This window comes from Perca flavescens, chromosome 22 (genome assembly GCF_004354835.1).
Source record: "Perca flavescens isolate YP-PL-M2 chromosome 22, PFLA_1.0, whole genome shotgun sequence".
Taxonomy (NCBI): domain Eukaryota; kingdom Metazoa; phylum Chordata; class Actinopteri; order Perciformes; family Percidae; genus Perca; species Perca flavescens.
Window position 1 is genome coordinate 15,269,303 of NC_041352.1, and position 71,149 is coordinate 15,340,451.

The 71,149-nt window shown below is 43.2% G+C and overlaps 4 protein-coding genes across 10 annotated transcripts in view; 3 read left to right on the forward strand and 1 right to left on the reverse strand.

The window, feature by feature from the left end:
- Positions 1–7,328, forward strand: part of atp8a2 (ATPase phospholipid transporting 8A2) — a 50,197-nt gene extending 42,869 nt beyond the window's left edge. For all 6 annotated transcript variants that reach the window (XM_028569568.1, XM_028569570.1, XM_028569569.1 and 3 more), the window contains 5 exons: positions 820–927; positions 2,760–2,848; positions 3,040–3,144; positions 6,095–6,186; positions 6,607–7,328. In XM_028569568.1, coding sequence (XP_028425369.1) covers positions 820–927; positions 2,760–2,848; positions 3,040–3,144; positions 6,095–6,186; positions 6,607–6,701 — 489 coding nt within the window. In that variant the 3' untranslated portion in view covers positions 6,702–7,328. The remainder of the gene's footprint in view (positions 1–819; positions 928–2,759; positions 2,849–3,039; positions 3,145–6,094; positions 6,187–6,606) is intronic.
- Positions 7,329–9,062: 1,734 nt separating this feature from the next.
- Positions 9,063–17,761, reverse strand: shisa2b (shisa family member 2b). Its single transcript, XM_028569547.1, has 3 exons — positions 17,657–17,761; positions 15,362–15,882; positions 9,063–11,062 (listed from the first exon to the last, which is right to left on the reverse strand). The coding sequence occupies exons 2-3, from the start codon at positions 15,663–15,665 to the stop codon at positions 10,500–10,502; spliced, it is 867 nt and encodes a 288-aa protein (XP_028425348.1). The 5' UTR covers positions 15,666–15,882; positions 17,657–17,761; the 3' UTR covers positions 9,063–10,499.
- On the forward strand, positions 17,711–23,700 carry spice1 (spindle and centriole associated protein 1). 2 transcript variants are annotated; one of them, XM_028569546.1, is made up of 18 exons: positions 17,711–17,924; positions 18,203–18,295; positions 18,536–18,583; positions 18,788–18,928; positions 19,041–19,143; positions 19,323–19,441; positions 19,733–19,821; positions 19,988–20,121; positions 20,244–20,369; positions 20,476–20,750; positions 21,338–21,469; positions 21,555–21,669; positions 21,760–21,873; positions 21,974–22,407; positions 22,803–22,989; positions 23,106–23,175; positions 23,387–23,450; positions 23,541–23,700. In XM_028569546.1, exons 2-18 carry the CDS (start codon positions 18,203–18,205, stop codon positions 23,595–23,597), a joined length of 2,301 nt encoding a protein of 766 aa, XP_028425347.1. In that variant the 5' UTR covers positions 17,711–17,924; the 3' UTR covers positions 23,598–23,700. The 2 variants fall into 2 exon arrangements, with proteins under 2 accessions (XP_028425347.1, XP_028425346.1); XM_028569545.1 differs by having other exon boundaries at positions 17,712–17,924; positions 23,535–23,700.
- Positions 23,701–48,049: 24,349 nt separating this feature from the next.
- boc (BOC cell adhesion associated, oncogene regulated) overlaps positions 48,050–71,149 on the forward strand; it is a 25,422-nt gene continuing 2,322 nt past the window's right edge. The window contains exons 1-15 of the mRNA XM_028569632.1: positions 48,050–48,328; positions 60,321–60,449; positions 61,657–61,929; positions 65,215–65,361; positions 66,126–66,269; positions 66,874–67,167; positions 68,175–68,447; positions 68,557–68,825; positions 68,936–69,101; positions 69,295–69,360; positions 69,674–69,883; positions 70,226–70,401; positions 70,526–70,748; positions 70,861–71,046; positions 71,132–71,149. The exon at positions 71,132–71,149 is cut by the window's right edge and continues 188 nt beyond it. Coding sequence (XP_028425433.1) covers positions 60,338–60,449; positions 61,657–61,929; positions 65,215–65,361; positions 66,126–66,269; positions 66,874–67,167; positions 68,175–68,447; positions 68,557–68,825; positions 68,936–69,101; positions 69,295–69,360; positions 69,674–69,883; positions 70,226–70,401; positions 70,526–70,748; positions 70,861–71,046; positions 71,132–71,149 — 2,557 coding nt within the window. The 5' untranslated portion in view covers positions 48,050–48,328; positions 60,321–60,337. The remainder of the gene's footprint in view (positions 48,329–60,320; positions 60,450–61,656; positions 61,930–65,214; positions 65,362–66,125; positions 66,270–66,873; positions 67,168–68,174; positions 68,448–68,556; positions 68,826–68,935; positions 69,102–69,294; positions 69,361–69,673; positions 69,884–70,225; positions 70,402–70,525; positions 70,749–70,860; positions 71,047–71,131) is intronic.

A 71,149-nucleotide genomic window follows, 5' to 3' on the forward strand; every position in this document is an offset into this window, starting at 1 on the left:
TCTCTGATATCCTTTACCGGGACTACACAAAGTTATCGCCCCAAGAGCTAACTGGGTAGAGTGCGTACCATTTTAAATCCGCACAGCGACTTGATTTTGAGTCCGGCCCAGGGCCCTCAACTGCAGGTCTTCCCCTCTGTCTTTTCCCTCTTTCCTCTCTGTCTAAATAAAGCTTAAAAATGCCTGTTCACTATCAAATTATACCACATACTAGATATACAGAACATCAGATTTCTTACGATAGTGCAAAAATAATATTCAACAGCTAGTACAGTAAACTTAGCCTCAGCAAAATACAGTCAACTTAATTATGTTTTAAACAAGGAAATATACGAACAAAGAATAATTAAACAAAAGTAAGAATCCAAGTATTTGGTTCAAACATTTTGGAACAAAGTCAACAGAGATGGATGTAGACCTTTTTTTTTTTTTTTTTTTTTTTTTTTTTTTTAGGACAACAGTAGCCACGATTTAGCTCATTTCTACTGTTGGAGAGAGTTATAGAGATTGGCAGGATGGACAGAAGGGCGCTGACACTTTTGTCCGTTCAGCTGTCCACACAACAGCCTGGCAGTAATGAAGCAGGGTCCCACTGGAATTCACACAGTGTCCCCTTTCAGCAGATCACAGAGAGCAGGACGAAAATATAGGAAGGAGTGAGAGAAAGGTTGTGTATATTCGGATGAGCTGGATGTAAACTATTTGACCTCACGCTGTCTTCTTCTCCGTCTCTTAATCTCCATCCTCTCCTGCACTCTCTCCCCTTCCCTCCCCCTCTCTCTCTCTCTCTCTCTCTCTCTCTCTCTCTCTCTGTTGTAGTTTTCCCACCTGGCGGTATGGGGAAGCATGGCGCTCTGGATGGTCTTCTTTGCTGTCTACTCTGTCATGTGGCCCACCATCCCCATTGCCCCTGACATGCTTGGCCAGGCAAGTCCCTCTCCATAAACACATGTCACTCATTTCAGTAACAGGGTGAAAGGGGGTTAAAATAGCCCTACCCTCTACATCTCTTTTCTGCAACCTCCATCACCTGCCCCTCCCTTGTTCTTGGTTGCCAGTACATGGCGCCTTTCTGACTCACCTCTTGGGTGTTCCACGTCGGCACTACTGGAGCCCCGGGGGAGATTTATGCCTTGCCAGCCCCTCTCACTAGGCTTCCTGCACCTGCTGCGTGTCACCCGAGCCCCAATTTTTTACTGCCCTCTGTGGAGGTGTTGACTCAAGAGGGTGGACTGCTGCTGCTTGTGATGAGGATCCAGTGGGGGTGAGGAGAGTATAGATGGAGACCCCCTTGATTGAGAGATTTGTTTTAGAGTTTGGGGATCCGGTGGTGGTGAGGCGAGCTGCCCCACTGAGTGGGTAGAGAGTCTTGGAAGGGGAAGGGAATAGAGCTGTCTAAACTCCCCTTGGCCCATTAATTCAATTTGTGTCAGAAATCAGGAATGCGGTCAAATATCTCTGCAGCTGCTCAGTCTAACTGGGGAATGGTCAGAGACACTCAGCCACCACCACCCCACCACCCCCCCCCCCCCCCCCAACCCTCCATCCCCCCCACCCCCCAACTACCCTATTACCTCTCTTATTTCCCCTGCTCCCGCTATCTATATTTCCATCTGTCCATGGGCGACGGGGGATGGAAAAGAGCTGTATATTTCTGCTCAGAATAACTGTGGGTATAAGTCTGTACATGTGAGAATTGATGTGCTATGTGTGTCCAGCTATGTGTTATTTGTGTTGATTGTAAAGCGGTGGAGACCAATAGTCTGTTTCTATGGATATAACAAAGCAGAGAAAATCATTTAGCATTCCTCCATCCTCAGAGTGTATAAAGACCATGTGATATAATGTGTGTCCAGTGCTGTGGAAATGAACTGTGTGCAGGTGTTTGTCACACAGAAAGCCGTAGAGTATGTCTGTGTCCAGTTGGATCATCTATGACTTGGTTGTGATTCCAGGTGCTGCAGAGGATATTTCCTAATGGTTGTCCGATTCATTTTCCCCATTTCCTCCCCCTCTGGGAACCAAATTGTCTCTATATATGTGGATCCAAACAAAGGAAACACATGGTATAGGCAATAAAGTAGTAGAAGTTAAGGAAGTTCTGGTGCATAAAGTGTTTGTGACTGTTGACTTAAACGTTAACGCCTAGAGACAAAGACTTGCGAAACACCACAGAGCTCTTGCAGATAACTAAAGGGGGAGATATTGGGTAATAAAGGGAAAATGGAGGGATTTACAGTAACAGGCGAGGACAAGCACCAGAAAATACAGTCACTAATAATGAAAGGAAGTTGTGAAAGGGTAAGATTGGCACGAGCCACAGGAGAAACGTGTAGGAGTGAGAGGCATGGAGACAGACGGACAAATTGAGACAGTGGTTAGATGCATGATTAATCCCTGGAGACAGACTGAGGATGAGGGTCAAAGGTCTACAAGGCTGTTTGCAGCTGCAGAGACCGGTAGGGGGATGGGGGGGGGGTGTATGTGGTTACTCACTAGCATTTTTACCTTTTTAGCATAGAAGCATTGTTTTTCAGCTGTGGGAATACTGTGTTAAATCCAGTTTGTGGTGTAGATCCTGGTTGTGAGAAAGCTGCTAACACTGGGGTTATTCTCACTGTGCTGTGAATGGCTTTCAATGTACTTTGTCTCACATTTCTCTTTGCCTTTTTTGCCTCATTGCAGAGAAAAATGACTTAATACTCCATTTGAATTAATATTCAAGCGAAATAAATGGAGCCTGTGTGTTGTCATTGCAGGCTGGCAAGGTGATGCAGTGCTGGCACTTCTGGCTGGGCCTGGTCCTGGTGCCTACTGCGTGTTTACTCAAAGACTACGCTTGGACCGCGTGAGTAGAACACATTTAATATAAATACATGGAAAATCCATACAGAGAGTATTTAACTTAACCGAGACGTTTACATAACCCATATTGAGTCTATGTCAACACTTACGCACACTTTATATTATGAATCACATGTGTATGCAAAGTAAAACACTTTCCCTCATGGGTCTGATGAGCTTATTTCTGCTTTGTAGCACACGTCGCACTGTGAGGAAGTCTTTGCTAGAGGAGGTGCAGGAGTTGGAGGCTCGGGCCGTAGACCCAGGGGCAGCTGTACTTCGGGATGCCAGCGGCCGCAGGTATACAGGATGCTAAAAAGCATCACGGGATCTCACCTACATTCATATCCATTTTTTTTTTGTCAAAATCTTTTATTTTAGGATTTTTTTTAAGAATAATCCATTATTATCAATATTAACACTATGTTCATGTGCAGATTCAGTATACAACTATAATATACTCAGAGGCCACCTTATTGGATACGCCTGTAAAATTTTATGCAATTCAATACAACAGCACAGCCATAAATTCTACCTTTACAAAGATAATGATAGTTTTTATTGACACTGTCAGAGAGATTTTCATTAAACTAAATGTTTGTTACTGAGGTTGTAGTTTGCAGGGATGTTGAACTGGACTGCATCATAACCACCACCACGAACTACGGCCGCAATAATAAACATATAGTGAATTAGCACATCTCGGAAGATTTTAACAAAAACTGGGCATTCATAAAGGAGGAATATGTGGCAGAGCTGTCGTATTGAGTTGCATTAGATCGTATAGGTGTAACTAATAAAGGGGCCGGGGAGTGTATGTTTCTGTATGTGTGAAAATAAATGGCATTTCTAACTCCCCGGTGGCACCGTCCACAGGGCCGAAGCCAAGGCTGAGGTCCCGTAGAGCCAGAGCTGTCCCATGCTCACAGAGGTAGTTTCTGGGTTTGCACTGTCCCACTGTGTGAACTGTGACCTCAAATGACCTGTGTGCCCCACTGCAAGCTGCTTTGGACTGACCTTTGCTTGTTTTCCATTAACTTAGTTCACACCTCTCTCTGTTTTATCTTTTTCATGTTTCTCCTTTTTCCATTGCTCCATCTGTGGATTGCTTTATAGGTGGATCAATTTGAACTGCCGTACAGACCTGGTGTGTCTTCTGGATTTGTCTGTTCTCTCTCTGTGATTTAGTTGTGTGGTGTCACTAGAGCTGTGTTAGAAACGGTGCCATTGTGTAGTTCTGGGAGACATTTTTCTAAGTTATAGATACAGTATGGATCGTAGAGGTTTGACTGTGGGTGGCAAGAAGTACTTGTACTTTACTTGAGTTTTTTCCATTTTATGCTGCTTTATATTTCAACTTCACAACATTTCAGAGGGAAATATTGTTCTTTTTTACTTCACTACATTTATTTGACAGCTTTAGTTAATTTGCAGGTTCAGATATCAAATTCAAAACATCCTAAAAAACACCAAAACATGAAAACTACTAAACTGCATATAAAGTTAAAAAAACAATCAAATAATACAATATATAGTTCGTTAGTACATTTTTGAATGCAGGACATGGTGATAATTATACTTTTATTTTAGGATCAGACTACTTTTTTCCTCCATTGTTTGCTAGTAGGGATTGCAAAGAGTTGTGTAATAATCTGCTTCAGGATCAGATGTGAGTGAGTCACCCGGATAAGCTGCTGATGAGCAGTTTGATCCTTGAAAAGAGGTAGAGGGGTCTGAGTTATGTTTTTAAAGGTGTGTAACCACACTGCTGCGCCTAACCCCTACTCAAGGCCCTGTCCTGGACTGACCCTGCTTTTAAACCCAGGAAAGCAGGACTGAGTCCTTTTGCCCTGTCCATTTAGAATAAGGGAAGTAAAGTAGCGGTGCACAGAGAGCCAATGGAGCAAAAGGGAAAAGAGCACATCTGTATTTGTAGTTCCTGGGGAGGTCCTGGGGTAGGCATGGGAAAAGGCTGGAAAGGTAGAGTACAGGAGTGCCTCGAGGGAAGTTCAAACGAAGCACATCCTTGGGCCTTTTTTAATCTGATGTTAGCCAGAAAGATACATTATAGAAGGACAACTTAGTCGCACTGATGTATGAGCCTTTCATTTATTTGTCCAGCCACCATTTATTCTTTTATCATTCACTCGGTACTGTCATCTATCTAACAGACATCATTTTTGTTGGCCAAAAACTTCTTCAGCAAACTTTAGAGCCCCTCAGTTTTTTTTTCTCTTTTTTTTTTTGACAAACACTCTAGTGAAGGTTCCCAACAGTCACATGCAGTATTAAGAATTTCCCAACTGCCTGATCCAAATCTTAACCTTGGGAAGGCTGGCTCTAGTCCATAACTACTCCGTTGATCATCACAAGTGCCAGGGAAACCCCTCCTGTGAGAATTTCATGCTCGATTGGCAGATAAATGTAGAAAATATATTCTGTCAAATAAAATTGGCAAAAAGAGACTTTTTGATTTGGCAATCACTAATACCGGTGTCCTTGTATTTACATCCAATGCCTCTGCCTTTATGACTTTAATGGCTGTAATGATGATGATAAGAGTGGAGAGAGGTATCGTTTGTTTTGTGTGCGTATGTGTGCGTGCCTGCATTTGTGTGCAATATCTGGAAAGGGCTTAGTTATTTTTGGTCACAGGAGGAGAGGAGCCGTGACGGCGTGTGGTCTCCGAACAGAGGATCCAGTCTTCTTCTTGGAAGGGGGGAGAAGGAGAGGAGAGGAGTGTTTGTGGGGGGGGGGGGCTGAGGAATAGTTTACTGTGGATGTCCTGTTACCCTGCAGTCAGTTTATGACTTTTTGTGTGTTAAATTACATGTCAGAAGCAGTCAGTATCCAATCCACTTCATACCAAGGTTTTATTCTGGTTTTAAATCCATTTCACTTTTGGTTTGCTCTCTGTGTGTTTCTGTGTTGATCTGTGAAGGAGAAATGTACTTGGCTTATATCCTTCAGTGTTTTGCTCCAGGGAAGTTAAAGGTTGACTGCCTTAAATCTGGGTGTAGCGAAGACATTATATTTTGACTTAAAAAGCAGCTTAACCTGCCACTGAAAGCAAAAAAAATGAGAAAAGCACTGAGAAATATGTGCACTACTTTAAGAAATATTTCCCAGTAGCTTGAAATGGTGTTGTGCTTTAGTGTAAGTAGTCGAGAGTCTCTCTTTAATTACCAATTATTAAGTGGCTATGTGCCGTCACTGTGGAGTAACTGATCTTTCTTTCCTTTCTCTGCAGTCTAAACGAACGAGCCCATCTGCTGACAAGAGTATTTAGGAAAACGCCTTCAAGCGTAGGACGTTCAAACTCGGTGCAGCAGACTGTGTCGCGTGAGTGTCCTTTCCAAACACATACTGTAACGTAGTCCTGCTTCAATACAGGCCTTAAGAGAGAGAATTGTGTTTCAGTCTTTCTCTTGTCCCTCTCATCACATGAAAAAACGTCTTAAAAAGACATATTAAGCTTTTACAATCATTGTGTATTATACCAAAATAATCATAAACGAAGACAACACATACACTTACCAGAAAAATGGAAACCCCTGTACATAGCTAGGCAATCCAGTATAACAGGCCTGTAATGAATACCACAATTGTGAAACTCGATTCAACTTTATGGTTGCAGTGTCTGCACACAAACACCCAATGTACTGAATAAAAACTGAAGTCAAGTGCTGCACAGCAATACATCATACAGGTGTTTCAACATTCATTTAAAATGTTCCTCCCTCCTCTTCTCTCACTCTGCAGATGGCTATGCCTTCTCTCAAGAGGAGCATGGCGTGGTGTCCCAATCCCAGGTTGTGCGCTCCTACGACACCACCCGCCAACGCCCCAGCCTCTAGCCCTACCCCTGACCAATGCTTCTGCTCACCGTAGCAACGGTTATCAAGGCGACAGCGGAGACAGACTTATGTGACACCCTCACGCCGCTTGACCGACCCCTGCTGTTGCCTTACTGGAACTATGACCTGACCCCTCATCGGGGGCGGGGTTAACGGTCAGGCGTGGTGACCGTTGCTGGCGCATATAGAGGACTGACTGACTTGAGAGAACGGACCAGGCCGATGTTATGGAAAAAAACATTCTTCAAACTCAAACAAGCTGCACAGGCATGAGCAATCATAACCACGCACAGGCATGACAAGTCAAACTCAGAGACTGTTACTCATATCTGTATACCCCACAGACTGGGTTTGCTTTATGCCACTGTGTGTTTATCCGTGTGTTTGTGTGCGCGTGTGTGCATTCCTGTGCGTCTGTATCTGCCTGTGCATGGTATGTTTACACGCATTGGCGCTCCTGTGTTTGTGTGCATGTGTGTTGGCCCGTGTGTGTTCGCTTCCACGGTTCTCCCTAATCTCTCTCGTGAGGTGGGTTTAGCTTGTCTGTCATCACATGCCCATGTGGGAGGGGAGGGGACGTAAAAATAAACACACACACACACACACACACACACACACACACACACACACACACACACACACACACACACACACACACACACACACACACACATGCACTGATGAATTCCTTAAAAAGGGATGGAGGGAAGCAAAGACTAAGGTACGACGAAGCCTGAACCCCAGCTACAGCCCCCCGTCCTGTCCCCCATCTGCCCCCCATCCCATCACAGCATCAAGCCTCACTGCCAAACACCACAGAGATGCCACTGAGGCAGAACGCTCATGCCAAACTGGACCACCACCCTGCTGCAGCCCCTCCTACCCCACTGGGACTTCCTCTTGCTTATCGCTCCTTGTACCTTCATTTCTTCCTATCTCTCCATCTCCTAGCCGCTCTGCAGCCTCCACGTCTCTCTTACTCTAGCACATCTCCTTGTCTTGGCCAGTTTTTAAAAAATCCACTTTGTTTCCTGTTGTTTCTGACGGCTCCTGTGATTCCTGATGCCGCCTGTCGAGCATCGTCAGCTGACATAGAAGCAACGAGCCTGGCATTAAAGCTTTCTCCTTCAGTTTAGTTGGACTTCCATTCTTTACTGGACTGTTTTTTTTTTTAAACATTAAAGTGGACATTAATGTGTATGTGTTTATAATTTGTTTTCTCTCTTTTCATTAATGCCTGTTTTTGTACTCATATGTGGAGACATGTCTTAGAGGGAATATTTTTACTTGAACTAGTGCTAATAGGCATCCAAACAGAAGGGATCTGATTGAGACTCGCATGGATCATGTGTTTTTCTGGCTCTGGGATTTGTCTGAATGTAGAGTACATTGTGTGTGTGCTCTGTGTTGAGGACACGCTGGTTCAGGAATGCAAGAGTGAAAGGGTGGGAGATGGGGGTTGTCCATCTGAGTCCTAATCATTAAATCTAATCAATCCATGGCCTGACTAAATGTCTCCGTCTCTTGACTGTAAGCTGTCTACTCCTTTAATCAGTTGGCTTTTTTACGAGTCAAACTGTGGCTAGAGGGTAGTAGGAAGAGTCGGGTTTACCCTGTTTGCTTAAAAAGGATTTAAAAAAAAGGCTTGATTTGTACATAAGATGTATATTATTTCATACATTACCAGGATCAAATCTGTCCCAAACTCAGGAGAGTCAGTAAAGATAGACCATTAGACGATTAATACAGCCCCTGGACACTGGAGTCCAACTGGAGCTCCCTTTTCCCACCGACCTCCCTGGATTTGGCCCAGCCCAAACCGACTTCAGCTGCTCCAGTATGGAGAATCCATCGGGCCAAACAGGAGCCAGAGAGCCATTTAGGCTTTTCAACTAATCCCCTAGGACCCACTCCGCTTTCCACATTACTGTAGTTTTTGGAGGAGCCTGCCAAAACTACACCTCCACATTGTCATAGTTTGAAACTGCCCATTGTTGTGCTTTATTGTTCCTCCTCTCAATGAGTTGGGTGATGTGACAGGTATTTGGTCTGTCCACAGTGGGTGGTAGAGCTGTCGGTGAATGTGTGTAATTAGTGTTTCTTATAGCTTAACTGTGAGTGTGTTTGTGTTTCAAGGGGATTAAGAATGTGAGACAGTTCTTTGTGCAAAACCCATTCACCTCACAGATTAGTTTTTTGTTAACCAAGTTTCCAAGTGTGTGTATGTAAATCTCACCCATCCAGCGAGGCAATGGAAACCAAGCATTGCTAGAGTTGTTTATAACAGTAGAATGTGATAAAACACTGAAACACATAAGCTCACAAAACACTACTTTGTTTAAAAGTTGTTTATTTTTTTGGAATTCATATGAAAAATGTTACTCCTGCATCAAATTGGACCAATTTTCATACATACTTTTCCAGATACTCTTATTTTGACACACAAGCTGCCTATCATATCTTACAGACGTGCTCAGGCGTACAGATGAGGTACACACAAACATACCAGTTTCAGTACTTTGGGACATCTCAGGCTGCACGCTCAGTGGAGCAGCACATTCCTCAAGTTGCATGTTACTGAGTTACCAGGAACCCAGCTGCACAACCGTACGCAGGAAAAAGTAAATTAGACTAATCTTCTTTTTTTCTAATAAGCAAAAACCACCATTTCCGTGCTGTTAAGTGGTAAATAATGAGTTGAAGGTGCCCTGGAGCTGCCTGTGCCCTCAGCTTACACTGAACTGTGGTAGTGTTAAATACACACACACCTCTCACAGGAGAGAAGTGAAGGGGGCAGTTTTCGCTGTATAATTAACTCTGTAATCTTCAGAGAACTGCCTCTCACTCCTTCTCTGTCACACACACACTTTTCGGGTACATTAACTGCAAGCCTTGCATAAATATTTTAATTTTATTTCGGTCTGTGTGTTTCCGCTCAGGGCAGTTGGTTTTCTTTTTCTTTTTTTGGGGGAGGGGGGGGGTTGTGTGCTTTTTTCTTTTTGGGGGCAGGAGGGGGGTTGTATAGTAGGGTGGAGCGTCACACTCTATGTCCTGTGTTCACTTCATTAGAGTTTAAATGGTCTACAGGGAGATTGCGACTGCCTTTCACATTACACCACCTGCATTTCCCATTACACACATCCCTCCACTCCACACCAACTCACACATACAGTACAAACGTCTTTTCACATGCTTTCTTTCCTCACACTTTCAACACAAACAAACATATACTGTACTGTATAAACCACTCACAAGCATTCACAAGTGCAGATGTGCACATGGCATAAACACAGCATGTGGTCATAACTTTTTTTTGCTTGAATATTCACTTTTCATACAGGTCACTGCTATAAATCATCCAGTCATCACTCATTCCAGCACATATAGGCCAACAAATATTTTTTCTCATTCTCAAAAGCACATGCATGCATACACAAATACATACACAGTTTTATTTGAGCTGCAGGCTGCAGCGGGCTGTGCAAGATCAACCATCTGGACTGTATAACCCTCCTATATGCAGTTTTGTCTTTGCATCAAGACAGAAAATTGTTTATGCATCCATCATAGGCTGAGCTTAGCTCATTCCAACTTGCCAAGAGATCATATGACACGCTAAACAGACACACACCACACACAATAGCAAGGCAGGCCCTGAGCCAGCAACGGCTTTGTGAGTCCGAGTCCCTGCCTTTCTATTTTTCCACTCTGGCAGCGTCCCCTAAAGGTCTCTGGCGCAGCCCTCACAGGTTAAACTTCCCAACAAAGTGGCAGAGTGGTCTGCGGGTTGGCCCCTTATCATACAGTCACTGCAGGGTATTTCTGGTCACTGGTGACACTGGAGCCACCAATGGGAGGAGGGCAGGGGGACTGGAGGGGTCTGTATCCTCCCTGAGTGGGGTCCAGGAAGGTTGGGGCAGCGTGGGCGTAGCCGATGTACTGCGGGTGAAGAAACTGTCCCTGGTGAGGCATGATTTGCGTGGCCTGCTGGCAATTGAGTACGGAGAAGTTAGTGGGCATGTTGACAAAGACGCTGGCATCAGGGGGCAGGCAGCAGGAGGCCTGAGCCCGCATGAGTGGAGGGGGAGCAGGGCGGGGTGCCGCAGGCGGGGCCGAGGAGCTGGATGAGGTGGCTGTACTGGACTGCCGGGATGATGAACCCCTGGAGGTCCCCACGCTGGCCATCATAGGGATGGTTTCCAAGAGGCGACCAGCACCGGCCCCTCCTCCTGTCGCGCCTCCTGATGACAGTTCCTGTTTGGGCCGGAGGCAGCGGCAGCAGCACACAGCAACCAAAGAGCCCACCAGGATGAAAGCTACAAACACTGAGCCCACAATCAGGAACGGCACATAGATAGGCACTACAGAGAGAGAAGAAAATGACACATTCTCATAAAAAAAAACAGCTATCAGATCTGCTCTTTTGGAAAAAACATTGACATATAAAAGTTAAACATTAACCTTCAAAGCAGTACCGCCTCTCTCACACACACACACACACACACACACACTTGTCTTGCTTCCCTGCACAAGCAAAGCTCCTACATGTGAGTGGAGATTGGGTAAGACAGTGAAACAAAAGACTGAGCAGAGAGGAGTGTTTGGCCTTGGGTAGAAGAATGAGAGGTACACTGGGACGGAGTCCCCAGGGAGTCCCAGGCTCTCATTAAGAGTTATTAACTTTGTTTTGATCTGTTTTAATCCTCAGCACCCTGCTGTTTCCCCAGCCTTCTCGACCCTGCAGACCTGTGTGTGTGTGTGTGTGTGTGTGTGTGTGTGTGTGTGTGTGTGTGTTTGCATGGGTGACATTCTTAGGCCTGGCTGCCAGCAGATATGTGTGACCCTTCTTTTTCTTCAGCTATTTATGACCAAACCTTTGAAAATGAGTTACTCAAGTTGAACTACAGTACTTGGCTTCTGCTTAAAGAAGGGTATTAAAGTTGACTGATTTAATGCAGCTGAATGGGCGCTTATTCAGCCCTTACATCAAAAGAAATAGCTATTTCTTCTCGCAAAGCTTTTCTTACTTTTTGTTTAAAACAGCAAATCAGACTGGTAAGAAAGTACTTGTGTTAACAGTTCAACCAATCACTCTGTGCTCTTTGCTGGGTCAAATAGCAGAGGCATTATTAAACCGGTACAAATCTTGACATTTTTATATGTTGGATATCTGTACATTTGCTAAGTGAAAAGCAAGAGAAGATCCAATAACAACTTTGAAACATGATCAACAATAACTTTCCTCAAGAAGAAAAAATAGTTTTTGTTCTAATTTCACCTTTTGGCCGAACAGCGAGGGCACAGAGTGAATGTTTTTGGCAGAAATAGGGTGACAGGCGAGATGAGGTCACTTCTTAGGTGTTTTCCTCACTGGTTCATTCCCATGCTCACTCACACAAACACCTTACAAACACAATAACGACCATGTCACATTATAAGTGATTAGTTGTGTTTTATTGTTCTCACTGGGTGTAGTTATTTTCCTCTCTGAATGTGCCCATGTGTTATGAGGTGTAACTGTATGCCAGGAGAGAGAGGTGGCAACTGGCTCCAGTTTCCTTTTGTCTCTTTGAAATACATCCATACCGCCTTGAGAAACTTTTCAAAATGCTCATCAAAAGTAGCAGGGTATCATAAGGATTACTGCATGGAACCTGTTAAGAGCTGGGGGACATTCATTGGTTGAGGCGGTAAGTCCAGGTGACAAAAGACACAGGCCAGCGCAGAAGAGGCCGAGACATGGTGACATGAAACAGACTAGGACCTTGACCCATTTCCCTTTGACAAGAATCGGTGTCGACTTCAGAGGCCAATGTAGCCTACCTCACAGCTAAACACCTTCCAGTAAACAGGTTTTAACAGGAACTCTGTTATGACAACATAAATAAAAGTTACAAGCACAGAAATGTCCCAGGGAGACTTTGACTGCCCTCTTTTCCTGCACTTATATGGCCTCCACCTCGACATCTCTGCTTCCACTCCCTTTTTCTGCATGGCAGATGAGGATTAGTAATTGCAAAAACTTTTGTCTTGTTTTACTTCATCCCTACTTTCAACTGCGTTGCTCCTTTCCAAAACACTGTACAGTAAAACAGTGATGGAGGGGGGAGCACCAATTAAAGTTCAGCAAATACAGTGGTGGAAGAAGTACTCAGATCTTTGTGCAAGTAAGAAATACCAATACAGCAATCTAAAAAAATCATTCATTACAAGTAAAAGTGAAATGTATTGAAAGTATCAACAATAAAAGAACTCAATATGCAGAAAAGGGTGCTAAGGGTCACAAGATAAATCTGGGATATTTGGCACAGGGTAGGAATGAAGAAACAAAGCTGAAAGTCGACAGCCATGCTAGCAGCTATCTGATGCTGTAGCTTACACATGTTGCTTTGAGTTAAATGCTAATATCAACATGCTATCATGCTCACAATGACAATGCTAAGATGCTGATGTTTAGCAGGTATAATGTTTACCATGTTCACCATTTGACTTTAGCGTGATAAAATTGGCTACTTACTTAGCACTAAACACAAATTACCGCTGAGGCTGATGGGAATGTCATTACTACTGCAGATATTTGGCCATAAACAAGTACAACAAGTACAATTGGAGACATTTTAAACTTTAAGTTTATGATGACACTAAATAAAAAGTTATGATTTCACAATTTATCCCGATGTTCAAAACATCATTGAAATCCATATAAAAGTTGCTGAGATTTCAATATGGACCAAAGTGGTGGACCGACTTACAACATAGATTATTAGATAGATTCATGCCACTAATGGTTAAAAACTATACTTTGCTAGACTAATTTGTAAAAGAAAAAAAGAATCTTTGTTTTTTTATGAAATGTTGGAAACGTGTACCTTTTGGGCTTTGAACAGTTATATTTTTTACCTTTTGCTAAGGTGTGATTTTCTCAGCTTGTGCACATGGTGGTTGAAACCCTCCTATTGTTCCCTGTCACTCCTCCACACCTGTTGCTGCAGTTGAGCTGTGGCAGCCTTGCCGCAGTAACAGCAGCCCCCTCTCTTAAGCTCTTGTTTTGGGCACAGTCTTTGTGGCTGTGCTGGCTGGACTCTCCCTCATCTATCCCACGGGTATTCTCCCGTTCCTAAATACCATATGTTCCTTCATGTTGAGCACATTAATAATTTCCTGCCTGTTATCCATTGACATTACAGTGTGTAGCTTTCCTGGAAGATTAATAGACTGCAAGCATATGAAAAATATATGAAATGCACAAACTGAACTAGGCCTTCCTCTTTTCTTAGTGAGGAAAAAGCTGCTTTTCTTTATATTATTTTGGCTGGAGGCCACTGAATGAAATGTATATACCTCTTCCTGCAGTGACAAGGCATGATTGTCTTAGCAAATGACAGATTATAGCTGGAGGGCCAAAAGAGGGCATACTATTCTCCAGGGAAACATTAACTAAGCCTGTGTTGCCTTTCTCTCTGATGTCCAATATTTGCTCTACTTTTCTGGAGTGCTGTTATCTTTTATTCAATATATGATGCATCTTCAAGAGGCTGTATGGTAGATTAATGTATGGGAATGTAAACCATGACGAATGGTGAGCCAATGTGGAGACAGAAGTTTGTACTGTTACCTAATCAACTACGTACATACATATATACATACATACATACATACGTATGTATGTATGTATGTATGTATGTATGTATGTATGTATGTATGTATATGAGTGTCTAGTTTGAAGCTTGTCTGAATGTGAATCCCTTGAAAGCCCACAGACACTAGAGAGACTGCAATGGGGGATTCCAGGAGGACAGGGACTCCACCAGCCTGGTAGGAAATGATACATAACGTGATTTGTGTTTTTTTAATGAGCTGAGCTGTCAGCGCCTTTGGTTTAGCCACTGTCCAAGATCCGGTCAAGTCCAAACTTGATCCCCGTGGGGACAGAGTGATCTGAGCCAGGCCCCTCTTGCACTGTTACAGGCCAGAACAAACACAGCTATTTATAAGTGCAGTATAGGCACAGTTTGCCATTTGTGAGTGCAGTTAACTGCTTTTTTTTGAAGGAGTCTGCTGCTGTCTCCTGTGCAGCTGTCGTTGCCAACCAGGGCAGGCAGCAGATGAGCCTTAACAGGGAGATACTGTCAAACTGTTGGGTTTATGAGGGGAAATCGAACATGGTAATAGGTCATGCAATTTACAATATCAAATTTAAGACATCCTGTGCCCAAGGCACATGGGCATGCCATCAACACATTATATTAATTTGAGTCACTTTCAATTACAGTGATTTGGAATAAAAGTTAAAAACAAAGGTTTAGCTAAGATTAACAACACTACACTGACCCCTGCGCTGTTCAATTAGTTTTAGTACCAGTTTTCCAGTTATATAAATCACAGTGAAGACTACAGTATTATGTGGATTGTTGGGCTTTTACTGTGACAATCCCCATACTCCAAAACTACCCCCAACATATAACATTTTTTTATGCATCATTCTTGTATGTTAATCATTTTTTAAATTGCTTTTGCCCTCTTTTGCAGTGTCTTTTGTTGTTTTAACTGGTATGCACGTTTTTTTTTAAGACTATGTAGGCTATAATGATGACTGATTATGATCATACATCATATTTGTGTTAGAAGTTGCTGAAACAGTAGAAGTTATGAGTTAATACCTGCATCGGAATCCTTGTTCTCCTTGCTCTCTGTCCCGGGCTCCTGAGCCTGCCGGTCGTTATCGCAGCTCCCCTGATCGAGCCGTGCCTCCGTGCTGGAGCAGCAGTAGCGCAGCTCGCATTTCCCGCAGCAAATGATCGAGTCCTCTCCGTCGATCTTCTCCGGGCACTGGAACCCTTCTTTCCACGCGCCCTGGGAGTCGCGCCAGCCGTGGCAATACTCCCCACTGGCTTTCACGTCAATAATAACCAGGAGCAGAGTCACAATCGCGGTGACAGACATCGGGAAACCTCCTCCCCACATCCTCGGCCAGGTGGCACTCGGCCGCACGCTGGCGCACTAAAAGAGATAGAGAGGCTTTCACTCTCGGCGTCTAACCTGGTGAGGGGACTGATACGGTGGATCGGTGTGATACAGGGAGCTGAGGGGATGAAGTGAGGTAGCAATAAACCACTCAGAAGCTGTCACTTGTTAGAGGAAATCCGTGCGTAATTCAGATCCAACGTCTCCAAAAGTGACTCTGCAGTGTGGGTGATTATCCAAGAGTTGTAGAAAAACAAAACACAGAGTAGATGCTATTGAAAGAAAAGCTGTAACAGAAATTATATCAGATCTAAGCTGAACTAATACTCCAGTTGTAAACCTTAAGAGCTTTTGCTAAAATCCAGAATGGGGAGACTAAATGATCTCCTCTGGCACTGCAGCAAGGCTGTTCATGTTTCCTCACTCTTCAAATGCCTTTCCACAGGGATGCAGAGAAACCAACACTTGTAGCCTGATCCATGTTGCTGTCACCCCTGAGACCCCTCACCGCCAGCCCCGTGCGCAAACAGAAGATTTCAAACTTCTGGGGCTTGGTCTGCATTGTTGGGCGTCAGAAGTCAGTCAACCACCAAGTCTGGGACGGTGTAGCCCGATTGAACTAAAGCGCACAGAGTGTATCCTACTTTGCGTCAGAGTGAGAGGGGCGTGTAAAAAGCATAGATGTAAATACACATCCCTCTTAAATGAGTAATAAACCGTCGGAACTAGCAGTGGCAAGATGCAAACAGTAAAATACAACTTCCGGTTGAAACCTTTAAAATAAAAGCATATTGCAGAATACTATGCATATTGAAATGTATGTAGCAGGCTACTTTTTTGATGAAGTAGTGAATTAAAATTAGAAGATAATTCAAGACAGACTATTCAATGATTTATTATATAGAAACTGCCATCTTTTATCTACCAGGCCAGGTCAACTATATCGTTTTTGATTGGCTACACCAGCTATCAATTATGAATGTATTTGCTAATCATTTGCATGTTTACTAAATTGTGCATTTATTTTGAAAGGAAGCTACGCCATTTCCGGTTGCATGTCGTTGCTGACTTGACGCCGCTTCTCTTATTCTACATCAGACATTTGATTGGAGCAATTGCCCCAAAGTTCAGTTAAACTTTTCCAGGCTGATTTTGTTCTAGTTGTCTCCTGGTGAAAAGCAACTGGGAGTTTAGGTAGTTTGGCGCGTGCAGGCATCTCTCCTCTGCCCACCAATGGGGATTTAAATGGTGACAATGCCATCTAGTGGAGTTACTACAGTCAGATGCTTGCTCCTGGTAATATCACTAGATAAACTCGATAAGAACACGTTTGTTTTACAAAGGCTTGGTGGGTGTTCCAATATAATTATAAATGTTCGCGTATTTTACACAATATCAGTGGTTTAATATAGGCCTATTTACTCAAGTGATGTAGAACTACAAGTTCAAATCTGAGGTAGGCTACTTTTATTTTACTTGAGTATTTCCATCTATTCTACTTAATAACTCTGCTGCACCAGTTTTGGAGGCAAATGTACTTTTTACTCTACATATAACTTCTAAGTCCCAGCTATTTGCAGATTCAGATTTTACAAAACCTACCATTTTAATATGATGCAAGAGAACGGGTAAACTACTTAGGCCTAAAAATCTGCGGCAATGCATAATAATAGGCAATACACAATATGCCTAATATTTATCATTCTGCTCCATGGTTTTTACTTGTGATACGTTAAGTATATTTTGCTAATAATACGTATGAATACAGGGCTTATTTTACTTGTAATGGACTATTTTTCACTGTACTGCTACATAGGTAAAATATCATAGGCTACTTCTTCCACCACTGTGTTATGAACACACGTTACCCAGCAGAATATGCAGTTAGCTCCCACTCGACTAGCTATAGATACAATATAATAATGCTGCTTAAAACGCTGTGCATCAGTAATAATTATTAAATTATGTAATCTTGAAGATATAACACTCACGTGGTCTATTTTGCTGAATAATGTATACTTTTTCTTCCACCGCTGATTCTCCTTGCTCGCCAGTACTTCATTTCCCATCATGCTTCAGGGTGAAGCGGTGTCCGTAGCAACAGCACAGGAAGTGGCGCGCAACTGTTGAAAAACTGTCACACAACAAACTGAAGCGGGGATTTAGATGCTGTTAAATTTCGTCAACCGCTAGCTAGCTGTGTTTGCAAAGTTACAACCCAAAGTGCTCTTCTTTAAGCTTGGCTTACTAACATAAAACGTAAGTGCTATATCAATATTTGGCTAGCTTTGTATGAAATCATATTTTAGCTAACGTTAGAGTTAACGTTGAGCAAACCTGCGCAAATGGAGACCATTGAAAACAGATAGATAACTTTGACGTTACTGGTGCACAAATATCTGTAACTATTGTGAAGGAGACATCATCCACTGGATACGTTTGTTGATGCATTAAGCTAAGTGTGGACATGTTACAAACAACTCTGTGTTTCTACTGTGAAGCCATAGGACTAATAATGTCGTATTGTCTGTGTACAGATGTCGCATGTGAGAGTTGGGCGTCCACAACAACATACCAAAGGAAAAAGGCCCATTCGCCCCAAGAAAGCAGCTTCTAAAAAAGACTGGGTGGTGAGTACTGACCACTGACATTTGTTCCAGCCTCCACCTGTTGACTAGAAAAGTATGTATTGTGTCATGTACTTTGTTAGTTATATGCTGCACAACTAGGAGGATAGTCCACTTAATTATGTTTGCTGTGAACATTTTTCCCTCATAAAGTAATCGCTTCCTCCTCCTCTTTAAATAAAGAACATATCTCGTTTGATTGAAAGCAATTAAGTAATGACAGCCCTCTCTCGATGGTTTCAGAGCACTGTCAATGACCTGTCTGTGCACAAGCTGTCACCTGCTGAGCTGGTAAGGTGTTTGACTGTGTTCTCATTCATTGTTGTTTTGTTAGTGTGACGTGTAAAACTGAGAAGCAGTTCATACTGTTTCATCTCATGCTGTGCATTATAATAGCACTTGAACGTCATTTTAGATTGAGATGATAGTACTGAAACAATTAAAACCGTTATTACAAGTCCATATTTGCTTTTTGATTAATCGCTTCTGCTGCAGGACCATCGGCATGAGATTCACAAGTCCCACAACAAGGCAGCGGCTCAGTGGGAGCTGAGAGAGAAAGCCCTACAACGCCGTTTCAGACACGCTGGGAGCCCTGCACCTCTAGACCACGCCAGCCTCAGCATCATCAGGGAGGTGTGTCTGATGATGATTTTCCCATTGCTGTTATAAATATTACTGAAACTCCTCCCTGGTGCTGAGTTTGTCACAGGGTTTTTGCTGCTGGTGATGTGTTTTACTGCTGCAGGTGTTCTCTGACCAGCTGCTGCTTCAGGATGTGCTGGCTCGCTCTGACAGAGCCATGGCTGTGGTCAAAGACTTGTTTGGAGATGCTCCGCGCAGGCAGGCTGGTAAATGTACTCACCTGTTCCCTGCTTGTAGACATAAGCAACACAACACAACACATATAAGATATCTTCCTAGAAGATTACATGTTAATTACTAAACATAATGTACATTAGTATATTATTTCTTCCTAAGATTTGAAGGCTTTTTTAGTTGTTTACAGTGTGTTTGTGTATTTCCACAGGGCACCCCAGTGTGACGATGGCTCCAAACTGTGACTCTGACTCAGCACTGCCTGTGCTCCAAAGACCAGATCCTCCAACTCAGCTGTCACTGCTCAGCCAGTCTTTGATGGACCAACAGGTGTGTGTGTGTGTGTGTGTGTGTGTGTGTGTGTGTGTGTGTGTGTGTGTGTGTGTGTGTGTGTGTGTGTGTGTGTGTGTGTGTGTGTGTGTGTGTGTGTGTGTGTGTGAAAATAGTGTCATCAGTTTGTGGTTTGTTACTTAATGTTTTCACCAGCTTTTATCCATTTATGTCTAATTTGTTCTCAATAATAATTCACGTCTGTGTCTTTTTACATCCTGGTTTTACTTTCTTGCATAAAGATTTTGATCTATATTAACGTGTTTGCATTTGTAAAATGTTTCTTTTCAGGCTCTTAATGAACTAGAAGCTTTAGAGGAAGACCACAGTGATGAAGATACCTATCATACTGGCAGTTCAGACCATCCTATAATCCATAGGTAATATTGCCTGTGAAATACTGTACATGCAAATTATTACACAATCTGAGATAAAAAACTGAGTTGTGTTACTTGTTATGGGGAACATATTATACATTCAAAGCTGTTAGTTAGGTTTCTGATCCTGCTGACACCACTACATTGCTTGTGATACTTTTCTTTGCAGGGCCAATGTACGAAAAATTGATTCACAGTCTCGGTGTAGACAACAGAAAGTCCATCGTCCTAACTCTGACCATGCAGACAGAGATAATGTTCCTGTAACCCCCTGCACATCATACAGAGCACCAGGCCACACAGGTAAGATGAGGACAGAACAGTTTAAGATTATTTATTTCATGCAGTCATCACAAGGAAAATTTACTTTTTAATCAGATGTGAAATCCTTTTTCTGCATACAAACTCATTTAACCTTGTTTCAGCTCTCAATGCCACGGTGGCTGTTCAGCGTCTTCGTTCCAGACAAAGCCAGTCAGAGGAAGGCAAAGAGGAACCGACAGTCCTGGTTTCTCAGGTCCTGAACCCTGAGCTGCCTCTCAACCAGTCAGGTAATATCAGGAAGGAATCTGTTTTTTCACAATGTAATCATCTGAACGGCTAAAAACTGCAATAAACAGAAGAAATTAACTGTAGTCTCTGTATATATATTTTTAGGCAGGATCAGTAGTAGAACCAGCAGGAACAGGAAGTGTGTTTCTCAAAGTTCATGGCTGGATGGTTCCTCTGTTGCCTCTCTCAATGGGGACCAGTCCAGTCTGGGCCTGCTGCAGGCCATGCTGGGTCAGGTGGAGGCAGACTTGGATACTCTGAGACCTGACACTGTACCAGCTTCAGCACAGAGTCAGAAACAGCAAAGAACACAAGGCCTCACTGGATTCTCTGTCGCCTTGGTCTCCACTCTGGGACGTTTAGTGCACCTCCTCAAACAGGTACTGTCATTGCTTCAGTAAAGTCTTTATTAAACATTATTATAGACCGATACAGCCAAAATACATCACATTACAGGAATGCTCACACAAGCATCGTATTTCTTTTGATGTCTTCAAAGGGTATTAAATTGTTTTTTGTTGGTTTTGTTGAGTGTTCAGAGTTTTCAAAAACATTGTAGTATGAAGTCTTTTGAGACCTAAAGCTTTAATTAAAGGACCATACCAGTGTTTCTGCATATTTTAACCCCTTTACTAGGAATCACATACAGTACACTTAACATTTCTGCTTATCACTTTTCCAAAGCATGCCATAGTTTTATATTTATGAAAGTGTTTCCTATTTTCCAGGCAGGCTTAATTTCATTTTCATTCATTATATTTTTTGTCAAAGTTACAATGCACAGTATTGCCTTGCTGTTTGACACTGTCCTTTTTTTGTGATCAAATGTTTTTTTTCTTGAAGAGAGCAATGAAAACACACATCCAGTATACATGTAGTTCAGACGATATACAACATTTGAGAACATGTTTGACACTGTCCTGGAGCATTCTTAATTTCATGACGTCCATAACGTAACTGTTGTCAGAGGGAAGAGGAAGCTCAGGAAGAGGCTCTGGAGAAGAGGAGACTGGAGGAGGAGTTGAGAGAGCAACGTGGGCTGATTGATGCTCTCACTGCTGAGATGATGACTCTGAGAGAAGAGGCTGCCGCCCTGCAGGTTAGACAGAGTTTACCACATGGTCTGACACTACATTATTGTCCAGATTCTGACTGGCGTTTTCTTTCTCTTTGGCTCCTCCCAGGCCGGGTTGCAGCAGCAGACAGCAGAGCTGGAGCAGAAGTTGGACACAGTGGTGTTGGTGATGGGGGGACTTGGACTACTGGAGGCACACATTGACCCACCCCAAGAAGCTGCAGGTTGTGTGTGTGTGTGTGTGTGTGTGTGTGTGTGTGTGTGTGTGTGTGTGTGTGTTAGTGCCTAATTGTTTTTTTACATATCGTAAACAGTTAGTCAGTCTGCACCAGTTGCTGAGCGAGATCCTGAACGTCTACAAGCCTCTGTTTCTCCTGCTGTCTTGCTCTCTCCCCCTCGGCAGAGAGACAACTGGCAACAAATTCCTGGTAACAGCCTGGTTGTCTGTAGTTATCTAATTTCAGCTGCATGCCATCTTACTCAGCCAGCTGTAAAAAGCCTAAAATAGCTTTCACCCCTGTTCTTTAGTGCCTCATCCTGTAGCACTGCACCAGGAACTTCCTCCTGTAGATGTCCTGCGTTCCCGTGAGGATGTCCACTCCCACAGCTCAGCCTATAGCCTCACCAGCCTTCCTCTCACCAGCCTGCCTTCTACGTCCTCATTATTACTGACCTCTGACCCCCTTAGCTCACAGCTCTCTCCAGAGGCCATGCTGGCTGAGATCGCTGAGCTGAACAGACAGAACAACCTGATCAGGGCCCAGCTTAGCCAAGCTAAGGGCCTGGGGTCAGGGGTCGGACAATCGCCTAACAGTAGCAACGAGCAGAGAAGGTTGAGCTCCAGCAGCTCAGGAAGAGTCACACCCCAAAGTGCCGGAGAGAGGAGGACATCAGTTTCCAGCAGCACGAGGAGGAGGAGTCGGCATGTACAGGCTGCTGAAGGAGAGCAGCTGACTCATCAGGTGAAATGAAGTCAAGGTGTCCTCCACAAATGGCATTCAAAGACAGATTTATACATTTGTAAATGAAGTACGCCAAAAAATATCCTATCTTTCTAAAGATTTTAAGAATTAAATTCCTCTTTTTGAAAGCCTACATCAAATGTTTCATAAGTGTTCAAGAGTGTAACTAAAGTAATGAGGAGAAAATATACATGTTGATACAAACCTATATTTGGGGTCATAGAGCATTAAATAAATGTTCTTGAAATGTAAAGCTTTCTTTAATTTTTTGAAATATGTTTAAAAGCATTTTCACGAAACCCAGGAATTATTGGGGGAGAGAGCTGAATAACATGCACAATTCTCCCTGTCATCAGGGGTGATAATGATTTGTTTCTCTCCGTCTTCTCACTCAGGTAACATCCCCTAACACCCTCCATGCGAGCAGTGTCGGACAGCGCCTCCTGGAGCTAAACAGACAAAGTGCAGCGGCGAGGGGTCGACTGCTGGAGCTTATTGAGCAACAGAAGCAAAGTGATGTAGCCAAAGTTTCTCCCTCCGATTCCCCCATCAGTCCTTCTGCCTTTAGACCACATTCAGCAGGTATGGTGGCTCGGCCTGACATGTTTCTGTCCATCTGTGTAATGGCCTGTCACTGTAAGAAATAATCATTATCTGGAACCATTGTGTCATGATTATCTTTATGATATCCTTCTCAGTTGGAGGAGGAAGTCCAGAGCTGCTGGCTGCACAGGAGCTCCTGCCACACACTGGTGGTGGTGAGAGACGGTGAGGTGCTTTTTTTAGATGAGATGGATTTAACCTGATGAGGCATAGGAATTAACTTTCAACATTGCTTTGTGGTTCTTGCTAGTATGCTGGATTTAGGTTTTTCACCATGCTTTTTAACAGACTTAGTTTCTTATAAAACACTTGCAAGAGACTGAACCCATATTTGAAGCGCTAACATTATTATATGTACTGTATTTCTATGCTGCAGATATGTTGGTTCTGAGGTGTCTTCTCATAGTCTTGGAGGAGAACCAAGGGATGGCAAAACCCAGGTACACAAACCATAGATTACATGGACGTACTGAGGTTTCTCCAAACTATTACTAGTTGGATCTATAACGTCTTTTCTTTTTCAGAAACAGATAGAGAAACGGAGAGAGAGAGAGGGTTGGTTTGCCTTGTCCGCTCATGTGAGATGACAAGAGGAGTAGTTATTCAACTTGAGGAAATTTAAAACCTGTGTTTTGTAGTATTTTATCTATGCCTTTTTAAATGACTGAATTAAACATGTTTTTAAATTAACTTTGTGTTTTTTGTCATCACTGTTTCATAGCACACACTGCAGATATATACCAATGAGTGATTTGTGAGCAGATACAGTAAAATATCCAGAGTGCCTGTTTTCATTCAACCTAATTGAGATCTGTCAGTGTGTATTATGCACATGAGTGGAGTTGACTGTCCAAAAACACACAACTCATGTGTGTGGCTGAGTGGCCATATGGTGTACTGGCCCCCTAAACATTTTAAACTTCAGCTACGTCAAATCCCACATGAAGGTCCGAACTAAGCGTGGTCAGGCAGTCTGTCTTTTTTGTTTCTGTGCTTGTGTTTTGGTTTAGTTATGGTCTGTTTCCATGTCTTTGAGGCAGGTTTGATATCACTTAGTTTCAGTGTGTTTGTGTGTTTTTAAAGGGAGAAGGGAGTTGCGTGCCAATAAGTCATGCAGAAAAAGGAGCAAGAGAGAGGAGGAAAAAAGAGTTGCTTCAACCCACTTTTAGTCCCCTCCACTGTGGCTTCAACTAAAGTATGGCCTCTTGTGGCTGTTTATGGTACACAAAGATACGACACACATGCACACAAACATTTGTTTTTCTTTTTTTCCGACTCTTATATCTGAAGTCTTTGTTCTTTTACTATGACACTTGTTTTTTTTCTTAAAAATGCAGACAGACAATTTAATTGAACTGTCCCATGCATATTTATGAAACAACTGGAGCATTCAGTGCTTTCTCTCTTTCTCCTGTAACAAATTTTCTTGTCTTGCTTTTCTACATACTTATACTTTTATACTCCAAGTACATTTTTACTAGTTTCTAATTTAGTTTTTACTTTGCTGTAGCCTGGCAGCATCATGACAGCCCTGCAGGACTCTCAACCACCGTGGATGTGTGTGGACGAGGCACTGTAGCCGTGAACACAGATTTCTGCCCATGGTGATGACAGGACTGTAACGTCATTATGTTTTGTTTTTCACTTCTTGTTTATGTTGTCTCTCATTTATATCATGACTGATGCATTCATCTTTCCATTCATATCATATGGGTTGCATTTGTGTGTGCAAGAGAAAATGTTGCACCGCAGTCCAAAGTCAGCAGATGGCAACCTGGAGTCAATTATTAGAGAGATGGAGCCTTTCAGACTGCGGAAGGCCAACAGTCACTATCTAAAAATGACTTTGAATATCTTTTAACAAATGTCAAGTGGTGTCGTATTTTTGAGCAGGTAGGATTCAGTTGTAACACCCACCATCTGACACAGCAGGATATAAAAAATAAAAGTGCATATTTCAATTAAGGCCATTTCTGGTATCAGTACTGATTACACATCCAGGTTGCATTGTAAGATTTAATTGTCTACAGAATCCTACAGTAACATAAAGCTGAGCTTATTGTATGAAATAAAACAAATGTCGTACAGCTATTAAACAAAACATAAAGGAGTTAGTCTTTTTATTGGGACACTTAATGGAATTGAGCCAACCTTAATTCACCTGTGCTTCCTTCCTGAGAAGACAAGTTAAAAAGGTCTTAAAGACTTTTTTATGTACATGTGTCGGTGAATTTGTTTGATCATTTTGTTTATATTATTTATTATGTTTTCCTTATTTTAAATTATATAATTACTAGTTTATCAGTTGTATTAGTATAATGTTTTCTAAAGGTTCATGTCTTTTTGCATTATAATTCCTAGTGTTGAATATTTTGGTTGCACTGCATTTAGAGTAATTGTAATGCTGAATTTAATCTGTGTTTATGTGTTAACTGTTAGTACTCAACAGAACTGTAAAAAAAAAAGACATTTCTGCTTTTATTGGTACTGAATTGTAAAGATACAGACAGAAAACAAACGCAGAGAGAGGGGTGTTACATGTGGTTACATGTAATGCATCTTAACCACAAGTCAGCCTTCGAAAAGGACTTCTGTGACTTTGCCCATTCATTGGCTGCTGCTGCTGCTGCTCGTCTGTGCAGCTCCTTGTGTCCTGAATCAAAAAGCCATAAATAAATGGTCGCAAGCGGGCTCGTTTTTACTTCAGGTAGTGTTTGCTGAGGGTTTCAAAGTTCCAGGGGTGATGCTGGAGTGGGAACGAGAGCACTTGAGTTTTCCAATCAGTCAGGAGTGCTGTGTGAGCGACGACAATGGCCAGCAGGGAAATCAAAAGGGGTAAATATTGCAGATAATAACGGGATGGAGGCATAAAGGGGCCAGGGACAGCAGCCGTAAATGTGGGGTCAGAGGTCACTGTGGAGATGCAGGGGGAGGCGGGCGGGGCTTATTGTGCCTGACCCAGCTGAGTGAAGGACGGGGTGAATGAGGATTAACCCCACCCCAGTGCCTCTCAATGCCCCCCTCCACCACAGTGCTTGGGTAAGGTTCCCATGTGACCCCCCCCACCCCCACCAACATCACCACCTTTATCTGGGCCTCTCAGCAGCCTTAACACACCTCCTTTACTCATACACACATATTCACAAATGCATCATGCAACTTTAAGCAGAGGGAAAGAACTCAATTGATATTAATTAGAAGTTTTTCAGTTTAAGAAAAAATATGCACCCAATGAGACTGAGTAAAGTCACACACACACATACAATGAAAAGGGGGTGCAATGGGGGCGTGGAGGGGGGTCGTTTTCTTTACTCATTTAAATCTGCCCCCACTTCACCTTAGTAAAGGAGGCTGAAGTCACTCAGAAAAACACACACTAAAGCTTGTGCACACACTCACACATTGGCTCCTACTAATGCCTTTGATAGTGTCTGAAGTGACGTAGGCGCTGTCAGATAGTCTAGACTTCAGAGCGACCCGGCATTTATTGTTCTTACTGCTTTTCTGGTTGTAATCATTTGAACCATAATTTTTCCTGAGCTATCATGAAATCAATTCATCATTAACCTGTTTGGATATATTTTGTTTTTTTCTGCACAGTCAGTATAACGTCTTGTGTTTCTTGAGTATTTTTTTTATAATAATTATACCAAAGCCCATTAATCCACTTTATTACACTACCTCTGTATTTTTAATAAAAAAAATTCAATTTATAGAAGATAGTTAGAAAAGTTGTGTAATCTTTATTCTTTAATGTCACTTTCCATTAGCAGTGTGGTTATCGTGCCACCAGAGGGCAATATTAATGTACTGTAATAGCTAAATTTTTTCCCATCAAATTTCTTGAGGAGTTTATGTAGAACTATTTTTCCAACTTCTTTTTCATAATATTTTATTAATTAAATAAAACCACAGTGCACATAACACTAACAACAAAACACTTTGTATTAAAAGAAAGTAACGGTAGCATCACAGCATCAGTCAGTTATGTACACTATTTCCTCAACTTTTAAAATAGAAATTGCAAAAAAAAAAAACATTATTGCTATTGTGATACATCAGTGGTTCAATTACCACATTAGCCACTGGGACATTATAAACATACATATGGTTTTATACTGTTAAGTAAGTTTGTTTTGATGCAGTTTGTTGTCATGTGTAGAAGCCATTTTGTGAATTCATTCTGCTGCTTTCTCACCCAAAGTGCCTTTAAAATGTCAAGTTTTAGAATCAGCGTGGTGTGACATGTGCGTAATGATAATGGTGATGTGTGTGTGTGTGTGTGTGTGTGTGTGTGTGTGTGTGTGTGTATATGTGTGGGAGTGGGTGCCCATGTGCACTCTGCAGCTGTGTGAGGTTCTGATCTGAAGTAGGCTATTGCTTGCTGTGAAAATATTATTGCAAGTGTTTATTATTGCTTCAGTGTGAAACAGTGGGAGTGTTGTGTGTGTGCTGCACAGGCTGGTGGAGTACGGAGTGTTTGTGGAGGGATAGTGCTGGTGGTGGTGTGTGTGTGGGGTGGGGGAGTGTGGGGGTCTCTCTCCCTTCTCCTCCTCTCTGTTTCCCACCGGCCAGCCCCTAGCCCGTGGCCCATTGCACCCTGGGTAATGGGGAGGCCTATTGGAGTTGATTAGTTCCGGCTGGATCCCAGATAGAGTTCTGACAGGCAGGAGAAACGAGCTCTCAGCGTGACCCCCCAATTCCCCCCACACACCCCTGTCTTAGGCACAATGGGCAAGGCAGGGGAAGGGCTTTTTAAACAACTGCAGCTTCACTCTACTCCGCTGCTCCCCCCGAAAACTGGGCCATTATTAAAAAAAAAAAAAAAATACATTGCACTGCATTGCACAGATTCAACCTTTACTGCTTCTACTAGCCGCTCTTAAGACTGAGCATGTGTGCATTTACCAATCATTTCCCTCTTTCTTTGTCCGGACAGATGAAACAATCTATCAATCTATCTATCAGCTACACTATGTCACAAGTCTTTTGATGAATGTTATGGATGCAGCATGCACAGTGTGTTGCCTATAGAATTGGTTACATACATCAGGATCAGCCACAGTGCATTGTGTTTCCTTGACAAACCATCTCATCCACCATGTTGGACACCTGTGGCATAAACTGACATCCATTAGACACATTCCTCAGCAGAGCAGCATCATTCACACACTTTCCCTCCGCAGCTTCTTCCACTCTATCCTATTTATTTCCAATTCCACCCCCCTCAGATCCTCTCTTTCTTCTTCTCTCCTTTTCCCTCTCCCCTCTTTCTCCACACATAATTGATTAAGGGCCGTTTTCATAAATCAATTTGGGACGCACATCAGTCAGCCCTGAATGGAGGAACCCCCCTCTGAGCAGCGGTATTAATCTACCTCAGCATGCCCTGCCACTCTCACACACACACACACACACACACACACACACACACACACACACACACACACACACACACACACACACAGCTATATAGTTTCTTTACTTTAGGTTTTGGCTGTTGCAGGTCGCCAAACATGAAATATGCAAATGTTTTCAGTAGTTTTGCAGACACGACGACCCGGAACAGGTGATCTGATAGACACATACACACAGTTTCCACTGAGTCTGAACAACGCTCGCTGTTATGAAGAAATTGGAAGAGAAATGTGGGTGTTTAAAGGGGGTTGGAGGGGTTAATGGATTAGAGAGGAAGGCAAAAGCAGAGGCGAGCAAAAAATAAAACAGTGGAGTCTTTTTTTTTTATGGATGTGAAAGAAGTCCAATTCTTTCCACGTCTTTGCTGTACATCCCTAAACAAACAAATATGTTGTTTGTACACTCAGCAGTCTGTTTCCAAGACAAATGTGTCTTACTGCTGTTTATAATTACACAGATTTTATTGTCATTACTATTAAGTGATTTCATCTTTCATCTTTCTCTCTCTCTGCCTCTTTCTCCAATTCAAAGCAGTTGTTTTGATATTAATGTAACCATGACACCACCCTTCCTCATTAGAAGAACTATGCCAAGTTACAATGGATTCTGGGAACATGAGCCTGCAACAGCTGCAAGTGATATGCCTGACTTTCCCCCTCAGTCTAGATTGTCTTACACTCTGCCCTTTTATCCCTCTAACTTTTTCCTTCACCTTGATCTTTTGTTCTTTTTTTTATTACCTTCTTTGTACCCCTGTTGCTCCAGCTCTATTTGTTTCTAGTTCTTTTACCTTCCCTCCATCTTTCCCCCCTCAATCCACCGCCCCTCTCCGTGCTCTAGGGTGTTGGCTTTAGTGGTAGTGAAAGCTGCTTTGCCTTAAAAAACAGTTTGTCTTAAAGAGAAGGGGGGACCAGGCAGGAGGGAGGGGGCGGAGGGTCACAGCTGAAGCCAATTGTGTCCCTTTCCTGTCTGAGGTGCTGCTGGCCGGGGTCAAGCTCAGGGTCACACTGCCTCGTCATTCCGGCTGGGTCCTGGTGCCGGTTCTGAATTGCCGCCAGCGTGTGTGTGTGTGTGTGTGTATGTGTGTGTACAAGACAGCGTGTGTGTTTTTGTACGAGTTAAGAGAAGAGGGGCAGGAGGCACATCTGTTTCTGATCCCCCAGAAAGCCTTTCTCTCTGGACCTGGAGGTGCTGGCGTGCCTGTGGAGGACTGCAAAAGAGGAGGGGAGGAGAGGGCGAGTGAGCGGTCACACGCACACAGTATGGGTCGGGTACGATGTGGTGCGATGTGGCCTGTTTTAACGGCCACCTCCTCCTCCACTTCCTTCCACTTCTGCCTCTTTTACACTTACATTTTCAAGCAAGTTAAAGTTGTCAAATATAGGACATAATTTAAATCTCATTAATGGTCTTGAATAAACCACAGACAGCAGCTGGTTAGCTTAGCATAACGACTGGAAGCAGGGGGAAACCAGTGGCCTGGCTCTGTCCAAAGCTAACTTAATCTGCTAACCAGCACCTTTAAAGCTCAAGTCCCTTTCACACAGGCAATGCACCCATGAGCTTATCTAAACATTACCCAGAGGAGCTTTATGTGAGAACGCAAATGTCCGATTCAGTTGGATCTGACATTGCACTGCCAGCTCCCTAGTAGGCCTACAAAGTTTGTGTAATGTCCAATTGAGCCCATGTGTAAATAGAGTTGATTTGTTGAGGATGTTCCTATCATGCGAAACCAGAAGAATACAAATATCCAAAAATACAAAATTGTTGAGGGATTTTCTGTCTAGGAACAGAAAGAGACTCTGTTGTTTTTCATAAAATTACGAACTGTAATTTATGATGTCCGCAGCATACATTTTGCGTCATGTCCAGCCTCCTGCACGCTCTACCCAGGTGCCACCCCTCACCTAAACCACAAAGTGTACTGTATTTCCAGTAGGTGAGAACATGTCTGACACAGACGCTCTCCTGTTGTGTGCTACATGTGTGAAAGGGCAACTGGATCTGATTCTCTGATTGTCTGGAGTTATGAAAAAATGGCTTAAATATCATGTTATGTCTTTCTCCTGTTTGTTTAAGCCATACATAAACCAAAATGAAAAAATGACACATTGTACTTATATGGGAGATTGTGTCAAGGATTATTTCTTAACCAGGACCAGTATCTTCCTGAAACCTGGTCAGGGATGGTTCCAAATTGTTTGATTCATCGGAATCGTATACCTCCAAGCTTATCAATTCCTTTCGTCTATGCTGGCATGTTATTCTGACAGTTGTGCATTCAGTGATGTCAAACTTGTGCATCTATGCTGCTGGAAACTTGCAACAAGAAGGGGTCATGGTGGAGAGAACGAAGCGGTCCAAAGTGTGGCTTTATTTCGCAAAGAAAGACGACAACAGTGCTGCTTTAAGGCTGTACAGTGTAGCATATATGTCTTACGTGCTGCAGTAGACCTTTGGGCAGAGCCAGACTAGATGTCTAAGCTAAGCTAACCGGCTGCTGGTTCCAGCTACATGTTTTACTGAGCGGTATCAATCTTCTCATGTAACTCTCAGCAAGAAAGCAAATAAGCATATCAAAAAAAAGTCAAACTATTGCTTCAAAAATGTGTCAGATTAACAATTAATAAGAAAGCACTTTGGATGGCAATCTTTTTCATTTAAGTCTCCCGTTTATCCTAATTGTTATTTTAGACCATCCGTAATGGATAAGACTTTCTTTATTTGGAGCAATGCTCTATCATAATGGAACTTTTGTCTCCTTTCAACATTTATGCGATAACTTTAATATCCCAAAAAGCCACTTTTTTAGCTTTCTTCAAATTTGTGACTTCATTAGGAATATCTCCTCAGCGTTTCCAAATCAACCCCCATGCACCCCCTATGATCAGATATTTGATCCACATTCATCATTTAAGGGCATTATATCAGCCATATATAGCAAACTGATGGCACTCTCACATTCTACCCTTTCTGATATAAAATCTCAGTGGAAAGGGGAGCTGGGGGAACCTATCCCCGAAGCATCTTGGGAGGCTGCCTTATGCAGAGTACATAACTCATCAATTTGTGCAAGGCATGGACTATTACAATTCAAGATTGTTCATCGCATACATTGGACTAAACTCAAATTATCCAAAAGATTTTTAGATATAGATCCACTATGTGATTGATGTAAATGCAACCCAGCATCACATACCCACATGTTCTGGTCTTGCTTAAAGCTGGACCACTACTGGACTACTATCTTTAACACTAAATCATGCTTCCTGGGACAATCTCAGCATGCTCTGTAACTGGGTTATTTGGTATTACACCTGAGTCAAGCCATCTAGCTAAGGCACAATATGATAGCATTGCATTTCTTACTCTCGTCGCTAGACGGCTGATTTTGATGAAATGGAAAGACCGCAAACCCCCAACATTTACACACTGGATCAAAGATGCCCTTTATTTTCTCAAACTTAAAAGAATTAGATACTCTTTGAAAGGATTAGCAAATAGGATATGGGGACCTTTATGTTAGGGAACAAATCACATTGCCTGACTCCCAGTAGAATGAGTAGAGACATGCTTTATATTTGATTTATTTATTTTTCATTTGTGAATATGTTTGGAAGTTCCGTAATGTATGAGGCAGTAGTGTTAACCATACTGCAGTGATGGTTTCGTAGACAGTGGTCACTCCCTTTCCTTCGTTTGTGATTATCCTTTTTGTCTTCTTTTTTTTTTTATTGTATTAGTATTTGTTAGTGGTGTCAATACGTTCAATGTAAGAATGTCTCCTTGAAATGAACAACCTGTCATGTCCATGTTGAATTGCAATAATATAAAGAAAATAAACAAAAAAAAGATTAACCCTTTAATGTAAAGTCCCCCTGAAGTTGAATTGTGAAAATCATCTTATAAGAAACTGTCCTACAGTATCTGTTTATTCTGTTTTATCTTTTTTGAAGCTTTATGATGTTTACTACTCAAACTGAAACTACATTTTTTTTTTATGGCTGGTGCAGCCAAATTTGATGGAATGGTGCATTCCATCAAATAGAAGTCTTCTGCGTGACTTTTGCATCATTTTATACACATCTTTCCAAAATTAGCCTGACCCGCAGGACCCACAGAGCTGGATCACACTGCACTACATACACACACACGCCTACATCATGTCTTCGGCATTATATAGTTTTCTTTCTCTTTTTTTGGTCTCTCAGTTGCAGCTTTTCTCCATTTTCCACACACGTTTCATGCATGATTTACTCCAGAGTGGTTTTTAAACCTTTTTGAATGTTTTCTTCAAAGGATAATTTTAGTTCACTTTAACTTGGGTCACAGTTTCTATCGGTTGTGATAAGATTGTAGGCCACTCACCAGAGTAATTGCTGAGAACACAACAAAAACAACAAAGTCTGTAAAAAAATACATGAGAGGTCAGATTGATCAGACAGGTTGTAAACAAACCAAATGTTTAGCCAGATAATCTGGAGATAAAATGAAATGTGAGCTCACCAAAATTGTCATTGAAAATAATAATTTAACAGTTAAACTACTGCAAGTATGTGAGGTCAAAGTTCAACCAGGAAATCTGCAAACTATGTTAGCTAAACATTGGAATTTCCCCTTGCGGGATTAATAAATTATTATTATTATTATTATTATTATTATTATTATTATTATTATTATTATATCTTGGGGGTCATCATTTTACCGTTTACTGTTACACAGTCTACTTTTAAGTCTACACTTTTATGACTTACAGTAAAGAAATAATTCAACATTTTGGGGAATAAACCTTTTTGCTGTCTTGAGAGAGACGAAGATTGATGCCACTTATGTTAGAGAGTGGTATCAATCTTCTCATCTAACTCTCGGCAAAAAAAGTGAATCGGTTTCCCCAAAATGTTGAATTATTTCATTATGTCTGATTCAAGCCTACAGATCACTTGTTTCCTTCTGCCTGTTTTCATTTTGTCTCTCTCCCTTGGTCCTTCTCCATTTTCTTCACTCATGTCCTCACGCAAACCACCCACACACACACACACACACACACACACACACACACACACACACACACACACACACACACACACACACTCTCTCTTTGCTAGGACACACACCAATATCCCCCAGTCACCATTTCACAGTCCCAGAGTCTCCGCCTGACACACCTGAGCCAATAAAGTGGGATGTTTTTTGCCAGGAAAAGCTATTTCATTCTGTCTCTGCTCTCCCCCCTCTCTCCCCTCTCTCCCCTCTTTCCTCCCCTTAAACTGCCTCAATTTCAATCCCTGAGGCCCTAAAAACTGCCCCGTACTTAACTTCTCCCAAATCCCTGAACACCACCATGTCCACCATAGCCCCCCAACCCTTCTCCTGTTCCCCGACTCCTCTCTGGCTTCATTCCCGAGGGCCTTACGCTGCCGAGCATTTAACTCCTCCCTCCATCTCCCTCTCCTCCCCCATTTCTCTTTCCCCCTCTAGGCTACTCCAGAGAGGTTCTTTACAGTCCTGTCATCCCTGCCAGAGCAGTAAAAAACACATCTGGAATCACACTCTACGTTCTACGCTCTCAACCCATGTTTAAGAAGCCCACCCTCTCTTACCTCCCCCTTCATCCTCCCCCAATCCCTTTCCATCACACACACCCACACACACACACACACACACACAAACACACACACACACACACACACTCACTGCGAGGGCCATGCCGCAGGAAAAACGCTCCCATAACAAGCTACAAACACTGAAATAACACTGTTACCCTAAGTGAGATGTTTCTAATGAGGGCTGGAGAGCAGTGTGACAGAGTCACCAGAGAGGGGGGGGGGGGCAGGGGGTGGACACACCGTGAAACAAGACGCAGGCATGTTGGATTTGACTGTATTCATCCACCCACACAGGCTGAGGCCATTTTAGATCTTGGTCAAGCTTTAGCTTCCCTCCATGTGTTCTTTTATAAGAGGAGTTTGTTGTACGACCCTGTGTTCACTCTTTTCGGCTTTTGTGTGAGAAAGTGTTTCCTGGTCTGAAGCGTGACTATATATACATTTAATAAGGGCCTGTGTGGTGTAGTAATGGGCGGTTGGGCTCGGCTATGGTACAGGGAGGAAATGTCAGCAACAGATAGAGAGCTAAGAGAGCAGAGAGAAAACAAATTGATTCCCTGAAATTGCCACCTCATTTGCTCTGATTGAGACTTGTGTGAATAAACTTTGCTGCAGTGTTTTCATGCACAGTAAGTGTGTTGGTGTGTGTGTTTCCAAGCTTTTGAACCACCTTACTATCTGTGTGAGAAAGAGCTATTGTTCCCTCTCCCTCTGTCTAATTTTTCCTGAACTGGCTCCAGAGACGGATGATAAAGGCTCAAGAAATCCTTGGGCTATTTTACTTTCCCTCTTTCTTTCTTTTTTTTTTTTTTTTTTTACTGTGCAACTTAATCAGGATGAGAGAAAGAGGGAAGAAAAGAGGGGTATGATTGGGGGGGGGGGGTGGAAGACAAAGGGAAAAATATAACTCCTCCTCTCTCACATTTTCTAAAATGAAAGTTTTAGAAATGAGAGGAATAACTCCACGAGAGATTGGGTTACATTTGGAGCCAAGAAACTTTTAACCAAGACCATGTGCCACTTCTTGGCTGGTTTGTCTGTATATATGCATGTTCATGTGTGTTTCAGAGAGAGACAGAGGGTCAGGTTTCGGCGCTGAGGGGAGGTGCTCGGTGCTGTAAGGAAAAGAGAGCAGTGCTGCGGTAGGTAAATAGGGCTCTGACCTAGGCCTGCTAGTGGAACGCTCATTTCTCCCTCTGCCAGAATCTTTTTTGTTTTGTTTTTGTGCTTTTTTTCCCCTTCTTCTTCTTCTGCAAGACTTTGGTGGATGAGGTGGGGTGAGGGTGGAGGGAGAATGTGTGTGTGTGTGTGTGTGTGTGTGTGGGGGGGGGGTGGCTGGCTATTACCAAGCACCATCGTTTTTCTAATTAGTGCTTTGGGGAATATTTTCTTAAGGACTGTCGACCCTCCCTGCAGAGCTTTTTGGGGCAGAAATGCGTTTGAGCGTGTGCACGTATGTGTGTGTGTTTCTTTCTGTGCATGTGTGTATAGTATGTGTGTGTGTTTGAGTTTGTGTTTTCATTCTGCGGTTTTTCCTTTTTGTACAGAAACTTTGCCGAAGCTGACTTTATTTTCTCTCCTCTCAGTCTCAACTCTATACTTATTTGTGACTTTAATACATTCACACATGCCCTTGTCACATCCTGAAAGGTATTGATGGACACACACCCAACCTACACTCCCAGTTCATTAAATCGAGGGGTTTCAGATTGTCTCTCCTTCCTGTATTCTCAGAACTCAAGAGCAAAGAAAATGTTCCTTTCTCTTTTCTTCCCTCTCAAAACTTTCTTTTCTCCTTTCTTCTCTCTTCTGCTGTTTCTTTTCAGCGAGTGTGCTGCTCTCGTCCTCGCTTTGATACCCCCCCCCCACACACACACACACACATACACACACACCCCTCCCAGGGCCTCTAGCCAGCTCACTAGAGCGGTTTCCTGAGTCTGCCCAGATTAATGAGTGTAACTTAGTGTGTATGTGTGTGAGAGACTAGGAGGGAGAAAGAATGCCTCAGTGTACCACAAATTGTGAGTGTGTGAGTTTGCATACTGTACAAGCCTCTGTGTGTGTGTGTTTGATCTGCAGGATCCAAACCAAACTTTATTTTGTGGATTTTTTTCAGAGATCATCAAAGTAAGTGATTCCACAGAAAGCTGGCTTTCGCGTTGCATCTGGGCCGTTTTTTAAAGAATTCCCCAATCCTGAGGATACCGGGATACGATTGCAATAAAGTGGCAGGCGTCTGCAAAAGAAACTAAACTTGCCTCTGTGGCACTGTAAGGGGTCAGTTTGTAGAGCCAGGGTTGAAAACTTTATTTACATACTGAGAGTGTGCAAAACAATCACAATACAACTGATTAGAATTCCTCTATGAAAACTAAATGAAAAGTGCTAAAAATAATCCCATGATTGGAGCCATGTGTTGAATTTGGGGCGGTGGAGTTAAGATTGTGTGTGTGTGTGTGTGTGTGTGTGTGTGTGTGTGTGTGTGTGTGTGTGTGTGTGTGTGTGTGTGTGTGTGTGTGTGTGTGTGTGTGTGTGTGTGGGTGATAGTGGGTGGATGTACTGCGGTGGGTCATACAGAAAGGCAGGAGGCAGCAGAGGGTGGGATGAATCAAACCGAAGTGAAAAAACAGTTTGTCTTTTCTCTGAGCTCTGATAATAACGCCACGTGAGTCCCTGCTGCACAGCGTTTATTTACTCTCACAACTCACAGTGTACACACTTTCGCTCTCACACACACACATATACACACACACATCAGCACTGCAGACAAACACATACACACAGACGCCTTCCAGCAGACTTACAAATATGGACATAAACATGTAATCACAACCATGCATGGTCCAGTTTCTCACTCCTCTCCTCTTCTCCCTAACACACACACACACACACACACACACACACACACACACACACACACACACACACACACACACACACACACACACACACACACACACACACACACACACACACACACACACACAGGAGGAGTAATGGAGGAGAGGGGGCTCATAATGGCCAGGTGGTTTTAGTTAGGATGTAGTCCATCTGAGAGCATATGAAATAAAAGAAAAAAGACAGAATGAATTAGCTTTCTTGGCCGGGTAAATTTCCAAGAAATTCAACTGAGTGGTTCTCATGTGTTACAGTAAAGTGACATAAAATTAAAAAGTGGTAGACAGAAAAGTTTATGGTTGAAATTCAAGCAAACGGTCTCTTTTTGTGAAACAGAACCACTTTTAGAGAAGATTTTTTTAAACTCTTTAAGCTCTTTTACTCAAGTATTTCATTTCCATAAATTTGTCCAAAAAAAAGGTTAAAAGCCCCAAAAAAAACACTAGATCCTGCACAACAACCTGGTGTCTTTTATTATATCCTCAATGTTGGATAAATTCCAATGTCTTTCAAACTCCACACTCATAGTTTGTAACAGAGGCTCTGTATGATCTTTAAACCCAAGCTGAGATACCTCTAGTGACATCACTATGACATCATCTGGACTATTCTTTGTCAACCAGTTGTCATGGAATTATAGATGCTCAAAAATGAGCCTTGCATTTCATTTATTTGACTGCGAGAAAAACTCATTTACTGATTTTATAAGAGATGTAATGGGAATGTTGAGAAAAGTAGTGTGAGTGAGTGAGTGAGTGAGTGAGTGAGTGAATGAGAGAGATAGTCCGAAGTACATTTCAAATTCACTCATTCTTTTACTCTGGAGCTCTCAAGTGTTGACTCATAAAGCCCTCATTGTGGAAGCCACCATCGGCCCTTATCTCTCTGTAATAACTAAGGGGGCTGCCATGGCAACATAGAGAAAACACTGTGTCACATCTGCTGTGTATGTGAGTGCATCTCTGACGACTGTAAATCAGACACATCCACACTGATACATTAAAGGAGACTGTAGATTATTGCAGTCGTCATTCAGGATCTGTGAGTAGTGTGAGTGGTTCATTTAGCTGTCAATCATCATGAACAAAGCAGAGACTCCACATCCTAGAGGAAAGTAGGCGGGATATCCTCTGGGAGCGCGTGGTTGGATAGCGGGCTAGGAGGCAGTGTCTGCTTATTTGATAATAATTCGTCCGTCAGGAAGGAAAATAAACAGCCGAGCGTGCTGCTACTGCAGAGCCGGAGGAAAAGCTGTTACTGGAGCACAACACAATATTTACACTGCTGGACCGAGACACATCCACATAGATGCACTTGCGCTCACAGCACATATACCTGCACACTTGTGGGGGCGAACAAACACTGAGACGTGTACACATACACAAGCACAGGTGATGGGGATTGTGGGGATGCATATGTGCAATTGAGTTTGCATGTGTGGATCTTTTCTTCCTTAGTGCTAATGGGCCGTTTAGATCACTGGTTCCCAAACTGGGGTCGGGATATCGAAATTGAAATCAAAATGTACATAACTAAAGCTAAAGCCAAAAAGCAACAGCAGCTAGAAATCTACGTTTGCTTTTCCAGTGGTTTAACTTCTCACCTTGCTGCAGTGATGTAGCTGTGTACCCCAGGGTGTGTCAGTAGCCTACACTGTGACATCACTGTTAGGTGTGGTACAGGTGCATCAGCCAAACCATTTGTGCTCATTACTCTTCTGCATTACAAAAGAATAAAAACATAGTAAATGTGAACTTCCAAAGACTTCAAAACAACTTGTGAACTTGTGATGGGAATTTCCCACTATTCTCTTACATTTAAACTATAAGCCAATTAATTGAAAAACTATTAGCAAGTGAATCCATAATTTTAAACCTAGACAGGTGCAACCCTGATCAACAAGTGCCAAAGGTGTTGATTCAACCCTACTGGCATTTTTGAGGGCATAGTTCGAGGTATATCGTTGTACTGTGTACCTTTGGAAGGTGTTCATGTCATTGTGTCCATCCCACTGTTTTCATACTCTGCCTGTATGTGAGAGCATCTCAAGGATTTGTTTGTTTAGATAAGGAAGGAGGGGAGAGCCGAGGGACCGTGAGAGCTCTGACCTCCTGGCTCTGAGCCCCGCCCTCTTGCTGTGAGTGACAGATAGCATCAGTCCAGGTCCTTATCAGTTCCCTGCCCTCTGATCTGGGATCTGCCTCCCAGCACTGCAGCTAGGAGGAGAAGGAGGAAGGGTGGAAGGAGGCGGGTGATGTGGGGGGACATGCCAAGGCAAGAGGGCACACAATACACATAAACAGTTATGCACATATGGACAGGTAAGGTAAGGAAACCATGGTATGTTTTGACATATTGTTTTGACTCCTTTTGTTCTACATATGTGACGTAATTTATTAATTAATTACTACAGAGAAAAAAGGAGAAACAGACATGGTGTAGAGTTTCTGTTTAACCAACAACCAGGCAGCTTTATTACATGGATTCTTTCTCCTTCACTTTCTTTACTTTCTCGTCAGAATTAGTCATAAGGAGAGTTACTGTCAGTGGTGTGTGTGTGTGTGTGTGTGTGTGTGTGTGTGTGTGTGTGTGTGTGTGTGTGTGTGTTATTTCTCTTGGATAGTAGGCCGTTCTGTGTTTGGGAGTCTCTGTAAGTCATTTGGTGTGTTTTTTGGAGGGGGTGAGATCATGCTTCACCGCTGACGCTGAACATAAAGAGTCATTGAGTGGAGTGTGGACCATAGGCCAAGTCTGGAGGTACGGGAGAAACAGGGATCTCTCACACACACACACACACACACACACACACACACACACACACACACACACACACACATTCTCTCTCAGGGCAGTGAGTGTAGAGGGCTCCCGAGGGCCAGGGGGACTATCGTTTTCCCCGTTAATTATGACCGTCTGGCAGGCTGGAAAGCAGGAAGTCAGAGAGGGAGAGATGGAAAGAGGGAGGGAGGGATGGTAGATAGATGATAGGAGGGAGAGGGTGGAGGGTGAGTTAAAAAGCGAGTCAAAATAAGGGAGGAGAAGGGAAGCCAAGATGGATGACAGGAGGAATGAGGGAAAACTATGAGAGGGGGAGTCCAAGAAAGGATGGAGGAGTGATAGAGAGACAGATCCAAAGAAAAAAACATATGCAGGGAGGGTTTGGATGATAAAACCAGGTGCCTGATAAAAGGTGGAATGTAAAATCTTTTTCTTTCTTTCAGCCATGTCAGGTTTTTAGTGTTTTCTCTTCCCTCCGCTGTTCTGTCTTCTGGTGTTTACTCCCTGACTTCTGATATACTACAAGGCTTACACTCCCCAGCCTCGGCTTTCATTCAACCTTTTGACCCTTTCAGCAACACCGACTTGTGCCTATAACTTAACTTTACTATCCAACATTTTGCACCGTAGACCTCCTCTGATGGGTCATTCTTCATCTGACTCCCCCGAGAGCAAAAACAAGAAGAGGTAGATGTAGCAACACAGCAGCCGTATGCACAGATCTTGATGTGTGTTGTTTGAAGAGTGAAATGCTGTAAGGACAATTCAGGCCAACCCGGGCCAAACAGCAATGTGAGCTGAGCTGAGCAGAACGGGTCCTGGATTTAACTGGCTCCAGGTCCAATTAGGACAGTCTGGCGCATCTGGACACAGTTAGAGTTAGAGTCAAAACTCACACTTCGCTCCAATAGGGATATAAAGTCACAACTTTTAGACTACAGGCCAGTGAAGCTTTATACCACAAAGAGCAGAGAATATTTACAGCTCTGCAGCAGTCATAACATGGCTAAACAGATAAAACCTGAAAGAGGAAAAGGCAGCGTGAGATGGAGTGAGGCTGGTGTGCTGCTGTCAGATTGTGTCAATAAGAGAATTTTTTCCATGTTGCAACATTATGTTTGAGGCTTTAGCTGAGGGCAAACAATTACTGGAAAATGGCAAGATCTCTACACTAACAATACTCTGAGTATCCATTAAGTGTACAGACTTGGGCCAAGAAACAGAGATATGTTCTCCACATACACGTGGAACGCACACATCGATCATGGAAAGGTTGGATTCAAGCAACTGTTTTTATATATTTCATTTTTTATGTGGAACCAGGATTTATTTCTAGCCTATTTTTTGTTGTTAAAGTAAAATTCTGTGGGTTTTTTTTAACCTTTGGACAACATCAGGCTAGTTGTTTCCCCGTTTACATTCCTAATGCTAAGGTAAGCTAACTTTTTAACTACAGACATGAGAGTGGTATCAGAAGAATTACATAGTCAAACAACTGTCAAAGGCCAATTATACAGTACGGCACTATCTACCTTTAATTAGCATTAACATTAACATTAGCCACCATTAGCTACTGGTCATACGGGACCAAGTGAGGCTGTAGCAGCAGCAGCTTTTTGTCCAGAGCCAAGTAGTTGATCAGTTCATGAATAGCCCCTTCTGCTTCTTACTACCTTCCTCCTGATTGTCCAGGAGCCAATTTGTAAGTTGTGCATGAGTGAAACATTTAACTTTAATTCATGTATTCACTCTTTTGCATTTGAAATAAATGGATTTATCTGGGGTTTTTAATAATGATTGTTTAAATCAATGTCAGGCTTTGTCACAGTCCTCTGCACCAGATTTTAAAAAGAAGAAGCTTCTAAGTGAGGTAGCACAGAAGCCAAACGGAAATTGCCCTAAGACGAAAATGAAACCAATAGAACAGGATCCAAACAGAAAATGGAAAGTTACAGATTTCAGCTTCAAGCTGTGGCAATGACCTACGTTGACATAGTGGATAGGCATCAAATTGCAAAATCTCTGGAATAAACAAGTAAACACAGTAAATCAATAAATCAAATGAATCTCAACAAACAGATGCCATCATTGCTGCAAGAACTCTGGTTCAATAAAAAACAGTTGCAGAAAATTGCATCCCACAGTCCCAGTGGAGATATGAGGCCGCCTTTCTGCAGACAAACAACATCTAATCAGAGCAGTCACACAGAACATTCCACATCATGACATACAGTAACTCAGCCTGAGGTCTGACCCCACCTGAGCTGGGCTCTCTGTCTCAACAGCACAATCACACTGGAATGAGAACCAATAACAGGCAATTACCATCAATATCCACACACACACACACACACACACACACACAGTAAGAATGAAAAAGAACAATAAAATCTCCGGATATGAAAAGCTCCTGAGGCAACAATGCACGGTTAAAGTACAATATGCTCTCTCTCTCTCTCTCTCTCTCTCTCTCTGTCGCTCTCTGTGTGGCTGTGTGTGTGTGTGTGTGTGTGTGTGTGTGTGTTTTTGCACATCTGAAAGAAAAAGATGCCATAAATCTCTTCTTCCCGAGTTGTACTGGGAATTTTGATTGTGTGTCTTGATGTGAAGCCCAAGGCAGAGTTATCAGTGTGTATCTGTAAAACTAAGCAAACTAAGGAATAGTAAAGATTCATGTTTTCCAGTAGTGTACAGGTACTTTATTACTGGACATACATCATTGTACTACATTACATTTATCTGATGGCTGTTCCCAACATATACACTTTGCACAATCAAGATTTATGCAAAACAAAACAAAAAGCTCATAGTTTCACTACTTTTTTAAAGAATCTCTCTGGTTTGTTATTAAGGAACTAATTGTACATTTCCAGTACAAACGCACTAGCTACTTGTTAGTTTTGTAGGTTGATACTTTACTTTACATAGGGGGGCACAAAAAGGTTGAAAAAAAAAAAAAAAAAAAAAAAGTATTTCTTAATGAGGAATTACTTGAGAACCTCACAGTATAATGCAGCACTATTGTTGAGGGTGCACAAAATAGTAACTAATGTTTTAGCAATAAATAGTGTATATTATGAACACCTTTGTATATTACATGTTCCTTTTAAGGAATAGTTGGACATTTTGGGAAATATGCTTATTCGCTTTCTTGCCAAGAGTTAGGTAACAAAGGGAACTAAATCTACCTACCAGCCCTGAAGCTTACTTATGAACATGCTATATTATTATTATTTATTAAATTATTTATTCCGTACAAAAGTGTACTTTTGGACAGTCAGGCTAGCCATATCCCCCAGTTTACAGTTTATATGCTAAACTAATCTAAGCTAAGCTAACAGCTGTAGCTTCATATTTACATACATGAGAGTGCTATAAATCTTCTCATTTAACTTTAAACGAAAAAGCAAATGAACTATTCCTCTAAGGGTTGAGAAAAGTTGACTACCTCTTATGCGAAACTAACCATTTGGATTATCTAAAGAATGCATTGTCACAAAGCTGAAAACTAGGCTGTTTCTCTTACTCAAGTGAAGATTTGTGTACTTTCTCCTCCACTGGATTTTACACAACTCATGTGCATGAAGCTGCAGTTCAGAGGTCATAAAACACCATCATTCAGTTTTCTATGAAGACATTTTCCCATGAGCTCCTCCTGTGAGCTCCTTTTTTTTATTTAGGAGCACTGGAATGAAAGTTAGAAGAAGCTGTGGAAAGAGCAGCTGATTCTTGCTTTGAATCCCTCATTGGATAGCTCTGACATGGGCTCTGCAGTTTTGGCACAGCTTTATTTTTAAGTGTATATGCTAAAACACATCAGGAAGTAGAAGTCCTGCCACTGTGCTTTTGACTCTACCTCCCATTATGCTTCATTTAATCCTTTTTACAGATACTGTAATGGTATTATGTGTTGTGAGTAGGAAGGCATTCACTTGGCTGATATAGAAACACCTCTTGTTTGAATGTCTGGGTTATTGTAATGATTTGAACCATGACTGAGGGTGTTTATGCAGCGACCAGCAGCACATTGCTCCAGTCAGTGTTAATGAACCCTGAAACTCCCACAGAGCTTTATGTTGTTGTTGTCACTGAAAAAATCAGCTTGTCACTTTAAAGAATAAGTTTGGATTGTTTTCAGGGTTATCTTAATACAAAAATACAACAATAAAGTGATGAGGGGTCGCAATCTGTATTGGAATGTACAGTGTCAGTTTTTGAGGAAGGAAAATTCAGTGAAGGCCTGGTGAAACATAGTACTTTGATGCAAAAAAGTTGCAAGCAGAGGCATGTCAAAAACCCGCATCATCCATCTCTACCTATGTTACGTTCTGAAATGCAGCAAAACAAAAACTAGTTTTGGTCAACAACCAAGAGAGTTCTTAGAATAGCAGTAGCATTGTTATTTTTTTTCATTCAACATTTACAGTTGTGCTTACAACATCATGTTGGTCATTCTGCATAATTTCATGTCAGAAGCAGCATATACCATACATCGGTCTGACCAATTTAAAGAAGTGATAGAATGATTATATAGGGTATTTCACACTGTTCATTTAGGGTATGTAACATTGGTTGGGCTGAAAATGGCCCGCTTGCTATTTTATGGGCCCTTAACTACCCTGTGAATATAGCCCTATTTGTAACAAGAGCTTTTCTTCCGAATATGGTATACTCATGAATATTTAGATGAGCTGCGCAGTGATTGGTTGAGTGAACCACATACACATACATTGGAGACGAGACAGTGCAATGTTATACATTGTTTGTCTGCTATTTCGTTAATAAATTCACTTCTGAGACTTTTTTATGCGAGAAATCAACTATATAAAGCTCAAATATGGGCCGTTTTACAAAAAATTATCCACACAGTCTGACGAGAAAGCCTGGGCTCCATAACCAGGGCAAAGTCACTGTTTCTGGGTTACTGGACTACCGGGGCTCGGGGCTCCGCGGAGCTGGCCAGCTGCCGGCATAATTAGTCGTATATTTACAGTTTGAATTTCATCACACCACTTATATTACAGCTACCCCAAGGTCTTACTGGACTACCGGGGCTCGGTGCTCCGCGGAGCTGGCCAGCTGCCGGCATAACTAGAGTATATTTACAGTTTGAATTTCTTCACACCAATTATTACAGCTACCCCAAGATCTTACAAAGCTAACACTTGTGTCCGATTTCAATTAGATGCATTTTTGTGAATATGAGGGCTTTCGTTAGCTGCTAGTGTCCCTTCAATCCCATGGCTAAAAATCGCGGCTAGCTAGCTACACTTTCGGCATAACTATATATAGTATATTTACAGTTTGAATTTCGGGCTTACAAAGCTTAGCTAACACCTTTGTCTGATTTCAATTTAATGCATTTTTGTGAATTTCAGAGGTCTAGGAGGAGGCTAACTAGCTCTCATTGATAGAGCTCCATCCAGCCGCGGACTCTATCAATGAGAATTGCGGACAAGAGGCATTTATTTCCCCAATCGTTTGTTTAAATAACTCAACACACATATTCATTATAAGATTAACTGGAACCTGTGGTAAGAGATTGCGGGCATAAAAAGCTTGCTGACCACGCTCTCACTCACACGCACCGGCCATTTAGCAGGAAGAGGGGAGGGAGAACAGCGAGCTGCAGGTCCTGGAGCTCTGTCAGGGCAGCGGCGTTTGGTAGTCCAGTCACCCAGGAAAGGGTGAGTTTGCGCGGGTATAGAGCACCGTGGGGTGCCGGCTTTGACGGAGCTCCATCTAGCTCACAGCAGGCCGGGGCCTGTGAAGGAGGACAGGCCGACCGGCGAGGCAGCAACCCAGGCAGCACCGGCAGCTGAACACCGACACACAGTTGGACAAAATTTGCAATTAGCCATCAATTTTCGTAAAACTGCCCATATTTGACCTTTCCATAGTTGATTTCTCACATAAAAAAAGTCTCAGAAGTGAATTTAGTGGTAAAATAGCAGATGAACAATGTATACAATTTCTGAGATCTGTGCGACCTATTCAGAAGCTACCTGATCTCAGATCAGTGGTGTAGCCTATGTAAATGTTGGGGCGTGACAAAGACTAGAAACTAGAGCCAAATAAGGAGGAGCCACTGAGTCAACATCAACTCGGTGGTTTGTTGAGATTTGCCCGTTTTCAGCAGCAGTTTCAAATTGTGAGATTTGCAGAGGAAAGAGGTGTCAATGGGATTTTGAGGTTCTATGTATGTCCTATTTACCCACCAAACTGTTGTTATTGTACTATGACAAGATAAAATCGGTTTTGCATTCTATCACCCCTTTAAACAACCCTGCATTTTTTTGCTGGTTCCCTCTGCATCAACACATCCACTGTGCTAATGCAGTGGCCCCATTGAAATGAATGATGGAGCTGCACTAGGAAGGGATCACTTTATGGCCATGAATAAATCTTTCAATGTACATATAAGAAAAATGGACCTACTCTTTAAATTTCCTTTTTGGAATTTAATATTAACAGCACATCCAAAATGATCAATAACAGTGTATGAGTAGAAAAGAGAGAGTACAAGATTCATCTTCTGTCTTGCTTTTATGAATGTGAGGGAGTGAAAAGGTGTTGATTTAGTAATTGTATGTGCCACAAAGCACAAGTTATGCATGTGTGTGTGTGATTCAACCTGGTTTTGTCACACTGAGGAAGTGACACAGATGCTAAGGTCAGCAGGATACAGAGAGGGAAGGAGAGATTGGGTCGTTGTCATGGCACCCAGTTAAACATTAGAGTGAGGAGGCAGCATTGCATGGTTAAGACCCTTGAGGAAAAATCACCTCATACTCTACATACACTGATGAACTATACACCGTTCAATAGTGAGACACACTGGACAAGTTCACACCTGACAGCCAACAGCCAAAACTCACCCTGCGCTCTCACTCCATCTAACTCTTTGTTGGTAAAACGCACAAATCACACCACATCCACATACAGCGCTGACACCCCTGTCTCTCTTTCTCACTCTCCATTACTTTCATAACAACATTTATAATCATCTACATGACAATCTGTGTGGGGCTGTATGGTGAGGCTTGGGGTTGACAAGGGTTAGCGCTGAAGGGAAGCGGTGCATGCTGGGATTGCGGCCTGCTGAGAGAGTGGCATTCTGGGAGGCGGTGTCCTGCGGGCCGGGCCTCTGGGGGATGCAGTATGGTTAATAGGCCTTTCATGGCCGGCCCACAAAGCCTTTTGTCCCAAGCTAATTCATCCAACCCTGCATGGAGAGATGGAGAGGGGGGAGGGACACCATGAAGGGTTTTTTTTGGGGTTGGGAGTCCCCACTTTTTCTCCTCTCTCTCGTTCTACTTTGCTGGGCAGTGTATGGTGGCGCTAGTGTGAGGGAGCCACATACAAACAGAGCCCCACTCGGTAGCAACACCAAAACATTGGCAGAGCTTGCAAAGTGCTGGCAAACTGCAGCACAACACTGGAAAACACCCACGATTAATGACTCCTCGAAAACATCTTGAAGCTGGGTATGACATGCAAAATCAAAGGGATGTGGATATTCTAATGTTTGGGTTTAAATGAAAAAGCTGAAAAATGTGCCAACCGTCTACACATAAACACACTTTCACCTGAACAATAGCAACAGGTGTCATTAAATGCCACAGCGTGTAAGTGAATGGAGCCCGGCTGGGTTGCAATAACCCCTCAGGTACATCATGGTGGGAGTTCCTACATTCACAGAGGCGAGACGCGGCCAGCTTCCCACCATCAGACCCCCTATCAAACCCTTGATCTGGGAATAGCCAGTTATTAATGAACTGGACAGGAACGGCTCCCCTCGTTTTAAAGTGTGCTGATTGAAGTGGAGAAGAGAATTCCAGAGCGTGCACAGGGGGGGGGACCGAGCTGTGATCACTGTGGTATGAAAGTGTGTCTTTGTGTGTGTGTGTGTGTGTGTGTGTGTGTGCTTGCACTGCACAGTCCTGACTGGACCTGTCCAGTTCACAACAACACAACACAGCACAGCACTGCACAGCTGCACTGGAGGGCCTGCAGGCCTCAATGGACGGGGGTCAATACAAACTCTGTGGGGACCAACGCATACCAAATCAGGGGGAACAGAGCAGGCGGAGGGGGAGGGGGCGCACGTTTCTCCTCCAGGACACCGTAGTTCTTCAGAAATTAGGTTTCTATGAGTTTTTTTATTCTTAAACTTACATGTCTGTATTGTATAACTAGTGATCAATGTTCTGGTTTTATGCACAAACTCTGGAAATCCTAATGTGTTGTTAGTAGGGATTTGAAGTCTTGAGAAACGGCGGTGCAGTACCCAGCTCTGGGATTTTGGGAGCCAGTCCCTATTGTTCAGATCCCTCCTCCTGCTTGGGAAGTGGGAGGACCCGAAAAGGCGTCGCAAAAGGGAGAATTGTTTGAGAGCTCAGTCATCCAAAAACGGCCTTTCAATGTGAGAACTTGGGGAGCCGAAGAAAATGTCGGTGGCATCGCAGTAAATTACTAAAGCAGCGAGCCTTTAGAGGGAAAAGTGAAGTAAAATCTGTTGTTTTTTGGGGACTAAAACTCACCGCAGAACAGAGGTGAAAAGAAGATCGGTCGGTTAAAACGAGGTGTGAGCACCAAACACAGTAGTTTTGGTAAGTTTTATCCCTTCATGCGGTCTATGTTTTGCGGTGTTACGCTTTGTATTAACATGTTTTACAAAGTTATAGATAAAAGTAGCAGTTTTGGTGTGTCTTTACAGCCTGACGGGAGTCGTTACCAGCTTATTTGTTACTATATTTATAAAGAAAAGTGTGATTTAGGTGTTTGATTACTACTTCATTCTGGTGACTATTTTGATAGCCACATTTGTTTTTGTTTTTTTCTTCAGCACATTTATGCACTCAAACTTCGCTACAAGCTTTCTCTATCGCAGATCTATATTATTTGGACGGAAGTGTGTGTTTCGGTTTTCAAACTTATGCTACTTTAAATAAGAAACGTTAACTTTGCTTTCGGACTTAGCCTGTTGTTGATTGGTTGAACTCTGTGTCCATATTTTTCTTTAACTTTCTGCCCGTCTCCGCCGACTAATACAATACGACACATGTATGGGGAGAGAAATCAGCGTTGTGTGACACGTAGCAGAAATACATAGCTGTTTTTAGACATACGTTGTGTTTTTAGGGAAAATGTTTCTGCGTTTTGCAGGCCGCAGCCAGGTCGCTTCCATAGGGTAACAGAAAACAGACATGGTGAGCTCTGCCAGATTTACCCCCATATTATCATCGGGGAGTGCAGCAGGCTGGGAAACCGTGACCATCACAGGCAAAGCAACAAAAATAATCTTCTTCAAAAGAAGCATGTTTCTTAATGATGCTACTGATGAACGTAGGCTACGTCTTAAATATGTATCACCACGAATATCTGACATTTTTTTTTGATAAAACATCCTGTTAATGCACAAAATGGCCTGCGCAGATTTAATCATTGACACAGAGAAAACCATAACAAACAGTAGCCTACCTGAGTGCATTTGTGTAGTGCCTCTCCCCACCCCACCTCACCCTCAAACCAAAGACTAGTGTCAGAATAACCTAACTAAACCTCACATAAACTGACTGCTGCTCAGTGCAGCCAGGAATGCAGCATCCTGCCTCTCTGCCAGGAGATCTCTCCTGATATCATACTCTCATTCAGTTTTGATTTAATGAGAAAATGTTTATCTTAATCCCCGGGCTGCTAATGAGTGTTTGGCCCGGGGTGTCACTCACCGTGGGGGCCTGGTAGCGAGGCAGAGGAAGGGGGGGGGGTACACGGACATGGAGGATGCCATGCAGGAACAGCCGCAGGGGCTCAAGTTTCCAACCCCAGGTGTCGTTTTGTTATTTGGATTACAATTTAGCCTTCCTCTGCTTCGCATGGAGGAACCTAGGCGATTCAGTGACAGACATGGCATCAGACAAGAGGGTCTGCTTGTTCCTACTGAATCAATGTCACTTGGATTAAAAGTCGAAACGAATGGTCTGGCCTCCTCCAATTAGGCGCACAGCTTATAAGGGAATTAATTGGTCTCAGGAAAAAAAGAGCCTCTTGTTGTTTGGCAGTAGTTGTTGTTGTTGATCATCTCTGGCAGTCGGGTGGATCAAAGTTGGACTAATTGATTCCAGTCTGATTATCTGCCTGTTTCTCACACTGTTTGGCCCTTTTGATTACTTATGTGGAACCTGGAAAAACATAATTAGGAGTTCCTAATCAATCTTGCAAGATATTATGCAAATGTTCAGAGTATTTCAAGGTTATGCAGCTACTGTAAGTGGTAACTATAAAACATGATATCCTAAAGTCATATTACAGGGGACAAAACAATAAAGACTATAATCCAGTAGACCCAATTTGTTCCTGAATACCACAGGCACACTTTAAATCCCTGTAGGAGTTTATAATGATCAGATCAGATATTAAATGAAAAGCTTTCAGTGTGCATTATAGCCAAAACGACTGTCTGGAAGTACAATAGTTTTCCTTCAATACAGAAATCCAACGGCAAATTAACCAGCAATTCTTTTGATAATCGATTTAATTGTTTATGTAATACTTTGCGCATAAATGCTAAACGTCTATCTTCTCAAATATGAGGATTTGTTGCTTTGGTCATAACTTGAATATCTTTGGACTGTTGCTCTTACCAAATAAGCACTGAGAAATCAAACTATTGTCAGACTAATTGATAATTAAATTGTTAGTTGGAGCCTTAGATTACAGTAGAGTAGACTCAATCCATTACTCAATACCATAGGCACACTGCAAGTTCCTATAGGAGTATTCTAATATCATGTGTTTTCTAAACAGGACATTGTGATGAAAAAAACGCTTTCAGACTGCAGTCCCAGGCCAACACATCAGCTATTGCCTGGAAGTAGAGAAAACTGCCCTTAAAGGTGTATAATACTCCGCTAATATCCTGTATGTTGTGGATTTGTAGGACTGAAAATGTGCATGCCTTTAGGCGAAAAAGACCTCTAGGTCAGGACAGGAAACTAACTGTATTATCTTTTGGTTAAAGCACCTAATATGAGTTAGAATTTAGGAGCCTTTTTTGTCTTACTGTTACCAATTTAACAGTAGCTTACCAACTGGGCCTTTTGAAGCCAAAACTTGAAATTATGTGATTGATCTTGGTTACCTGCCAAACAGAAATGTAGTGGAGACAAAAGCTGCCAGTTTTCCAGTATTTGTCCAGAAGCTGGTGGATAGTTTTTCATCCTGTCTATAGGAGCTGAGTTCCATCTTGTAAAGAAAAGTAACGGTGTGGATTTAGGTAAGCGGCCAATAGCAATAGTTTGTCACTCATATCTTAGTTTTTTTTCAAAACTTGTCCAGCCATATTAAACTGTGACGTAAGATATGCGTTGAAGGATAGCATTTAAGTTGTTTGACTGTTGCCTGGTGAGTTTTTACATCTGGATGTGAATCAATGTCTTTTAAATGGAGATGGATTTGAAGATGCATTTTGAGATTACAAACAGCCAGCGGTTCCATCAGGACTGCTGTTGCTGCTCCAATATCAGTGTTTGTGAGCCAAATTTCCAGAGGTTTTTGACTGCGGTGCTGGAAAGCAGCATTGTTATTGTAGAGGGTGTAACATTGGCTTTAATTGACAAAGGAGAAGAAAAAAAAAATCCTTCCTGAGGCCATGCTTTCATCTCTATGACAGCGGGTACACTCTGCCTGCAGGCAGAATCTGTGGGCCTTTGCTGCACGTGTGTGTGTGTGTGTGTGTGTGTGTGTGTGTGTGTGTGTGTGTGTGAGAGTGTGTGTGTGTGTGAGAGTGTGTGTGTGAGAGTGTGTGTGTGTGTGTGTGTGTGTGTGTGTGTGTGAGTGTGTGTGTGTGTGTGTGTGTGTGTGAGAGTGTGTGTGTGAGAGAGAGAGTGAGAGAGAGAGTGAGAGTGAGAGAGTTCCTGTCCAATCAGGATTATCTTTTTGCACTGGAATGTATTGTTTGTCATAGTGGTCCTCAACTGGCCTCACCTGCGAGGTCATTTTGAGATTATTGCAGTAAAAGAAGAGGAAAAGACTATGAGAAACTAGGGGGTTGTTAAGACTTCATAATTTCAGCAAGTTTTTCTGGATTCATTTTCAGAAACTAGCAAGGAACACACTCATCCCCAAATAAGGCTGCTTCATTTCCTAGAGCCGGACATTATTGGCCCATTGACATGCGGTGCATTAGTCGTCCAGCGCTGATAGATTGGAGGCTCAGACTCAAGCCTTGTGCCCCCGGGAGGGTTTCTGTGACCAGTCAGACATCGGATAACCGGGGAGGGACACCTGGACCGGCAGGTGGCCGGGGTCCAGGCCCCTCCCCTGGGGTTGCATACCTCTCTCCTTCTGATCCTCCCTGTCAGCCAGGACCACAGAGAAAAAGAGGAGGGAAAATGTGAGGGGAATAGTGAAGGAGAAAGTTTTTGACAGAGAGTTGGAAAGGCTAATTAAACAGGTCACGATCAAACAGAGTGAGATTATTGAGGAAGGGATGAAGATAAATGGGACCTAAGGAGAGACTGGAGAAAGAAAGCTGTTGCAAGAGAAATACGCTTTTTTTTTTTTTTTTTTTTTTTTTTACAGATTGGTATGCAACTTTTCTGCATTTTTTTTTTCAAGTTCAAAATAATATTTGGAAACAATATGTTGATGCCTGGCCAGTATCTGTATCATAAATATAATCATGCTCTCATTCGTTGCTTTAACAGCCTAATGGGGATTATCTAAAGCCTTTAAACCAGCTGAGTTGATTTGTTCCACTACTTAAAATAAAAGTTAAGAAGCTCTTGATTGGATAATCAAGTTACCCAAGCCACACACACACACACACACACACACACACACACACACACACACACACACACACACACACACACACACACACACACACACACACACACACAGTGAGTCTGGAGTGAGTGCAGTTAGATCGATGATCAACTCCAGACATGGGTAAGAAAGCAGTGTGTGTGTAGACAAATAGCCCTGTGTGTACAAAGCAGATATTTGGACAAAGATTAGGGGGTGTTATTATGAGCCAAAAGCAACCCAGATGCTCTAATAGATCATTCACACACAGGCACAAGATTGCACTCTGACTGGGGCTGTTCAATTTAAGCCTCAGTCAGTCACTCTTTCTCTCTTTTTGTCTCAATTAGGCACATTTTTAAAATCTGCGTCATTTGGTTCGCTTTATTCGACTTTGCTTAAGGTCTACCAGTTAGTTCTTGTGCACTGTAACTCCTTTTATATGCTGTCATATTAACTGCATAATGTATTCCTGTCTTAATGCATGTGTGAGCGAAAAAATAAAAGCACTAAAAAATGTCAAGGAATCTGGGTTGTGTTCCAGAGCTTTAACCAATAATCAGATTTAAAGTGTTGCCCCAGAGAAAAAAAGAACTCATCATTGAAGAATGTCAAACTGGCAGGAGAAGACATGATTCAACGGAATAAATCACTGGGCACCAGATTAGTTAGTTATTGGGCCCCTGAGGTTATCACAAATGGAATTTTCGTGTGTGTGTGTGTGTGTGTGTGTGTGTGTGTGTGTGTGTGTGTGTGTGTGTGTGTGTGTGTGTGTGTGTGTGTGTGTGTGTGTGTGTGTGTGTGTGTGTGTGTGTGTGTGTGTGTGTGTGTGTGTGTGTGTGTGTGTGTGTGTGTGTGTGTGTGTGTGTGAGATTTCAATTCCCCTTTAGGATAATGCACATCCGTGGCTCTGAGTGACAGGACAAATGGTAGCTCTGCTATACCACACAAATCCAGGTTCTGACACTGAGAGCTGTCTTAAAACAAGCCTCTTCCAGCTGTTTCTCCTCCTCCTTAAGAAACTCTTTCAGACCAGCAGCTTTCACTTTATAACCGTGGAGTAAGCAGTCAAAGTTGGTTGCACCATCTTGAACAAAGTTTACGCCCCACAACCCTCCCTTTCTGTTTAATTTAATGTCTCTTTTCCATTTTGTAATTCCTTCGCATATCTGTTTTCCCTATAACGTTCTCCTTCAGTCGTTTCATATAACTTTAGAGCCTTTCTCCATTCCCTCATCTCTCTTTCCGTCACTCTTTCTGCCTTATCTCAAGTTCCTAATGCCTCCTCGTATCTGTTTTTCATATAATATTTCACTCTCTCTGCTTTTCTCTTCCTTCCTTGCTCTCCGACTGAGAGTTGTAGAGCCAGTCTCTCTCTCTCTCTCTCTCTCTCTCTCTCTCTCTCTCTCTCTTCCCCCCCCTCCTGATTCCTGCTGAATAATGGGGAGAAATTGCTCTTGATTTATAATTGGTTCCATTCACTCTGATGCATGAGCTGCCAAAGGAGTTTGGGGCCCCTTTCACCCGCTCACATCCCTCCTTCCTCCCTCCCTCCCTCCCCACGATGCAGGAACACACAAGGAGCAAGCTGCAGATATGTACAGCTAAGAAAGTCTAAGTCTAACAAATGCAGTGGTGTGTGTGTAGTTTATCTCTAGGGCTGGGGAGAAGTGGTAGTCAGTTTTTTTGTGTTGACATTTGGTGTTGGAAAAACTTCCTGAGGTCTGCATATTTATGTGCCTCTGTGAGTATACTTTTACCATTTTTTTGTGTGTGTGAGTGATGGTTGTGGGTAAATTAAATGTGTAACTGCGTGCGCATGTTTGTGTGATGAGTACTGTGAAATCCTGGGTTTAAGTTTGTTTCCCAAGTAGTGTGTGTGTGTGTGTGTGTGTGTGTGTGTGTGTGTGTGTGTGTGTGATCCATGTACTGAGGCCCTTGATGTTCACTTAAAGCTTCCCAGAAGAACACATACTGTATTTTCTTTGCATAGTGAACTATGTAACTGTCTAACTATTGTATATATGTATATGTTTTCCATCTTTCAATCTATCGATATTCCCTTCTATTTTCAGTTTTCCTTCTATCTATCCATCCATTCTTTCCTTCCATCCATTTATTCATTTTCCCCTCCTATCCATCCACCCCTCCTTTTCTTCCATCAATCCATTCATCCATCTATATTTATCTCCTTTCCGTCCAACTTTCTTTCTTTCTTTCCTTTCTCTCCATCCTTCTATCATCCATTCATCTATTATTTCTTCATTCTTTCCTTCTGTCTGATCATCCATCTTTCCTTCTCTCTCCATCTTGGTTTCTTTCCAGTCTTTCTATCAATCCATCCATCTTTCTTTCATCCATCCCTTCCTCGGATTCGATTGCTGATACTACTTACATCACTGTTTGGTCCATCTATCTGGCTCCCACTCCCCCGGCAGTGGTGATGATCCGGTCCTGTTCCCATGGCCCTGATGGGTACGCTGGCATCCCACACCAGGCAGAGGAATGTGGGTGGGTGTGTTCACCGTGACACAGTAATTAGCTCTCCGTGGTTAATTCAGCTTCGTTATCTAAATTATGCAAATGCAGGGTGCCTAATTGATTAGACCGCCCCTCTCCTCTACATCGCAGGCCTGTCCAGAGCCCTTGTTAATCCTCAAGACGCTCTGTAGCTCGTTAGTGTCGGTTCGGGGGTGGTTAAGGTGTGTGTGTGTGTGTGTGTGTGTGTGTGTGTGTGTGTGTGTGTGTGTGTGTGTGTGTGTGATTCCCAACCTCGTTAGAGATGCTTTTGATGTGTAATTGTATTGCATGAGAACGAGTGATTCCTCGAGTGGAGGATTTGGATTGGCCCCCTCACCACCTGTTGGGCAGAGTTTCCATGCCAAGATAAAACTCCAGAAGGTTCTCTTGTGTCTGACAGATGGATGGGAATAGATTTAAGTGCCAAGTTTTTGCTTGTGTGAAGTACAACAGAGAAGTACAGAGATTCTCCGCTTCAGTAGCATTATGTTATACTTTGTAGTAGATACAGTCGCATCCAGCAAAACGATCTCTATGATTTCTATGTATTTTGATATGATGATACCTGACAAACCGGTTTCTTTCCTTCTATTCAGCTTTTTATCCTCTATTCATCTTGTCAAAGCCAATATCAAACAAGCAATGACATATTGATAACTATAGCGATTAATGACCAATTGCATACATTTGTGTACTGATTAAAGGGATGGGCATTTTTCACAATTTTCTGAAAATGTATAGACTGAACGCTTAATCAGAAAATAATAGACAGATTGATCAATAATGTAAAAATTGTTGGCGCACTATCTACAATTACCTATTCTTTCCTAAAAATCTTCTTCCTCCTGTTGCCGTCTGGTTGCTCTTTCCCTGTGTGATGGTCTGATGGCAAACCGGCTATGTTGTTGGTTTGATATACAATCTCCAGGCCCTCTTGGTCCTCCTCCACTCGGCACAAACCCGGGCCAAACCGAGAAACCAGCAAACACATTGACAGAGTGAGGGGAAAATATGTTGGGACATTCAGCAACACTAACACATGCTCTCTCAAACACTCCCTCTTCATTGACGAGGCCCTGCTCTCTCCTCCTGCTCGCCCGTCAGTTGACATCCTCTATTAATTTGAGTCGCCGTTCTGCTTTCTCAGTCAACTTCTCCACCCCTCCCAATGCCTCCATAAACCCTCTTCACCCATCTCACATCAATCCATAAAGGCATTGAACCCCCCCTGCCTCCCCAAACTCACTCCACACTACTCTCAAACCTCTTGGTCATTGAGCCCCCCTTCTTTTTGGTTATTGAGCAGGGCCCATCAGCTCTTCCCCGGGCCCTTCAGAGTAGCGTCTCCCCTTTCTCCAGGGGTCCACGGGGTCTTTGTCCATGCACCGGCTCACTGCTTTACAATGACTCTCCACTCTATTAAGGTGCGTTCTGCCTGTTAGCGTCACCAGGGGCAACCGGCCTCCCGCATGGCAGCTATGCGGCATGGCATTGTGGGCGGCTGGCCCGAGCGGAGCAGTTGAACCCCCGGCACTCCTCACACTTGACACCGCATGTGTTTATCTAAAGGGGGGGCTTTGTGGTGTTTGGAGAACCTCGCGCACAGGGTGTAAAAAGACGTAAAACTGGGGGACTAGGGAGGGAGATTGCAGAGGTGATAAATATTCAACAGCTCAGTTCCTCACAAGGAGCTACTACCCTGCTACCCCTCCAGCACCACCGCCCCTCCTGTGTGTCCTCTCCATGCCAGAAAACAGATGGAATGTGAGAGCTCAGGGAGGTGGCTCCAGTCTGGTTTTATCCAATTAGCAGGGTTGTCAAAATAAATTTATCCACGGAGGCAGGGGGACAATGGGACTGGCAATGGCCCGGGAGAACAGGGGCCCCGGTGTCTTTACTTAGCACGCTCACAATGAACTTCTGTCAAGTGACTCTCTCCAACAATGACATATAATACCTATACCTACTGTCATGATGCATGCCTGCACACCATTGCCACAACCTGGGACTCTCTTCTAGTCAGGCTTTCCCCTCGTCCTCTCTGATATCTACACTTTTAAGTCTTTTTTTTCTTCTCGATAACAGTGCAATACATTAACAGAGTTTCAGTACTGATTGACTAGACTTTTGTTCAATACCTTAACTTACTAAGTTTTTCCAACAACAAAAAAACATCTAAAAGTCAAACAGCTGTACAAGAAACTATGATATGAATAAGAATCTGATTAAACAACACCACTATGTATTGGACCAGACATTCAATGCCAACGTTTCGCAGCAATAGACACATTTTGATTGGTTACCATAGAAGTTTTGAGGTATTCTTTATCATCCCAGGAATTTACTAAGTCAAAAAATAAGTTTTGTCTTCTTTTGGGAGTCAAGTCTTAAGCAAGTCAGATCTCACAGTAGTCAAGTGTCAGTTCTTTAACATGATTACACAATAGATGTACTCCCCTGTAATCATAATTCTGCACTAGAACTGGCAAATTTGAGCAGTTCACACACTGAAGTGTGTTTTCATTCCACAAAGCTGTGTTGGCCATGCAGTGTTGTTCTCACTGGTAAGGCTGTAACAAAACAGTCACAGGAACACATTAACACACACACACACACACACACACACACACACACACACACACACACACACACACACACACACACACACACACACTCCCTCGGTTCTTAATTTAGGAGAGCTGTCTGTGTGTATGATCTGGTTTTTATCAGCCTTGCTGATGCGTAGGAGGCTCTTCTCTCTCCCTCTTTGTCTGTGACTTCTCTGGGAAGGATGGATGGAAAAAATTGGACATGTCAGGCCAACTTTTCATCTTGAGGCAGGGTATCCGCTAAGCAAACACAGGACCCAGCTGACTAATGAATCAGATGGACAGACAGGCTCAAAGGAGTATGGCTGTTTTTAGGGAGTAGTGATGTACGAGGGGCCTTCTCATACCGCTGTCCTAACAAAGCTCTATCTCTGTTTCTGTCTCTTCTCCTGTCTTACTGTTGCTACTTTTATTTGTGTGTAAAAGACAGAAATTGGACAGGTAAGAGGTTTTATTGGCAAGTAGTATGTGTCTGGTTGGCAGATTGACTGGTGTGGTTTACGGTTAGTGACTCTTACAGTTGGGACAGGTGCTCCATACAGATGTGTGTTTTTCATGGGCAGCTGTCCCGGGTTGTGTCCATACAGCGACCGGCCACTGAAGCCACAGACCTTCAGCTTAGCTTCCTGGTTCCACAGCAGCTTGCTGTTTGTTTACTTGGTGGGCCACTCTGAGTGGACGAGTGAGTGAATTAGACTGTTCATGTATGTAAGGCTGCAACTAAGGATTAATTTCAATGTCGAAAATGCTGACTGTCACAGTTTCCCAGTCCATGGTGACATTATCAAATCACGTGTTTTTTCTAACACTCCATAAACCAAGATATTCAATTTGCATGAACATGAATGAGTGAAAAGCAGCACATTTGAGAAGCTAGAGCCACTGTTTGACATTTTTGCTTAAAGAGGTTATAATACATTATTTTATATACAAAGAATTACAACTCTTTGGTGTCTTTGTTTTTGGGCATGCAAATGTATGGTTTTGATTTGCAACTAGTTTTTTGCAAAATGACTCTAAAAAACAACTGAAGTGAAATGCTCAGAACTAAATAGCAGATAGACAAAGTTGGTGAATTGCTGGTGACTATACTTAATAATTTAGCCACTAAAGAGCAGAATATTTCCCTTTAGGAGTTGGTGGAGACCAAAACCAAAGCTAAAATAGAGTGAAAATTCAACTTAAATTCATCAGGTTGTCAGAAACACGACTCCAAATGAATGTTAATGTTGCTTCATATATTCTGGATGTGTAAATAAGCAACTCTTGGCTTACATGTTAGCCATATAAACATAAAAGATAATGTCAGTGTTGTGTGTACAGATTGTTTTTGTTGCCCAAAGTGGCCAAATAAATGTGTTATTGCAGGATTAATAAATAAAAGAAATGACTGTTTATTCACAAAGTGAATAATCAACTAATCATTACAGTTCTATATTGTGCAATTTGGACTAGAGTTCTCCATAGCTGTTCATGTCGTGAAAATTAATAATCTATTATAATCTGCAATTAAAATGCAGGCCTTGTGTGGCAGTTTGTCTTAAACAGCTGTTTTTCCATCAGCCTGCTGCTTTGCTCATTTTCAATAAATGTACCAGGGAGCTAAACATTTTCACTGCTGTCATTGGATGATGAAGGTGCACTGTAAGATTTTTCCATGCATGCGTGCGTGCAGTCCCTAGTCTCTCTGAGCTTCATTAATCATCCCCTTGCCATAATAAGATCAGGACAAATATGTATGAGAAAGTTGTGTGCTTTCATTTTTACAACATCAGGACAGTTGCCCTGGGTGTGTGCATGTTCAGCGACATGCATTTATATGAAAGAGAGAAGTAGAGATTCACTTTTGCAGGACCACCCTCTGCATCCTGAAGGGAAGTTGTTAGTTTAACCTGACAGGAAAGAATTTGGGAAACTTGGCAGTAAGCGACAAGGGAGAGCGAAAAGCGCCCCTCTCTACATTAACTGTTAATATACTGACCATTACCATCATCTTCTCAATTTTCTTCCCAATAGATACTGCAACCATAATACAGCCCTCCTCTCCTCCATCTTACACGCCTCCCTTTCCTCCCTGCTGTGATGTATATTCCCCCTCCCTGTCTACCTCTCATTAGTTGTTCTTTGTCCCGACTCCTGAATGCAGCCTGTGTGTTTTCCCTTCTCCTCTCCCTCCCCCATTCCTCCTCCTGGATCCTCTACCTGTATCGGTTACACCTGAGCGGGAAGGTAGAGGGGTCGGGTTACGGCCCGCAGAATGAGGGCGCCCCTTTGATGAAGGCAGGCTGCATTGGTGCAAGTACAGGTGGAGGAGATGGGGTCAGTGTAGAGATGGGGGCTGACAGAAAAGAAAGGCTTTATTTGTGTCTGGAGTTAAGCTGCTGAGGGTACCGCAGAGGTGTGTGTGTGTGTGTGTGTGTGTGTGTGTGTGTGTGTGTGTGTGTGTGTGTGTGTGTGTGTGTGTGTGTGTGTGTGTGTGTGTGTGTGTGTGTGTGTGTGTGTGTGTGTGTGTGTGTGTGTGTGTGTGTGTGTGTGTGTGTGTGTGTGTGTGTGTGTGTGTGTGTGTGTGTGTGTGTGTGTGTGTGTGTGTGTGTGTGTGTGTGTTGCTGTTTTTGAGTGTACCAAGTCTGTAAATGACCTTCCCCTGTGTGTGTGTGTGTTTCAGGGGGTAGTGTATGGAAGATGTCTGGAAAGCGAGACTGGACTCCGTGGATGAAAAAGAGAAGGGCTCCAGTGTTGTGCGCTCTGGGTGCAGTACTACTGTGCTGCCTGCAGAGCGGCGCCTCTCTCACCGGTGAGTAGACAAACTCAGATGGTGAAGAATTGCATCTTTAAGTAACAATCTGCAGAAATTAAATAAAAAAGTTTCCATTTTTGTGCTTTATGTCACTGTTCATTACTGACTTGATCTATGCTCTCTTTATGAATGCCTTTACATTAGTTTTTCCAAACACCTGGTGCAGGATAAGTCTCGCCAAGGACAAAATATTCTGGCTCAGTCACAGGGAGAGAGGGATTTTTTTTAATGCGTCCTGGCAACAGCAGTTTATTTAAAAATGAACTGAAGAAATTGGTACTTTACATGAGCCGTATTAGCCACCATGGGTGAACTCAAAAAGAGAAGTATTGTACGTAGAACTGCAACGACCAACCCACTAATTGATTAGAAGATCGAAAGAAAATGAATTAGCAACTATTTTGATAATCAATTAATTAAAATGTTTTTGTTTTTTTTCAAGCAAAAATGCCAAACCTCTGATGTTCTAGGTTCTCAAATGTGAGAAGTGGCTGCTTATTATATTGCTTTTAGACTGGTTGATAATAATAAAAAATAATGAAGTGAATGGCAGCCCTAATTAATTACATGTCAAAATAAATTCCAAGACAAAATGTTTCACACTGCTGTAATCTGTTAGCCTGACAAACCAGACCCACATCAAGATGTAGGGTCTGGGAACTCACCTTTGGCAGGGCTCAATCCGAGGGGCGGAATAAACGGTTGTCTTTAAAATTCCCTCTGAACTCATAGCCAACCAGAGCAACGCTAGTTGATAAATTAAATCTTTGCCGTATCCGGTCGGCAGAACGCCAAACATATCTTCCTTTTTTAAGAATGACTTCAGCGCTTAACTCCAAGTCTTCCAGAGTTGCGGCCAAAGCTGATTCAAAAGACCGCTGTTCGCCAGCAGCAGCAGCCATCTTCTTTGTTTTCAAGTAGCAGGGAATTCACGTGCAACTTTCGCAACTCTGCCGTCCTTATGTTAAGTCCGCCCCCCGACTCTATACACGATGTGATTGGCCTGACCAGAATTTGTTTTTTTCCAGCTCGCTAGCCAACGGAGAGTTGCTGGACAAACATTTGCTGCCGCTAGGGGGTGTGTTTAGATTTCTAGACTAGTAATCTGTGGGAAATGTCTAATATGCTGACTGATTAAGTAAAAAAAAAAGTGTAAAGATTTATTATTTGCTTCTAACTACTTTTGTATGATGTTTTTCCTCAGATGAGGTACTATTGTTTAGTGAAGAACCCATGTCTGTGGTGCAGAAGCTGGGAGGCAGCGTCAATCTGCGCTGCAGTGCCCGACCCGCCTCCGCCAACATTAGCTGGCGCCTCAACGGCCAGGAGCTGGTGGACGGATATTTGGGTGTTGTGCTGGGGCCCAACAGCCTGTTCATCCCCACACTCTCCAACCTGACTGTGGGCAGATACCAGTGTGTGGCCAGCACCGGCGCAGGAGCCCTTGCTAGTGTGCCTGCTAACGTCACTGCTGCCAGTGAGTAGCCACCCACACAAAACTGAGACAAATAAACACAAACTCACAGACCCCTCTTTGGTTTGTCAAAGTATCCAAAGAACGCCTTTGACTTAATTTTCTTGGAATAAAACAAAAAAAGTGAAGGGGCGGTATTTGTTTGCTTAAAATCTTCCCCAATACAACACTGTAAACCTTGTACTTTTCCACTGCTGTGAGTCTAATCCTTACCAACTACAATTCTGATCATGGTGAGAAACTGTTGCACATTATTGATTAATAATACCTCCACATAGTGAGGCAGTATTCACTCTGTGTAGTTGGATACAACAGCTGCTTTTATGTAGTGTCATATTGATCTAATGGACTTAAAGTGAATTATTCTCACTGCTGACTTTTTTTAGTGTGCTGGTCTGAGTGTGTGGTGTTATATTTGATATGCATCATGGGACTAAAAGGGGGGCCTGAAGCTGTGTAACTTGAGCCAGAGGAATGGAGGGGACCCAAAGGCCGGTCAGAACGCGAAAGAGGGGACCAGGACTCCAGCCTGGGGGCCCCCTGCTTCTATCGGCCTCTCTGCTCCACACAACACCACATTCCTCTCCACAGGGCCCGACAGCAGGGCTTGCCAAAAATTATGGCCCCGTAATTGAGTAGAGGGCTGGGGGGAGATAAGGGTGTAGTGTGCATGTGTGTGTAAGGGGGTGGACAGAGGATATGCCTCACTAGAACACACCATTAGGTGTGCTGTTAACTGTATTGTTTTACATGTAGTGATGTATGAGGCTGCCATAGCTGGAGAAACTGGAGGTGTTTTAGGCCAGTCGAGACAAGAGCCTCACACAAGATGAGACTCAATGTCACATTCTCTGTCTCCTCGAGGGCCTCCATAACTTTACACACACACACACACACACACACACACACACACACACGCGCATACATTTCTTTTCCTTTGCACATTTTTCACTCTTCACCCTGTCACTTTCTCTCCTTTTGCCTCCTTTCATTTTCTTTCACTTTCCCTCCTCTTTTGTCATCTTCACCTCATGTTTTTCCCCCTTTTTTTCAGAGCAAGCACAAAGGCAGTAAAAGTTATTGATAGTTCCAATAGTGGATGAATCGTGTTAAGATAACCACATGTGGAGCCAGACTGTTAGCCTCGCCTCCCCCCAAAAACCTCTCTAATTTAATAACCGTCTCTCTCCTCGGCCACCCCCAAACCGCCTAAGGAATTGCTCCACTGGGAGGGTGTACGTGCCTGTCTTTCCATGTGCGCTCTTAGTTGTACGCACATGTTTTTTGAGATCAGGATAGGTTCATTCCAGACCCTGCTCGCTCTCCAACTTTTTTTGGCATAAGTTAAAAGCTCCTTGCTTGAATTCTTGTGCAGACAATCACCATACCCCCCCCCCCCACCCGCCCCCCTTGCTGCAGAAAACAGAGGCATGTATCTGCACAACGTGAAGGCACAACACATTGCACAAACATGTAATAATTCAGACACACACACACGCACAGGCCTCCTACTGCTACACATAAAGATGATGAATGCACCGTCTCTCTAGAAATATTTAAGTCTGCCTTGCCAAGCAGTCCTGGTGCGGGAGGTCTGCTTCACTTTATGAATACCATCAATCCTCCATCCCTGCAGGATACACACACACACACACACACACACACACACACACACACACACACAGAAATACATAAGCATATAAGCATGCACGCACACACACCTGAGAGGCACCTATGCGGGGTTCTTCCTGTGAAGAATGTGGGGCGTTAGAGTTGTGGGGGGGGTTGAAAGGTGGAGGAATTTGGTAGAAGCAGGAGGAGGAAGGTGGGATGGGTAGATGTAAGGGGGAGGCAGGGGGGGAGGTGGCTGTAAAAACAGCACCTGATTGATTTAGCAAATGGAGCGCCACACGGACCCTCTTTTAAGGCCCCACACACACACACACACACACACACACTTCTCATCAAACACAACTTCTTTTCCGACTCGGTTTCAGCTTTTGTTCTGAAAAATGAGAAGTGTGTGTTTGTCTGTGTGCGTCTCCCATTTAAGCTCCCTCAGACACAGACTGAGGGACAGATCCAACATGCATGTTGAATAAATCAGTTGCCTACAGTGAAGGTGTTCAGTGCTTTGAGTAAATCATGATGTCCCTATCAGTAGATACACTAGCCTTAACTACACTTTACGTATTGAATTAGAGCTGTATACAAAGTCCCATCAGCTGACTTTATATACCAGCAGGTTGGTCTTGTTGCCAGAGAGAGCGGCTGGTCCAAGAAAAACACGCCAGTTATAGCACCTCTGGAAAGAATGGAGAGAGGCCGTGTTTGTTAAGAATAAATCAACAAAGGCTGGTAGACGTTTAATTACGTTCCCTGGAGAAGTTTTATTTATCTTTCATTTCACTGCTCAACTCCTTCATGACACATTTCTCCAGTTGTTACTTTGTTTTCCCCCTCCTGTGCTGCTCCCTTCACTCATTTTAGTTTCCCTCTCCTTCAAATCTATGAAATGCCAGTATCCCCCGCTACAATTTTTGTATATTTTTTTTCTTTTTTCCCTGGCTTCTTAAGAGCAGAGTTTTGCTGTTTCCTCCGAAACCCAAACTGGATATCTTTCTTTGAAACTTTATAGGATGGACACCTCTCACCTTTGACCCCTTGGCCAGGCCTCTGGGCCACTCAGGCAGGGGGTTTAGGAGGTCAGAGGTCACATGAGTGTCTGTGCCGTGTAGACTGTGTGTCTGTGGGACACAGTCGCAGCACATGGCCCCAGTAATCCCACTCCACCCATTTCCCACAGAATCTAAACCGGCTCTAGTCCCAGTATAATGTTTGACAGGATTGATGACACCTTCTCGAATGTTACAGACCCCACTTTTAGGCTTTGGACTTGTCCAAAGTGACATGAATTGAGTTAAACAGGAACATTAGCTAGAGATATAAAATGCCTGTCGCTTGAAGCCGCTCATGTAAGACAAACGGAGTGAAAGAAATTACTAAATGGAGGTTTTGTTTCAAAGAGAAGGCACATTGGAGAAGTTGTGGGAATGTGGTTACGATACAATGGGGACACCCAATTTGAAGAGACACACAGTATGGAAACAGCACACTTATTGTAGTGTTTATTATTCCTCAGAATATTGCGGTTTTCTACTTCTAAAGCTGAGGACTGACTGTATATGTGTGCAGTTCGATGTGATGTTAAGATGATGAAAGAATGGTGAACTGTGTTCAGCGGCGATGTGACGGCACTGATTTTTCCCTTGCCTGTGTGTTTTTTAGAGCTGCGGGATTTTGAGCCTGATGATCAGCAGGAGATCGAGGTTGACGAAGGCAACACGGCTGTTATTGAATGTCACCTCCCGGAAAGCCAGCCCAAGGCACAGGTCCGCTACAGTGTCAAACAGGAGTGGCTGGAAACATCCAAAGGTACTGAGCTGAGGATCTCCCATAATCTCTCTCTACTTCCCTCTTAATTCTCCTACTATCTTCATAATTTACCGGAATGCTATAATCCTGCTATCTGGCCCATTATAAAACCGTTGATAAGGGTATTATCTTGAGAATGTTGAGACATGGGAATGCAGTTGTTTATTTTTCAAACTATTTACTTCTAAGTTGCCTGGCAGAGAATAAAGGCTCCAGTGGTTTTGTGGCTGGTATGCTGATGATGCCTGGGAGCTGTAGGTACTGATATCTGCAGCTTATCTGTGAGGAAATGAATACCACGTTGACGAGCATTCGCTGACTGGTCTCGGTCAGACTCTGGGGCGCCACCCTGTGGTCTCTGCTCCTAAGAACACAGGTGCGAATAAATCTGCTGTTTAAGAACACGTCATGAATCCGGCGTAAACTTTTCTTAGAAACCTTCTTAAGAACATATTTAAGAGAAAACTTAGGAAGATATTGGTGAATGAGGCCAATTGTCCTCTGAATCCTTTTTACCGCCGTGCCTATTTGTGTTTTCTTTACAGTTGTAACATATGCACATTTTACATTCTGGAAAAATGGCATTACACCTCGTGAACCACAGTATGCTGCCTTGCATTTTGTTGCACATGTTGTATGAGCAAGAGACAAATACAACCTTTTGACTCTTTGTCTTTAGCCCACTAAAAGCAATAACTGCCCCTACAGAAGCTGCCCATAAGTAAATAAGCATAACATTTGTTTGTTTGTTTTTTTTCCTGCAGGGAACTACCTCATCATGCCGTCAGGGAACCTGCAGATAGCCAATGCTACGCAGGATGATGAGGGGCCGTACAAGTGCGCTGCCTACAACCCCATCACTCAGGAGGTCAAAACATCCATCTCCGCTGACCGCCTGCGCATTCGCCGTGAGTCATCCCCTCTAACACTCTGATGTTGACAAAGAACCCGTTATTTAGTAGTATTGCTGGTTCTAATGAAAATGCCATTTAAAGATGTGCAATAAAATGTCATAGGTCATACTGAAATATTAAAAGGTAATTAAATAAGTAACGACATGAGAAAGGACAATATTGGAGAGCTTGTAACCGTTACTGTAGAAACGTGGTGCTCATCAGAAAATCAGAAAAGGGTTCATTGCCACAATAAGTTACTTATGTGGAATTTGCCTTGGTGAATGGTGCATACATGAACCAACAAACGTATACAAATTAATATGAAATAAACAATAAATACAGAAACTATGTCTGTATGTATGTGAGTGACTTTATTTTTATCATCCGATCTTGCCAGGACACTTTAAGTCATAGGTGACGAAGTGCACAATTCATGCTTTTGCGTCTTTAAAGGAAGAGATGAAAGTGCTATGGGTTCACGTTGTGATTTAAATCCTTTGTATTAATTTCAGCCACAACGTGCATATAAGCAATTTTAAAGAAATGTAGAAGGGTGGGACTTTTTCACATCGTATAGACAATGTAATCACACCGTCACTGTCCTCGTCTTTTCCAGGCTCCACCTCAGAAGCAGCTCGCATCATTTACCCACCGGCGTCCCGTTCCATCATGGTGACCAAAGGCCAGCGGCTAGTGTTGGAGTGTGTGGCCAGTGGCATCCCCACTCCGCAGGTCATATGGGCAAAAGATGGGCAGGACCTGCGATCCCATAACAACACGCGCTTCCTGCTCAGCAACCTGCTGATCGATGCGGTGGACGAGGCCGACTCGGGCACTTACATTTGCAGAGCGGACAACGGCATCGGCTCAGCCAGCTCTGCAACGGTGCTTTATGACGTACAAGTGTTTGGTGAGTATACCGGAAGAGTGGACTAAAGATAACTTGTTTTGGCATGTTGTGGGTTGGCTGCTTTGGGCTTATATATGATTTGTTTTGATAGTCTTTTTGAAATACCTTGAACTAATCTGTTAAATGCAGATTCCAGTTAAAAAAAAAAAAAAAAAGGCTTTGAATAGTGAATGGAGTTTTTGACTCTGCAATGATTTTTGTTTTGTTTTCTCTGTGTCATGGATTTAATAATTAGACTGACTCCTGTTTGGCGGACAGAGACAACAGGGGGCTGTATGTGTCATTTGTGTGAGAAGTATGTAAGCCTGGGCGGTGTTGTGTAGGAAAGAGTTTGTAGAGACAGAGCTCTCTATTCTGTAGCGTGACTTGATTGAGTGTGTCTAGGTTATGGATGACTGTTTTTACAGTGATTTGCGCGTGTGTGTATGCGCGTGTGTGTGTATGCGCGTGTGTGTGTGTGCGCGTGTGTGTGTGTGTGCGCGTGTGTGTGTGTACGCGCTGTGTGTGTAAGCGTGTGTGTGTACGCGTGTGTGTGTGTGTGTGTGCGTGTGTGTGTGTGCGCGTGTGTGTGTGTGTGTGTGTGTGTACACGTGTGTGTTGTGGGCTTGTCTCTCTGCAGCTGGCTCGAATTAAAGCCAGAGAGCTGCTGTAGCTGTAATGAGCTCTGTCTTTCCCTGATTCACAAGCAGCCAACCATCAACTGGCTGCCCTGGCCCCGCCTGCCTGGCTCTATACACCCCCCTGTCATACAGCCTTTACACACACACAAGCGCATGCATAATTGTGCCTTTACTCACACATGTTACACGTGACATTGTTGGAGCTTAAACTGAAAAGTTTAAAAATGGTAATTTCTAGAATATTAATTTTAACGATTAATTGCCTGGGCTCTAATGAAACAAATCGTCAGTTGCAGCCCTAGACCCTGCACAATCGCACCTATGCACACATACCCATTCATACTACTTTTTGAACCAGCCTCTTAACTTTGTTTCTGTCTCCTGCAGAGCCTCCGCAGGTGACTGTGGAGCTGCAGCAGCAGGAGGTCGTGTACGGAGAGACGGTGCGCTTTACGTGCCAGGCCCGCGGTAAACCCACTCCCTCGGTGATGTGGCTGCACAACGCCCGTCCCCTCTCCCCGTCTCCTCGCCACCGCCTGACCGCCCGGGTGCTGCGTGTCTCCAACGTGGGCCCTCAGGATGACGGACTCTACCAGTGCATGGCTGAGAACGGGGTGGGCAGCTCACAGGCCTCGGCTCGCCTCATTGCAGTATCAACCGGTAAGTCAGATAGTTGGTCATTTGTTAGAAATGTAGTCTTTTTTTTATTTTTTTTTATTTTTTTATGTCACAGCCTTCAGATTTCATGACTTATGTCTTTTCTTCCTAGGGATTTCATCCAGAGGGAAGCTGCCCTCACTCTATCGGCCGCTCAGCCCAGATAAGGTGCTGAGAGAGCAGCCGCCTGTGAGGCCTGGGGCCACGGGTGCCATGTTGCCTCTAGACTGCTCTGAGCTGCAAGGACAGATCCTTCCAGCAGACGCCCCCATCATCCTCAGCCAGCCACGCACAGGCAAGGCTGACTACTATGAACTCACCTGGAGGCCGCGGCATGAGCGAGGAGCCCCTGTGCTGGAGTATATGGTCAAATACAGAAAGGTACTGCAATCAGTTCACTGCAAAGCATAAACACATTATCTTTTAGTTCTTTAACAACTATGTATGCGTTCTTTGTCAGTAGCTCACTCCTCTGTCTCTCTCCCTCTCAGGTGGGAGACCCTCTAGCAGAGTGGACGTCCAGCAGCATCTCGGGCGACCTCCACAAGCTGACTCTGGCCAAGCTGCAGCCAGACAGCCTGTATGAGGTGGAGATGACTGCCAAAAACTGTGCAGGTTTGGGACAACCTGCCATGATGACCTTCAGAACTGGCAAAGGTAAAAACACTGTCATGTTAGCATTGTCGTTGAGAGTAAGTTAGCACATTAGCATTTAGCGCCAAGCATTGCTAGATGCCCAAGTACAGCCTCACAGCACTGCTAGCACTGTGGAGAGAGGAGGATTCAACTAAAGTTTGACGTGGCTCAAAAGGCAGTTCCTTAATTCAAACTCTGATCTAACTGTCTTCAGGTCGCAGAGGTCCAGGGCAAATTGATCCACCGAAAACTCCTGCTGTTCCTTCGCCAAGCCTCTCTCGTAAGTATCCCACCAATCCTGTAACCTGCCCGTTTTGAAAACTCTAGCTCCTGTCAACTTTACTAACTATAACAAAATCAGTTCTACTAAAATAACTCTAACATGATATTGTTTTGCAGCAAGATCCTGAACTTCTAACCAATCTCCTTTTTGACTAACATGGAAACTTCTCTATCTCTTTTTCATTTCTGTCTCTGAAGGATGAGCCCTCAGTAAGTGCTGAATGCAATGAGTTTTTTTCTTCACTGTCATAAACAGAATGTTGTCTGAGAGCTTATGTCCTCTATCTGACACCATTCCTCCTCCTCTGCAGCTCCCGAAGCCCCTGACAAGCCCACAGTCTCCACGGCAACGGAAACGTCGGCATATGTGACTTGGATTCCTCGCGGTAACCGCGGCTTCCCCATCCAGTCATTTCGGGTGGAGTACAAGAAGGTGAAGAAGGCAGGAGAGGACTGGGTGACGGCGGTGGAAAACATCCCCCCATCACGACTCTCTGTGGAGATCACGGGCCTGGAGAAAGGTCGGCCATCTTCTTTAAACACTGTTCTTATTATTCACAGCAGTTTATTCTGACTTGGTGGAGGGGGGGGGAGGAGGAGTAGGATGCCGTGCCATATAATTACAATGATGATGTCCTGCATAATTACATTCCCACGGCCTGTAAATTTATCAGCATAATGAGTGTTGTTGCAGTCATTTCAGTAATTGCTGCCATCAATCAAAACCATAACCGTATTGCGCAAAAGGAAAACATAAAGTGATGTGAAGACAAACCTCATTAGTCAACACAATATAGAGCTTTATTCTAGGCAGCGTGTAGCCCCCAGAGACAGATCAGTAATGGTTAATCCTCTCCCTGTAGGTACGTCCTACAAGTTCCGTGTTGTGGCGGTAAATGTAATCGGTTCCAGTCCTCCCAGTGCCCCTTCAAAGGCATACACAGTGGTGGGTGGGAGAACCCATGAACGCCCTGTTGATGGACCCTACATCACCTATAATGAAGCCATCAATGAGACGACCGTCATTCTTAAATGGACGGTGAGTGACTGCAAGAAAACATTAAACGTGTTTTTGTCTACTATTAAGCAGGACACAAATAACTTTTTTGCATTGTATTTCAAGTTCATTGTGATCGCAACATGATTTATTTCTCTCTCAACAGTACACTCCCGTAAACAACACACCCATCTATGGTTTCTACATCTACTACCGACCAACAGACAGCGATAATGACAGTGACTATAAGAAGGATGTGGTCGAGGGAGACAGATACTGGCATTCAATCACTGACCTTCAGCCTGAGACCGCCTACGACATCAAGATGCAGAGCTTCAACGAGAAGGGAGAGAGTGAATTTGGCAATGTTGTCATCCTTGAAACGAAAGGTGGGGTCATTGTTTTTGGGGCTGTAACGTACAGGCTGATGTAGATGTATCCAGAGGCAGCAAAGTCTGAACTGTTTTAAACAGATGTTTCAACTTTTTTTGGTGTCCTCAGCTCGGCCTAATCACCAGCGGCCCACTCCATCGGAGACCCCAGACCACAGGCCGGGACACTCCAACACACTCGTGCCTCGGCCTGGCGACCTCCCCTACCTCATAGTTGGTATTGTCCTGGGAGCCTTCGTCTTCATCATTGTCGCCTTCATCCCCTTCTGCCTTTGGAGGGCTTGGGCCAAACAGAGTGAGTGCTCCTCATGGTTCCTCTTTGCAGTCATTAAAGTATATGCCTCTACATCTGTGTAATTCTCCGTTTGTGCTTATTTTAGAGCAAACGTCCGACTTGT

Coding starts and splice junctions, on each gene's coding strand:
- shisa2b (XM_028569547.1), bottom strand. CDS start 15,665: ATGTGGGGAGGAGGTTTCCCGATGTCTGTCACCGCGATTGTGACTCTG. Junction 11,063..15,361: donor GAACAAGGATTCCGATGCAG/GTATTAACTCAT, acceptor CTCTCTCTGTAG/TGCCTATCTATGTGCCGTTC.
- spice1 (XM_028569545.1), top strand. CDS start 18,203: ATGTCGCATGTGAGAGTTGGGCGTCCACAACAACATACCAAAGGAAAA. Junction 18,584..18,787: donor AGCTGTCACCTGCTGAGCTG/GTAAGGTGTTTG, acceptor CTTCTGCTGCAG/GACCATCGGCATGAGATTCA. Junction 21,874..21,973: donor CAACTGGCAACAAATTCCTG/GTAACAGCCTGG, acceptor CCTGTTCTTTAG/TGCCTCATCCTGTAGCACTG.